The sequence below is a fragment of the Molossus molossus genome, unplaced genomic scaffold (genome assembly GCF_014108415.1).
Source record: "Molossus molossus isolate mMolMol1 unplaced genomic scaffold, mMolMol1.p scaffold_m16_p_1, whole genome shotgun sequence".
Classification (NCBI taxonomy): Eukaryota; Metazoa; Chordata; class Mammalia; order Chiroptera; family Molossidae; genus Molossus; species Molossus molossus.
In genome coordinates, this window is record NW_023425344.1 from 189,121,512 (window position 1) to 189,193,437 (window position 71,926).

Genomic DNA, 71,926 nt, shown 5'->3' on the forward strand with positions numbered 1-71,926 from the left:
GCCTGGGTCTGAACACTTGCTTCCCCCTGGGAGACTTCTGTGTATGAGGGCAGACGTGGCTTTGGGGAGCAGGTTTCTGCCCTATAACTTGCTTTGGGAGTGAGCAACAACAAAGAGGGAATGGGGAAAAAACTAACAACAAACGAATGTACCATTTAGTTAAAAGAGAAAAACAAAAAACAAAAACTGCACCTTGTATCTCACCTATTTCTCAAATTGGAAAAAATGTTTTGTAACTGGTAGCTCCAGAGCCATGTGCATGAGGAATACCGGCCACCAGTACCTTTCAGATGCCTCCTGCCACAGAGCTTGTCTCTCTTGTCCCGGTTTCAGTGGACACTCAGCAGCCTCCGGGCCCTTTTACAAAGCACAATATGGGACTTACAAAGAAAGAAGACGGAGCGAACATTTACAAGTAAATACACCCAACCACCGAGGTAAAGGGTGTAGGTAAACACACCAGATATTTGGGAAGGTTTGAAGGCCGAAGGTGAGGGCACAGTGAGCTTATTGTGGAAGCTGGTGGAGCTCAAGGAACCATGTTTTAGATAAACACCCTTATTCAAATGCCACAGACACACTGCTTCCCTAAACAGAGAGACTTGAGACCCGGCAGTTTTTATGCTGGAGCAAAAGATTTGGGTCAGAACCAAAGTTTTAAAGACTTATTGAAGAAGTTCAAAGATTCACTGGCCAGCAGCCAAGTGTAGTCTGATTTGTTTGCATTTCCCCTGGGAACTCACAGGCAAGTGAAGAATTGGCCAGCCATGACTGAGGGCCACCCACTCCCTGTGAGCCTTTTCTCCCTGGGCATTTACAAGGTGGGGGAGGGAGCCGGGAACCTTTCCTTACAAAGCCGGTCAAGTTCCCTTCTGGGTGAAGGGGCCTGCAATCTCCCCTCGCATCAACCCAGTGTTACTTAGTTCACAATGAGACCAACATCCTTCAGAGGATGCGAGGCAGAGAGGGGGGAGGTGAGAGGTAAAATGTCGCCACTTCCGTCCCCTAGTGATGGTCGGAGGGCCTGCTCCATGTTCAGAGGCATCAGCCACATGTGCTCAGGGGCTGGTTTTCCTTGTTCAAGTTCTTGGAGATGTTAAGTTTTGCCAAGAATCGTTCAGGCAATCCTATTGTTTGTAGATAACTTGGAGAGTTTGGGGAAATATGTCAACAGGATTTTACTCTAATGTATGTGTTTTTGTGGTTTGGGGAGTTAGAAAAGAAGGTGCTTGTACATCTACACGTGTGTGCACATATACAAACACAGCATGAAGATCTTTCTCTTTCTCTTGGGATTGTGATCGCATTGGTAGAAAATTCGGAGAAAATGTGAAAGGAGGCATGATTGCAGAAAGGTGAGGAGTTGAGAGATTTAAAAAGGTCAGTCTTTGGTCTTCCTGGACTGATGAATCCTGACATTTGGCCATGACCATTGCTGAGCAGAATTCACGACCTCTTCAATGGTCTTAGTACCCAAGTAGGGGGTGGAGCACAAAAAAGGAGGTCATGCTTATGTACATGCGATAGGGCACAGGGAGGGTAGGCAGGAGACTCAGGAGTGAATGTGCCAAGGAGGATTCTGGGAAGATGGTGGAAGTAGGGGGAACAGGAAATCTGTCTCCCCACCTAGACAACTATTGCACTGGCAGAATTTGTCGGGTGTAACAATTTTGGGACTCTGAAGTCTATCCAATAAGGCTTACAACTTCCAGCGGAGGGCTTGGATGCTTAATTTTGGTCAATTTCCACTCTTAGCACAGTAGCAGCTACTTGTGCCCTATCCCCAGCCATGTGGCAGGTAGCTGTGCATGTGTTCCTGGAGCCGCTTGCCCACAGTTTGCAGGAATCAGGATGGGCAAAAAGGACCCTGTTCTCCAAACGGGTCCTGATCACTGACTGTCACTTCTGATCACAGAGATGCAAAGAGGTGGGTGGTCATAGTTGCTGCACCTCCCACCACAGTTATAGGTGCTTCACCCTCTAGCTGATGCGACTTCCAGGAGACTTAGAGAGCTGGCATCTTCTCCCCTTCATAGTTTTTGTTTGTCCCTTTTGGGAGCCAGAAGTTAAAGATTAGGACACTCAAAAACAACTGCATATATGGGGGTAATTAGAACGTGACTGTGCATGCCCCTGGAAAGGCAGAAGCTCTGGAAAGACCTGGAAAGACCTTGCTTCCATACCTCGGGCTGATCCTATCACAGACAGCCTACAACAATAAAAGGAGAACAACAACAAAAATAAAAACTAGCAAGCTCTGGGAGGGAGGAGATTCGGATATCCAGAGTTACCACATTTTTAGACCCAAGTGTCCGGTTTTCAACCAAAAATTGTCAACCACGAATTCTATGTCTTGCAAAACTGTCCGTCAAAAGTGAGGGAGAAATAAAGACAGTCTCAGAAAAATGAAAGTTAAGGGAGTTTGGTATCACTAGACAGGTCCCGCAGAAAAATGCTCAAGGGAGTCCTGCAAAATGAAATGAAAGGATGAAGAAATAATGATCACAATAAAGGTAAACAGGCGGACAATTGTAAAAGCTAACATTATTGTAATAACTACACTTTTTGTTTCATACGTTATTTAAGAGACTAATGCATTTGAAAGAATTATTACTTTATATTTTTGGACACACAATGTAGAAAGATATAATTGTGTGACAACCACCGAAAGGGGTGTAGACAGAGCTGTAAAGGAGCAGAGTTTTTGTATGTTATTGAAGTTAAGCTGGTATAAATTCACATTAGAGAGTTAAAATGTTAGGATATTAAATGTACTCCCCATGGTAACCACAAAGAAAATATCTAGAGAATTTACCCATAAGAAAATGAGAAAGGATTTTAGCATTTCACTACAAAATATCAACTACACACAAAATAAGAAAAATGCAGGGATGAAAGCTAAAAGGCATGTACAGAACAAAGAGCAAAATGACAGAAGTTTCTTCTTATCGCTAATTACTTCAAATGTAAATGGATTAAACTCTCCAATCAAAAGACAGAGATTGGCAGAATGGAAGAAAAACCACATGATCTGCCCTGGCCGATTTGGCTTAGTGGTTAAGAGCATCTACCTGTGGTCCAGAGAGACCTGGGTTCGGTTCCCGCTGAGGGTACATGCCTCAGCCGTGGCTTGTCCCCAGCCCTGGTTGGGTTGTGCGGGAGGCAGCCATACAATGTGTCCCTTTCACGTCGATGTTTTTCTCTCTTCCTTTCTCCCGCACTCTATCTGAACAAAAAATTGGAAAGTATCCTTGGGTGAGGAAAAAAAAACACCAAAAAACATATGACCCAACTATATGCTGTTGACAAGAGATTCACTTTAGATCCAAAGGCACAAATAGATTGAAAGCTAAATGATAGAAAACAATATTCCATGCTAATAGTAACCGAGCAGGAATGAATGGCTATACTAACATCAGACAAAATAGAGTTTAAATTAAAAAAGTTTACAAGAGACAAAGAAGGATGTTACATATATATATTACATATATATTTTTAATCCTTACCCGAGGACATTTTTTCATTTTTTGTTCAGATAGAGTAGGAGGGAGAGAGAGGAAGAGAGAGAGAGAGCGAAACATCGACGTGAAAAGGACACATCGAGTGGCTGCCACCCGCACGACCCAACCAGGGCCCGGGACAAACTGCAACCGAGGTATGTGCCCTTAGCGGAACCAAACCCGGGTCTCTCTGGACCACAGGCTGACGCTCTAACCACTGAGCCAAACTGACCAGGGCAGATGTTACATATTAATAAAAGGTTCAGCACAGCAAGAAGACAAGACAGTTATAAATATTTATGTACTTAATGAGAGACCATCAAAATCTATAAGGCAAAAACTTATAGAATCTAAGGCAGAAATAGATGATTCTACAATAATAGTTGGAGACTTCAATGTCCCGTCATCCTTACACGGAGACAAATCCACTTTCTCGCGGAGGCCACCTGTTCAGAAGGTGATGAGGCTTGTCTTCCCAGAAGGATGCAGAGAATGCTTGAGGCTCCACCTGGATCCACACAATGAGCCTTAGTTGAGCATGTCACCGGGATTTGTTCTGAGTCTACACCCATTGCAGTTCCAATATTGAGAAATTATTATGTGTGATACCTAGCAATACAAAAGACCAACTTTCATATTGCCAGTGAGGTGTGAATGGGCAGAGAGAGGGGATAGGTTAGGGTACCAGGTTTCTTTTTGAGGTGATAAAAATGTTCTAAAATTCTGGGTATGGTTGCACATATCTGTGAATAAACCAAAATCCACTGAGTTGTACACTTTGAATGGGTGGATTGTATGTTATGTGAATTCTATCTTAATAAAGCTGTTTTAAAAAAAGGCGGGTTCACAGCACTGGGGTGCATGGTGTACACTATCTGAAGACACATATTAGAGGTATTTCAAAGAGTGCTTGCTGTGTATATGGTAGGATAGTGTTATTTCAGTGAGAGCAGGAGTTCAGTCGGGGTGGGGGAGTTCTGAGAACTCCATAAAATACCCCGTTTGTTGGGGGAATGGCCTTATTAACACTTTAGTTATACAGTGATACCTCGGTTCTCGAACGCCTCGGTTTTCGACCAAATCGGGATTCAAGAAACTTTTGCCTCGGAATCCGAACAAATATTTGGAACTCGAACTTCCGAGATGAGCCGAGTTGAGCCGAATGGCGTTCATTCGGCCCAGCGCGCCTTGCTTGCGTCATCAGTGTGAGTGCAGAGAGAGAGTCACGCTTTGGGGAGTCACGCTTTCCTATTGGGTTTCATTGCTTCGGTTCTCAAACAATTCGGTTCTCGACCGTCCTCCTGGAACGAATTATGTTCGAGAACCGAGGTATCACTGTACATCATTCTGATAACTTCTTATATTATTTGACTCAAATCAGGAATGACTTATTCATGACTTGTCCTCTTACCCTGTTATCTCTACAGAGGTGTGTCACTGGAGTCTGACACATTCTGATTTGAAATGTATGTCTCAGTAGAGGGTCAGTCCTAACGTTGAAGCCCAGCGGGCACCTGCTCCGCTGGTGACTGGCTGACCACCTGGGCCCACACTGTGCAGCTCACTGGTCCGTATGGATCGATTTTACCCTGCATTTTCTGGCTTATTGTTTCCCTTCTGAAATCATGAATGGTCAAAAGTCCTGAAAGGGACCACCGAGGAGTCATTCCTCAGTCTATTGGAAGGTATTGCTTCATTTAAATCAGGGGTGGAACCTCTGACCCTCGGGCCATATAAGGCCAGTGAAATCAATACCAGCTAACATCACATGCCTCGCCAAATTAGGCTGACCAAACATAGCTGGCCAGTTTTTCTTTTTAATCCTCACCCAAGGATATTTTTCTATTTATCTTTAGATAGAGGGGGAGTGGGAGAGAGAAAGGGGCAGAGAGAGAAACAGCGACATGAGGGGGACACGTGACTGGTTGCCTCCTGCAGGACCCCGACCAGGGCCTGCGATGAACTGCAGTTGAGCTACGTGCTCTTGACCGGAATTGAATCCTTGACTCTTTGGTCTGAGGACTGAGGCTCAATAACTGCTGAGCTAAACTGGCCAGGGCTAGCAGGCTAATTTTTAAGTTGATAATTTTGTATGCAAATGATGTAAACATCCAAATGGCCCTTGGCAGAAAAAACGTTCCCCACCCTGATTTAAATAACGAATAGCTTCCCTTCTAAGAAACCTGCAATGAAGAAATAAATGTCCAGAGCTTTTCTCCCGTGATGCTCAGAACACGAAACTGGAAGGGTCCTTAGACACCTTGTGCAACTCTGAGTTACAGCTGAGGAAACAGGCCCAAGAGGTAGTGTAAGGAAATCCCCAGGTATTGGGCGAGATAAGACTAAACCCCCTAACTCATGGCTTGCTCCACTTTTTGTTGCCTATGAAAGCTGAAAAGAAAACAAACCCCAAACCATTCATCTCCCCTGTCCCCCCAAACCCAACAATCCTTTCTAAAATCAAGGTATAGCTGTTTCTGAAGCACAGAGCAGGGCAGCCCATTCCCAGCACTAAGGAAACAGCACCCCCCTGGCAGGGGAGACATCGCTCTGAGAGGTGGAAGGAGCCCAGTCCTTCCCTCTGCGCTCAGCCCACAAGCTCTTCCCTCACAAGTGCCAGAGGCTGGAAGAGCTCTCTCCCTCCCAACGTAACCTAATTGCTGCTTCCCTGTTAGCCTGGGCATTCAGCATTCGCTCTGTGCCAAGCTCTGGCTCCTGCCCAGCCCCTCCTTGAGGCGGAGCCAATCCCCAGACTCCTTGTCCCAGGAACTGGTCCAGAAAGGCCTTAGCAGTCAGCAAGGAGGAGCTCTATACTGTGGCCTGGGGGGTCCAGTTGCCCAAGCTCCAGCTGCCTGGGTGGGCGGCCAGAACACCTCCTCTGTAGAGATCTGCCCCAGCTCAGCAAAGGAAGGACAAAAAATTTTTATTGATTATTTTGAGACTGAGAGAGAGAGAAACATTGATTTGTTGTTCCACTCATTGATGCATGCGTTGGTCGAGGGCAAGGACAGGTGTGGGGCACTGGGTGCCGTGGGGGTGGGGTGAGAGGCGGCTGCCTCTGATGACCTCCTTCCTCTGGGGCTGGGAGGAGTTCTGAGTGCCACGTGCCTTATCCTCCAGTTCAACCAGAGATGAAGCTACTGGGATCCTGGAACCACACACACTTGGAACCTTTGCAAACTTCCTCCACGATTCCTTTCCTCAGGAGCAATAGTGCCCAGCAGGTCCAGCAACGGCCTCTCTTGTCCCTTTGAGATTTATTATTAGGACTGCCAGGACAGGTGTGTCAATTCTTTAATTTATGTGTGGTAGCTATACCTGGCCAGTGTTCAAAGAGCAGGCAGGACATGTGGGAGCCTGCCTCTGTGTCCCCCAGACACAGGTGGACCCTTCAGCCTTTGAGGCCCCACCAATGAGTCACCATCAAAGGCAGGGTGACACTCATTTTCCAGAAGCCTTGTCTTTCATATGTTGTAGCAACATGTCTCGAAATTGTGAATTCATAGATGCCAACTATGCCTGCAGACCCCTAGGGGATTCCCAGGCCTCGTTAGAGAAACATATTAAGTTAAATTCTTTTCTCTCATTGGAGTTGATTGATCAGCATGAATGACTTTGTAAACACAAAGAGGAACTCAAACCCTGAAGCCAGATTTTGATTTTCTAAATAAAAAGTTAGATTGAAATAAAAATCTTTTTTTTTTTTATCCTCACCCGAGGACATTTTTCCATTTTTTGTTCAGATAGAGTGGGAGGGAGAGAGAGAGAGAGAGAAACATCGACGTGAAAGGGACACATCGAGTGGTTGCCACCCGCACGACCCAACCAGGGCCGGGGACAAACTGCAACCAAGTTACATGCCCTTAGCGGGAACCGAACCTGGGTCACTCCAGACCGCAGGCTAACGCTCTAACCGCTGAGCCAAACCGGCCAGGGCTGAAATAAAAATCTTAAAACTCCTTTTAGAACTCATGGACTCTTGCCCCCTCCGGCTCACCCACTCCAGAAATGTCAAGGATTCCTAGGAGGTATTTTGAGGAACAGAGTTGTAGAAGAGTCTTTAACAAGCAAGACCTTCCTCTAAGGAAAGAGCAGTGGGCGTGGTCTGGGGTGTAGCCCTGTAGCAGGGTCAGATGAAATAAGGGGAACCCACTGACTGCAGAGTTCTGAGTTGGGAGGGCCCTGGTCACCCCCTCCTCCAAGGCCACCTGATTCATAGTTGTCAGGACCCCAGTGAGTCACTGGACAGCTTCTGCTAATGCAGTATCTTGGCAGCCAGTTGGCTGATCTAGAATTTTCACTGATTGGTTTTGCTCTTGACATCTGGGACTATGTTCAATTAAAAAAAAAAAAGAGCCCCAAAGATACTGGGGCGGAGGGCACGCAGGCCTGATCTGAGCTCTCTTCTATGTGTAAAGGACCACAGTTCACTGGCAGCCAGTGAATGTACTGATTTGCTTCTGAGAAATGTGCAGATGGGGGAGACGGGAGTTTGGAGGAGACGCACAGATGGAGAAGTCTTTTCATTTTGATTTGTCACTGAGCAGAGCCCTGGAGTGGCTGAGGGTGTCAAGACTCACAGATGCAAACACAGAGGAGGAGTGATGGACACATGGCAGGCACAGCCGGCGGGAAGCCTTTCCGCAGAGTTCAGACACGGGGACGCCTGAGCAGGGCTGGGGCGTGAACCCCGATGTCCTCCCGGGGGGGGACAGCTGAGAGTTCAGGGATGGTTGGGGACTCTCGTGTTTCCAGATGACAGACAAGCTGCCACCCACCTCCCCCTCCCTCAGAGAATGAGTCCCGTCTCTGCCTTGGATTTGCTCAGCCAGGCATTGCCCTCTGGTTTGTGCGGGGCCTGATCAACTGAGTGGTTTTGTATTGTCGCTTGTTTTGAAATCAGTTTTATTTCAGGTGCCACTTGCATATAAACATGCTAATCCGGCTTTTGTGAGTTCTCATTGTTGAAAATGTCTACAGCCCTGGCCGGTTTTGCTTAGCAGTTAGAGCGTCGGCCTGTGGACCAAAGGGTTTGATTCCGGTCAAGGGCATGTACCTGGGTTGCAGGTTTGATCCCCAGCCCCGGTCAGGGTTGTGCAGGAGGCAACCGATCGATGTGTCTCTCACATCGGTGCCCCCCCCTTCCACTCTGTCTAAAAATCAATGAAAAGATCTCCTCGGGTCTACGAGGAGGCACCAGGCCATCCGTGCCTGTCACATATGGAGAAGGGCTGACTTAGCTCTTCTCCAATACCCCCCGGACATCCTATGAACTAGTTTGAGTGCTGGTAGCTGAAGAACGTAACTGAATGGGCTGCACTGATGCTGACATGGGAGCCATTGAGGCTAAAAGGCCACTGTGGTTTTGTTCATGCACTCCAACAAACCATCGGCCTCTTTTTTTGGTTAATCCTCACCTGAGGATATTTTCTCCGCTGATTTCTAGAGAGAGAGGGAGAGGGAGAGATATACTGACTGAATGTCTCCCACACACGCCCCAACCGGGGCCGGAGATCAAACCTGCAACCCAGATATATGCCCTTGACCAGGAATCGAACCTGTGATCTTTTGGTGCACAGGCCGACGCTCTATCCACTGAGCCACACTGGCCCCGGGTACATCTCTTGATGCTCCTGCTAGAGAGAGACCATGGGGTGGGATGAACCATGGGGCTGAGCTATGCAGGATTTTACAAAAGAAGCAGTGGACAGGAGGTGATGCAGGAAGAGCACGTCTCTCAATGTGGTGTCCTCCAGACATTGCAGGACACTGTCCAGATGCTAAGACTATGGTGGAAAGATGCCAGAAGCCACTGTGTGAAGCGAGGCTGTGACCTTGGGAGCAGGTAGTCTCCGAGTCCGAGCTGGCTCGCCTCCTGACCAGCACACAGCCCCACCTGGTTTCCCCTGGGGCTACGTCCCTTAGGGTCTAAGTGCAGAGGCCTTGCTCCTCATTTTCTTCTTTCTTTAAATCCCTTTCTTGTTTTTAATCCTCACCTGAGGATATTGTTTTATTTATCTTTATATAGAGTGGGAGGAAGAGAGAGGATAGAGAGAGTGGAACATGATGTCAGAGAGACACATTGACTGGTTGCCTCCTGCATGACCCTGACCAGAGCCAGGGATGAACCTCAACTGAGGTTCATGCTCTTGGCTGGAATCAAACTCGTGACTCATTGGTCCACGAGCCAAACCAGCTAAGGCCCCTCCTTTTTAAAAAATCCTCATCTGAGGATATTTTTTCCATTGATTTTTAGAGAGAGTGGAAGGAAGGGAGGGGGAGAGAGAGGGAGAAACATTGATTGGTTGTCTCCTGAGTGCACCCTGACCAGGGCTGGGGATCAAACCTGCAACCCAGGTATGTGCCTTGACCAGGAATCAAACCCAGGACTCTTTGGTGCATAGGCCGGTACTCTAACCACTGAACATCACAGGCTATGGCAAATCCCATTATTCTCAACACTGTATCTAACTCCAAGGAACTTTATTTTATTTTTTATCTTCACCTGAGGATATGTTTATTGATTTTAGAGAGAAAGGAAGGGAAAAAGAGAGAGAAAAACATTTATGTGAGAGAGAAACGTCAATTCGTTGCCTCCAGTACATGCCCTGACTGGGACTCAAACCCGCAACCTCCCCTTGGTGCATGGGATGATGTTCCAACTAACTGAGCCACCCAGCCAGGGCAGGAATTTTATTTTTGAATCACAATTCCAAAACCTCTTGTTGGAAGGGTAATTTCAATTTATTAACAAACCAGACAGAACATCACAAAATGACTAGGAAAGGCCAAGAAAGACGGATAGGGGTTCCCTTTGCCTGACTCTCGTGTGCATGCTGGAATCAACCCTCCCTGAGCCAACGGTGTGTGCCCCTTCGTGGAGGGACGGCCGGTCCCGCAGCGGGGGCACAGTTTTCAGCTTCTGCCTGGTGAGTGGGAAACTCTACCCCCCACTGGAGATCGTAAACCTGCACCTCTAAGATCTAAGAAACAGAGCTCTTAAAAAAACATTTTCCCAATTTGCGGCTATACTTTTTCACACCCATAGATGCATTTTTAATGTGTTTGCAATAGCACATCTAGAGAGAGATTGTAAACCCAGCCCATCAGAGACTTGTTCTGTTCTTTGCTGCTTAATCGTCTAGATCCAGGTCGATCCCCTCTACACTCTGAAGAGAAAAGAAGACCCCACAGTTACGTTTTCAAAAGCCTGAACATACATTGTTTCATTTGATCCTCACAGCAGCCCTGGGAGGCAGGCAGGCGGGCGTTGTGGTTCTAGGATTCAGAGGACAGAGTTGTAACTGGTGGAGCAGGGAACCAAACCCATGTCCTCTGCCTCGGGGCCAGGGCTCCTTCCACTCCACAAGATGCACCGAGCTCTCCTTGACGGGCAGGGCAGCCTTTCTGCTCAGACAGATGCAACGTCCTCTGGGCTGGCAAACAAAAGTGATTTTCAGTACAGATCGCATCAGCGAGCTCGGGGGATAAACAGGGGGATAAACACACCCAAGCTCAATTCGGCATCAACATCAGAGGGGTGACAAGGACAGAACATGGGCATCTTTGACAAGGATTTCTTCCTGTTTTCTTGATTCTCACCCAGACCACATTGGGCGCTGTCACTTGAATGCAGCAAAGTCCAGGAGGAGGGGCACTGTTCAGAGGACTTTCTCATCTAGCAATTTATTGATTCCTTCACAAATCCTCTTGAGGCTGGGTCTACAGTTTCCTTCCAGACTATAAAGGGTCGAGAGGAACTCCACGTCAGCAAAGTGGTTGAAGACGTGGTTGATGCGCCCGTGGGTCCGGGGTGTTAGGTGCCGCTGCACCAGATCGTGCACCAGGTCCTTGCTCTCCTGTAGGAGCTTGGAGAGCACATTCCTATCGAAGGTGTAGTCCACCTCGTAGAAGCTGACGATGGTCATGGCGGTCTGGTTCAGCTTCTTCCTGAACTTCTCCACGACGACAACCTCCTCCTGGTTGAACTGGTTGTTCCGGTAGAGGATCCCGATTTTGATCGCCACCTTGATTAAGTCTTTCATGATCTTGTGGGCTTCCTTCTTGTTGTGGGTGTGCTCTCTGGTGACTTTGTAGAGCTCATCAAAGATCTCACTGCTGGTGTCGTCAATCAACATGTTGGCCACAGTTTTGCAGGCTATTTTGCTCAGAATCTTCTTCTGGGCTTGAAGGGCAAGGCTCTTGGAACTAAACACATCGGGGCCTATGGTGAGAAAAGAAATGAAAGTTATGGCAATATGAGAACCAGGAATTATTTTTCTACCAGTGAAGCACACTAATTTGAACTTACGTTCTTGGAGCAAAAACTCATGCTTTTATAACCTACACTCCCTAACTGAACCCCACCCACACCCGTTGCCACACTGTCCTGTCCACAAGACAACCTTCCAAGTTGTGCTCTCCCCTCTCTGGAAGCGGTCTCCTGTCTAGGCCACATCTCACCCCTTTACACCACTTCATGCATCCAGCCTTTCAGACTCTGCTTGATCCCAGGGGACTCCCCACAGTGACGGCGGCACTGGGAATCATTCAGTTTTGCAAATTATACGGGAGGAAATTCTTGTTTAAGGACAAGAATGGAGTATTTCTCTTTTTTAATCCTCACCTAAGGATATGTTTTTACTGATTTTAGAGAGAAAGGCAAGAAGACAGACAGAGAAACACCACTGTGAGAGAAACGATGTGAGAGAGAAGCATCGGTTGGTCACGTCCTGTATGCACCCTGACTGGGGATCAAACCCACAACTTTTTGGTGTATGGGACAAAGTCCCAACCAACTGAGCCCCCCGGTCAGGGCCAGAATGTAGTCTTTCTTTGACTGAATCTCAGAATCCGCACTTCATTGAGTCCAAGCTGCATGTTTGTCCAGAATGATGTCTTGGACATCGAGGTGCGTTTACAGCCACGGTTGCCAGGTGGCAGCCGTGCTGTGGTTGTGGTTACCTGTGTGCACGTGTGTTTGCACAACAGGACCAGAGATTTGGGAGAAAAGTCAGGAGTCCTCTTGTAAGAAGTGCGGTCTCCCCGGGGCCCCGACCACAGAGAAGCGCACTGTGTGGGAAGTGAGACGCCCACTCCCGGTCAGGTGCTTCCCTCGGCGGTGCCCTGAGGGTGGAGGAGCTTGGGGCTCCACAGCCAGCTCAGTTCCCTGTTATCGTCGTCTTTATGGATGAAAAAGAGCAGTACGTGTTAAAAATAGTATTATGTCTAAGTCTAAAAAGGACGTTTCAATAAGTATAAACTAAACATTGTAAGTAGGAAAGCAATCACAGTTTAATTGGCGGCATCTTTTTCTCAAGAACACATAAAACAGCATCTTACAATCAATTTTGTCTTAGATCTGATGAAACACCCCGTGAAGTCACCAATTAGCGGGAGCTGACATTTGAGATGGAACCCCTGGCCAGCCTTCCTCGACAGGCCGTATGCATATCATTACGACTATCTTTCCAAGGAGGTTCAAGCTGCTGAGAGCTCAGCACCGAGCTCAGCTCTGGGCACAGGGATGGGGTGGGTCCTGTTAAGTATAGGGCCAGAGAACTATTGAGGAAGAATAAGAAAGTAGTAAAATACAGTGCAAACTTATACTGAAAAAAAACAAAACCCAACAATTTTCCTTTGAGAATTGAGGGCCCTCCCTAGAGCTTTTGCCCAGTGCTCTGTGGCCACAGAAGTGACAGAAGTGATACGCAGAGTGGACAGCCAGCCAGCCACACTCGCCAGATTCTGTAGTCCTTGTCTGGCCTGTCCCCATCTCACATTCCACCCCCTCTGCCCACACTGGACTCATTCTCTCGGCAGACAGTGATTAATCCTTGGACACTCAGGTCTTGCAGGTGCAGACCCAATAAACACTCAAACACAATGTAGACACAGGCTCAGGCCCCGGAGCTCCCTCCACTGCGTGGCCCTGGCCCCCTCAGCCCTGGGTCCTTCCAGGACAGCAACCCCAGTGCTCAGGCTCTGCCGGCTGCAGGCCCCAGAGGCGCTGCGTGGAGGGGGGTCGCTGCAGTGGAATAAGCAGAACTAAAGTAGTGGGTGCCTCGGGCCTCTGACAGCCCCGGGAAGCTCCCTCCCTGAAGTTTGAGACCAGAGAACCTTCAAGCGACTTCACAGCCAAGTAGGCCTGACACAGCCAGGATGTCCCCTCGACCTCGCTGCAAAGGGAATACATGGTATCTCTTGACTCTCCTTCCCACGAGGAAGCCGACTTCCTGATTTATGCTCTTCCAGAGTTGGAAACAAATAATATCCCCGCCTAGTTTGATCATCCACCAGGGTCACCAGACCTTTGTGTGAACAACCTTTGTTCCAAAACATCAGATCCGTCCTCCAAAGACAAATATTTACAAGCATTTAGGATGTGCAAAAGACTGTGCTGTAGGCTTTGAAGTCAATTCCACAGGAGAAGCTTAAAGACTTTGGTGTAACGGCCCCGTTACTGAAATACATGTACTGCCTCCTCAGGTGATCATTCTGATGGAAACAATGAAATCTAGACAGATCTGTACTGGAATATCCAACGACGAATCATTTCTTTGTAGAAACAGTTCCTAAAAATTGCCTGAGAATAAAGTACGTTTAGAGGCTCTCTAGAAATGAGGCCAACGTGCGTTTGCACAGAAACAAGGGATCAACGGCCCATGTTCATCAGAGTGGACGCTCCGTGGGCGCAGGGACTTGCGTCCGTGCCCCGCTGTCCGTCTGTGTGTTGGCGGCGCACGGCAGCGAGTGGTTGAATGGAGGGCGCGCTGGCTCTGTGCCAGGCACGGCAGTTTTAACCCTCCGAGCTGGGTGAAGCCGGCATTTCTACCAAGGCTTCCCTGCCTGATCCCAAGCCTCCTCTTGTTGCCACCAGCCTCCCCAACATTGTTCTCTAGAGCAGGGGCCATCACACCTTTGGCTCACATATTCCCATAAGAATTCTGAAAAACTACGAACCTCCTTGCTTATTATTTTAACTTGACAGCAAGTATTTCCCATCTCATGGTTGAATAGTTATAGTTCTAAATAGATTTAATTTCTAGATGTTGTCAATATTGCTATTTTAAAATTAACCTTTCAGATTAGTCTTTTAAATGTGTCCATTGTAATAGCTACACCACAGCGATAAAACACCCATGATTGTCCATTTAAAATGTTGGTGGGGTGCCATTTGGGGGCAACGTCCTTTGGGTCCCTTGGTTTCTCTGCAATTATGGAGCATTTAACTATTTGTTCAACTCTGTATGAGTGCTATGGGGGATACCCCCCCAATATTTAATCGGGTTCTCCTTTGAATATGGTCCTGCAGAGAGGCGAGATACAGAGAAATGGAACGGGAGAGAGAACTGTGAGACAGACCAAACTGGCATGAGTGACGAGAGCTGGGGGAAGCTCCGTGGCTCTGATGGTGAACTCGAACGTGGATACACGAGGGTGGCGACAGTGTCAGGAGGTGGCTTCTGAAGGCACAGAAACAGGCCAGACGTTTTCTCCAAGTCACAAAGACGCTCACACGTTTTCAGCATCTCTCTGACTTAAACGTGTTATTTACCTACAAAGGAACTTGGGTACAAGTTCTTTGGTGAGGTCCCAGGAGGGTCCCAGGAATAGCATCTCTGAAGCCCTCACGATCAGTTGTCATCATCAAATCATAAGGAAAGCTTTAAGAAAAAACAACAAACAACAACTAATAAGCAGATCCCCACACCCGACCCCAGACTGCAGGTGTTAACATCCTTAGGAGGTGGGCCAATAATCACAAACGTGTAAGTGATCCTGACATGCTGGATGTGGGACCCACCAATCACGACACAACCCAGAGTGTATCCTTTAGCATACTAGTCCTATTAGATGCTCCTGGAAGGAAAGTTCTGTGGTCACGGCAATGACTTTGTAGATGACTATATATTGTGACTGGCGTTTGATGATTTTCCATACCAGGTAGCTTATTAAAGGCCTTGAGCAGTTCTGTGGGAAAGATATCTGTGTAGCTTTGAAACCATTGTAATAACCTGGTTATTACTTAACAGAAAAGGAGCAGAGACTAGATAATATGGGCATACCACTTATACAGCTTTGTCAGAAAGCTGCAGTTAACGCTCTCCAGGTCTGTTCCCCGCAGATTGATGGGAGAAGGGACTGGATAATAGCTGCATACCCAGTAAGATCTAGGTGACGTGGGGAGATGCTTACGTGTCAATCACACCTGGAAACAAGTAATTGGCCAGAAAAGGTGTGGCCACTGCAGGGGCTCAAAATCTGAAATATTTAAACTCTTGAACAAAGGGAGTTCCCTCTCTCGGTCCTCTTGCAGGGGGTGCTCCCCTGTATTTGCTCACGTGGCTCATGGCCATGTGGGACCCACACAGTGGACTGATGGACTGAATCTTACCTGATGCTCTGCTGGACTCAACTCCACCATGAAGTGGAAGCTCTGCACACTGGCCCTGCTTCTAGCTCTGCTGAAACCCCAGCTGCATATCCTCCAGTACTGGCATAAGTGAACTGGGACTTTGCAAACCAAGGGATGTAACTACACAGATAAAAATCACGCATTCGGCCCTGGCCGGTTTGGCTCAGCGGTTAGAGCGTCCGCCTGCGGTCCGGAGAGACCCGGGTTCGGTTCCCGCTAAGGGCATGTACCTCGGTTGCAGTTTGTCCCTGGCCCTGGTTGGTCGTGCGGGTGGCAGCCACTCGATGTGTCCCTTCCACATCGATGTTTCCCTCTCTCTCTCTTCCTCTCTCTCCCTCCCACTCTCTCTGTACAAAAAAATGGAAAAATGTCCTTGGGTGAGGATAAAAAAAAAAAAAAAAAAATCACGCATTCTTCCATGCCAGTCTTAGATAATTTTCTCAAGATATTGTAAGAACTCCACTCCCACTTGTGATGGAGAAATTCCACCCACTCAATTCTCTGGCAAAAGTTTTATTTAGTCTACCACTTCTCAAACTTACTGGACCTTAGAAAAATTATAAAGAGAGATCCCTACAACAATATCCCATGGTACATATTACGAGAAATGTGGGGAAAGGATGGACAGAAATCACCACTCTAGTCAACGTCTACAACTCCCAGGGATCTGTGGGGGAGGGGTGGGGAGGCACTCCTGTTTCCAACATACACGCATGATTTAAAGAGCATGTGTGCGCTGAAGGAGGGCCTGTCCTCGTCAAGAGACTTTTTGCACATGGAAATCTTGGGCTTGTTTCTTACCATTCATGCTTCTGCCTCAGCTGTCTGCAGAGGGAATGTATTGGTGACCCAACCCCAGGAGAAACACTGCAGGCTGAGAGGAAGTGTGGGCTTCGGGAGCCAAGGTCAGGAGTGCACTTGGGGTATCTGGGGAGACAGGCCTAACTAGTGGGCCCAGCTTTTGTTTTGTGGAAACACTACAAGATCTAGAATAGGTCTCGGCAAAAACTGTTCTCTTATTCCTGTGTGCAAGGCTTAAGAAGGCTCTCTTAGCCAGGGATGATTCTCTTAACCATATTTGAACAAAAGTCCCCATTCCCCAGCCATAAAAAGCAACGGATGGTTTACAATATCTCAGAATCTCTGAGAATGGAGATTAAAAACATGATTATGCAGCTATTTTATATCTCACCTGACTTGCACAATGAGACAAGATTGATGGAGCTGCAAAATCCATCCTTGTAGGAAAAAAATGGGTTTCCTTAAACTGAGACTGACGGAGGAGCTCAAGGGAAGGAATTATGGAGTCAGTGCCCTGAGAATAAGCACCCTCAGGACATTTACAAGGAAGGAAAAGTACCAGATGTTGGGAGAATGGCATGACAGTGGTCATGAACTAGTTTGGCAAGAGAAAGCAAAACATAATTTAAGTGGACACTTCACTGCCTGGAAAAGTGCTGGGGCCGGTCTGGGTTGATGTTTCTATAAATGACATTCAGCCATAGTACAAGTGATGTAGGTTTTTCTGTTTCTAGAAAACACGAAGCTCTCCCAGGTGGCAAAATGCCAAGCTGGTAGTGATAAACAGCAGGAAGCTGGGTGAGTGGGCAGAAAAGAGGCAGATGAGCTTCAGCATGGTTAGAACAAGGTAATCCATTCGGGAAAATAAATGATGGTGAAGATGCCCAGCTGGTGTGGCTGAGGGACTGAGCACCATCCCATGGACTGAGAGGTCCTGGTTGGATTCCCGGTTGGGGCACATCCCTGAGTTGTGGGCTCGATCCCCAGTCGGGGGCATGCAGGAGGCAGCCGATTGATGTAGCTCTCTCACATCAATGTTTCTATCTCTCTCTCCCTAAAAAAAATAAATAAAGACCTATTTAAAAAATAAAATAAAAACAAATGATGGTGAGGAAAGATGACTGTCTCTGAGCTGTCAGTCACAGCCCAGAAAAGAGCTCTGAGCATCAACCAAGAAATATCCTGGTAGAAAGGGGCTGGGGGACGGGCTCAGCTCTTCTCTCCACACTCACAGGACTGGGTGACTTTCCTACCTCTGGTTAAGGTGTGGGCAACTTGTATATGAGGATGGATACCTGTGTCAAAATTATAAGAGCGGAACTTGTCTGCAATAGCCAGTGTGTACTCACACAGTATCACTTCGTTTCTGTCAACAGCTTAAGACGATGGCAAGGCAGTGAGTCAGATAAAAGTGTAAACGTGTTTAGAAGTCGGGAGCGGAGCTAGTACCCATGTAAAAACAATTTGTGGTGCTGGACAAGCACCATCCAGCAGAGCACAGGACCCAGAGTACAAGACAGGTGGCAGGGGAGGGGTAAGACCCTGGGCAGGGTGATCTGTGGTAGCCCCCGTTTCTGGCACTCAGTCATGTATACTTAAGCACTGGAAGAAAAGTTCATGCAAGCCTCCTTGAGATGGAGCAGCCTTAGAAACGACTTTGAATTTGAATTTTCCTGATGTGCACCCATCTTTCTGCTTAGCTGCACGGGCAACTCAGAGACACTGATCGAACCAGTCAAGTCCCTTGGGTCCCATCCTTCACCACTGGTGGGGGCGAGGAGCCAGGGGGAAGACTGACACCTCTCCCCTCCATTCCCACTTTGCTATTCTCTGGGTGAGGGAGGGAGTTGATGTGGGGTCGGGTGTTCTGCAGGACAGGATGTCCACGGCAATGATGAAACACCTGCTAGAGGAGACATCGCCTCTGCTTTCGGTCTTGTTCCTTTGCAGCTGTGGGGACAAAACTACGAAGGAACGACTAAGTAGTGTTTTGAAATGCAAACCTAACACAGTTATGGTTTCCGGAAAAACTAATTGAGTTGTTGCATCTCCAGTGGATCAAACTGGAAAACATTTCCTTTACTGTATAAAACTGTGGTTTGTGGGCCGCTGGAATGTTAAAGAAAAAACACAGCACTGGTGGAGGTACAATGAAATGAAATCATCAAGGGACCTTGGGGTTGGGGACATGCCAAAACCTTGATATTCTCCCCACCCCGGAAATGATCGAAGCTGAGCAGCTCATGAGAAATACCTTTTGTTGGTCTAATCCCTTTCATACTTGAACGAGATGGCATTTTTAAGGCATTAAGTAAAGTATTTTGGGATACTTTAAAAGGCATCACAGTACAATTTAGATGGCCTGGGAAGGTTAGGAAATGGACTTTTCTGACTGAGGATTAATCCAGCACATCCTTGAGACCCATCCCCTACCTTCCAAGAGAGCCACCTGCCTCGAGGACATATTCCCTGTGCTCCCCCTTGCTGCTGAGAAGTCCTGAGGTCCCCAAGCTTCTGCCACTTGCAATAAGAAGTAAGCAGTGCCCGGCTGGTGTGGCTCAGTGGTTGAGCATCGACCTGTGCACTAAGAGGTCGCAGGTTTGATTCCCGGTCAGGGCACATGCCCGGGTTGTGAGCCCGATCCCCAGTGGGGGGCATGCAGGAGGCAGCCAGTCTATGTTCTCTCTCATCAATGTTTCTCTCTCTCTCCTTTCCTCTCTCTAAAAATCAATAAAGAATATATATATATATATATATATATATATATATATATATATATATATATGAAGTAATCAGCTTTGGGTCCCGTGGATGGGGTCACCTGACTTGGAGGGCAGCAGCCTCTACCTGGCACCTCTAGTGGGTGTGCCTATGAAAATATTAGAATCGCTATTCTGTTTCCTTGTTCTCCAATGGGATAAATTAAGCTTTTCTAATATTTAACATACAGGACTCTAGGACCTGGAGTAGACAGTTAGACATGATCAGAGTTGGAACAATAAGCCAGGTATGAAAGGACACCAGGGTGCAAAGCTGGGTGCCCGCAAAGGGCAAAACTGGGAGGGCAAATGTGGTAGGGTGGGACCTGACCCCCAGGGTGACCATTCCTCCTCTGGCATGTCACTTGTCATGTGGTAGACCCTCTTAGAGGAACAAGGGGCCAGAGAACAGCTCCCTTAAACATTAAGTGCTTGGGGCAATGAGGTTCTGACCCACATCAGATAATCTTAGGAACAAAGCCTGAGGGAGGGGGAGGGGGGTCTGTTGACCACAGAGACAGAGTTTTGGTCTAACTCGGGATAACATCTAGGCCTCAGATGTGTTTCAGCTCCAGGCCCAGAAAAGCAGCAAAACCAGATGAAACAGATGCCATGGCCGACAGGAGGACCAGCTGCACTGATTAATCACAGCACCCCCCCAACATTGACCATTCAGTCAATAGAGACCTGACCCTGAAAGGACACACCTGGAAAAGCTGATCAATATTCTATTGCGAACCTCACATGAGACCTCCCCTAAAATCCCCGCCTTTGGAAATAGATAAAACCCCTTAAGACGAAGGACCCAGCGATTGCACGTGCTCTCTCTCTCCAGCAAGCCTGTGCCTTTCCTCCCCCTCTGTCCACTCAAGGTGTGTACCTTTGCTTTCTGTCTCCCAAACTCTCAAACTTCCCTGCAACTCGTTATCTGAATCACTTCTACCCCTGTGATTTCTATTTTTTTTTTTTTATCCTCACCGGAGGACACTTTTCCATTTTTTGTTCAGATAGAGTGGGAGGGAGAGAGAGGAACAGAGAGAGAGGGAGAAACATCGATGTGAAAGGGACACATCGAGTGGCTGCCACCCGCACAACCAACCAGGGCCGGGGACAAACTGCAACCGAGGTACGCGCCCCTAGTGGGAACCGAACCCGGGTCTCTCAGGACCGCAGGCCGACGCTCTAACCGCTCAGCCAAACCGGCCAGGGCTACCCCTGTGACTTCTAAATAAACTTTTGGTTATATTTGAGTTCCTTGGCTCTGAATTCTTTTCTTAGCTGAACTCAAGGACCGAGGTCTAACATCTGGTGCCTTTCAGTTAATAGACACACCGGCGTGTGGTATTCTCAGGGAAGGGGGGAAGTTCCCCCACCTGGGGTGGGGGGGTATGTAGTGTATCCTTCACTTGTTTGTTCCCTTTGAGCGATTTTGATTTATTTCAGCAGATGTGTAAGTGTGCTTGGTTCAACAGGCTCACTGATGACATGTTTACTTTTAGTGAAACTAACCCTCCCTAAATGGACCAGTGATTTCAAAAGATTCCTGCAAACACAACCAAGGACTGAAAACAACATGCCAATGGTGCCTGAACAACTGAACAGCAAGAACGTGGCAGAGCTGACGTTCATCCTCATCGGGAGAGCTTTTCCGCACCCCAGTTATAAGGTAAAAGTAATGACTCATCAGATCTGACAAGACACGGACCACAAAAGTTTCAAAAATCCGAATAAGAGGATTTGAAATATGGATTTCAGGCACTTTTACCTGCCTTGAGATATTCTCAAGGCAGTAGGAAGCCATGGCAATTAGCAAGACAGTTAAAGGCATGTGATTTTGATCCTGGCTTGTCCTGTGGGTGACGGGACGAGGCACAGCAGACGACGAGGGGAAGAGGATGAGTCGAGGATGATGCTGAGTGTTCTCCCAGCTTGGGAGACGGGTGGGGTGGGGGCCACCAACTGCAACATGCGTCTGGGAATATGGGGGGGATGACTTCTCTAGTCCTGAGCAGGCTGAGTTTGGGGGGCCCTGGGGAGCACCTGGGCCACACGAGGCTGTGCAATAGGCATCTCCAACTCAACTTGTCCTACTCTGAGCTTTCCCCTGTCCCATCCAAACCCTGTCCCTTTCCATAAAAGCAAGACATGGTGAGAAGACCCATCTTCCCTAAATAATTAGCCAATTAAGGATAAGGGATTCTTCCTTTAAAATGCAAATATCTACTTTGACGGCAAAAGTGAAGTCTCTAGGCACAGCTTGCTAGGCATCGCTGTAGATCACTATAGTCAGAGCCACACTGTCTTTCCTAGACATTCTCTCTCCCCTGTGTGGTTCACCACCCCTTTCCCTGGCCAAGATAATAAATTATTTAAAAATAAGGGTTTACCCTGGCTGGTGTGGCTCAGTCGGTTGAGCATGATCCCATGCACCGAAAATTCACTGGTTCAATCCCCGGTCGGAGTACATACAGGTTGTGGGTTCAATCCCTGGTCAGAGTGCATATAGGAGGCAACCGATAGATGTTTCTCTATCACATCGATGTTTTTCTTTCTCCCTCTCCATTTCTCTCTTTCTAAAATCAATAAAAACATATTAAAAAAATAAAAATAAGAGTTGGAAGTGAAAGAGTTGGGAGACGGGTGGGGTGGGAACTGAAGGACTGGGGTGGATGGTGGAAGGAGAAAGGACTGAGTTGCCAGAGACAACCAAATGCAGAGGAGAGGTGTCCCATTAGCCAGTCTTCATTCCCGTGGCCAGTCGTCCCTCCTCCAGCTTGGGCTCCGGTGCCCCTGAACTCTTGCCTTTGGCTCAGGCCTGGGAAGAGGCACAGAGTTTTACCTTGGTGGCTGCTCAGTCCTAGGGATTCATTCACCCAGTGGAATGAGCATACAGTGTTTTGAGGGGCTGGGCATGATGACATTTCTTGGCTATAATGCATGTTTGAGGGTGCTGAGCAAGGTCATACAAAAGCAATGGTAGCCAAACAGGACATTTATAGCAAAGCAGATTCAGATTATTGCAATACCTGTCATTAAATAATCACACGTTAAAAGCAGCATTTGACCATCTTCAAGATGAAGGCCACATTTTTTTTCGAGTCTAAAATAAATTCCTGAGCCTTGAAATAACATTGTTTCAAGTGAAGTGAAGAAACATTGGCAGGGTCAGCTCAGCATCTCATCCTGTCTCCGTTTCCCACCCATCCACCCATCCATCAGCACAGGGGAATCTGTAATAATCACATCAGAGAGCATGTTAACTACTGAGCACAGATTATGTGCCCAAGATAGTGCATACCCTGTATTTGATCCTCACAAGAGTTCTGCAAGAGAGAGACTATGAGTCCCATTGTATAGATGAGGAAACTGAGGCACAGCAGATTTAAGTAATTCACTCAGAGCTAAGAGGCTAGTAAGTAGAAGAGCTGTAGTTCAAATCAACTCCAAAGCCTGTAATCTTTGTCTTCATGCATCTGCTTTCAGAAAATTGCTGTTGGCTCCCTAATGACTGTGATTTCTCACTTATTTGAGACATTAAATAGGCCTCAATTAAATCCCCATCTAACAAGGAGATTTCAATTTCATCCTTTTTTTATACAATAGAACAATACCATATATTCATCAAAACTGGAAGATACATGAAGCTTTCATTTCTAAAGGGAATTTTATATAGTTCAACAGAGGTACATATTGATTTTGTTTGTCATATTGATTTTACAGCCAGCTCTGAAAAATGAATGAGTGATCATTTTAGTTATCAGAGCTAACTGTGAAGTCACTGAGGGGTGAATCATCTCCAACTCAACAGGTTAATTTTGGGGATCTGAGATATTTTTGTCTCACTGCACTAGAAGAGCAACCATCACTAAAAACAACATCTACTTACGTGACTTCTTTAAACAACGTATTCATCCCCTCACCCACTCTCTTTTGTAGCTAACAAATAACTAGTGTCTCTCGGAATGGAGTCACATTCTGGCATGAAAGTAACCGAGTCCACCTTTGTGAGCTTTATGCACCGTAACTTATCATATCCTTGCAGCAGCTCTATGAATAGGCACTAATACCATCACTACCACCACCACAACCACCACAACCACCACCACCATCAGCACCACCACCACCACCACCACCGTCAGCACCACCACCACCATCAGCACCACCATCACCACCGCTAGCACTGCCATCACCATCACCACCACCACCACCACCACCACCATCGCCACCACCATCACTACCACCGCCAGCACTGCCATCACCATCACCACCACCACCACCACCATCGCCACCACCATCACTACCACCACCATCGCCACCACCATCACTACCACCGCCAGCACTGCCATCACCACCATCACCACCACCACCATCACCATCGCTACCACCACCACCATCTCCATCATTAGCAGCAGAAGCAGTGAAGTCCAAGGACAGCACAGGTAAGAGGGATTGCATAGCGTGTTAAAGCCACCCTTTCAGAGTGGCAGAGCTGGGTCAGCCCAGGCAGGCTTCAACCCACCACACACTACATGGCTCTTCACGAGGCTGGTAAACATAATTAGTTTACATGTTTTTGAATTATTGTCCACTTTAAGATAGAGATTGAGCAGGTGTTTTTCCTCAGAAAAATTAAATTAAAAAAACCCCCCACAATGTATTTCAAATATACAGACAAAACAGAATATAACCAACTACTTGGGTGGCCATCACCCAGTTGGAACAAATCTGACAGTGCGGTAAAGCCCTCTGTTCCCAGCTCCCTCTCTTTCCCCCTTCTGTTGCTCCAGATGGAACCGTACTTCAGAAACTGACATGTCTTTATTTCATCTATGTTTTTATACTTTTTCGTTGTTGTTAATCCTCACCTGAGAGTATTTTTTTCATTGAGTTTTTTAGATAGAGTGGAAGGGAGGGAGAGGGAGAGAGAAACATCGATGTGAGAGAGACACTGATTGGTTGCCTCCCACACGACCCTGACTGGGGCCAGGATCGAACCTGCAACCCAGTTATGTGCCCTTGACGGGGATCCTTTAGCCTGCAGGCCGACACTCTAACCACTGAGCAAAACTGTGTATTTTTACTTTTGTCCATGAGTATCCATGCATCGACAATGTATTGCTCAGAGTGTTTTTAAACTTCAGCTAAAGGTGTCATACTACATTTCTTCTGCAACTCTTCAACATCATGCTTTTAAGATTTATCTAATTTAGTCATTTAATTGCTTATATGAATATGCCACAAACCCATGTTTCCTGTTGATGGATACTTAAGCTCTTTCCGCTTTCTGCAAGCAAAAAAGTCCACAGACGTGTCTCTCTGTGCACACACAACAGTGTACTTAGACCATGACTGCCAGGCCCTGTACCAGAGGCTGCCAACTGCTTTCCAGCGAGATTGCACTAATTTTCACTCCCAGCAGCAGTGTGTGACTTCCTGTGGTTCCACTTCCTCACAACACTTCAGATAGTCCCACCTTTACAATTTTTTGCCAATCTGGTAAGTACAAAATGGTATCTTGTTTTAATATAAATTTCTTTGTTAGTAAGATTCAATATATTTTCTGTGTATATTGACCGTTCAGGTCTTTTATCTGTGAATTGCTCATTCCTATAATTTACTCATTTTTTTCTCCCATTTTGATTGTATGTTCTTTTCTGGCTAATTTGTAGGAGCTTTTACTATATTATGGACTCTAATTCCCTGCCGATCACACGCTCTCCTCCCAGGCGATAGCATTATCTTTTAATGTAGTGTCTTTAGTCACACAGAAATTAAAAGTTTAAACATAGTCACATTTATCAATCTTTTCCTTTTATGGCTAGTGGGTTTTTTAATTTTTTTTAGTTTTTAATCCTCATCCAAGGATATTTTTCCATTTTTTTGTACAGATAGAGTGGGAGGGAGAGAGAGGAAGGGAGAGAGAGAGAGAAACATCGACGTGAAGGGACACATCGAGTGGCTGCCACCCGCACGACCCAACCAGGGCCGGGGACAAACTGCAACCGAAGTACGCGCCCTTAGCGGGAACCGAACCTGGGTCTCTCCAGACCGCAGGCCGACGCTCTAACCGCTGAGCCAAACTGGCCAGGGCGGCTAGTGGTTTTTGTATCATGTTTTTAAAAATCCTTTCCTGCCATGAGGTAATAAGTGAGTCTTACATATTATCCTAACATTTTAAGTTTTGCTTTTCACATTTGGGTCTTTAATCCACGTGTAATTTATTTGTGCACATTGTACGAGGTACCATTTTTCTCCTCACAATTCATTTTATTTGATAGTTCATCCTTCTGGTGATTTTTTAGGGCACCTTATTCTTATCAAGTTAAATATCACACGAGTCTGAATTGTTTGCTCTGTCCCACTGAGCGATGTGTCCTTCTGTACCGACACCACACTGTCTTAATTACTATAAAATGTGCTCTAACTCATAATAAATCTTTTTTTTTTTTATCCTCACCCGAGGACATTTTTCCATTTTTTGTACAGACAGAGTGGGAGGGAGAGAGAGGAAGAGAGAGAGAGGGAAACATCGATGTGAAAGGGACACATCGAGTGGCTGCCACCCGCATGACCAACCAGGACCGGGGACAAACTGCAACCGAGGTAACATGCCCTTAGCAGGAACCGAACCCGGTCTCTCCAGACCGCAGGTGGATGCTCTAACCGCTGAGCCAAACTGGCCAGGGCTCATAATAAATCTTGATAGGACATAGGGAAGTTCTTCCCATTCTATTCTTCTTTGACATTATCTTGACTATTCTTGCCTTTACACTTCCATATGAATTTTAGGATCATTTGACTAAATGCTTGTATTAATCTGAGGTACACTGGCATCTTTATATTAAGCTTCCCATCCAATATGATGTATCTTTAGTCAGATTTTCTTCTGTGTCCTTCAATAATGTTTTAGAGTGATTTCCAAAAAGCTATTGCATATCTTTCATTAGATTCACTTCTAGACACCATATAGTTTTGGTTGCTACTATAAGTGTATTTTTTTTCTTAGGTACGTGCCCCTAGTGGGAACCGAACCCGTGACTCTCTGGTCCGCAGGCCAATGCTCCAACCACTGAGCCAAACCAGCCAGGCACATCTCTTGGTTTTGTTATGGAAACAACTACTATACAAAATGATTGTTTTCTTCTACCCTCTATTGAACTGGTGGGAGCCTCCAGTACAATGCTGGATAAGTAAGGGTGTTATTTGGCATCACTGTCTTGTTTCTGGACTTTAACAGAATTGTCTTTAAAAATCTTCCCACCACATATGATGTCTGCTGTGTGTGGACTTTTTTTTTTAATCCTCACCCGAGGACACTTTTGCATTCATCTTCAGATAGAGTGAGAGGGAGAGAGGGAGGAAGAAAGAGAGAGAAACATTGATGTGAGAGATACACATCAACTGGCTGCCACCCACACGACCCTAACCAGGGCCGGGGACAAACTGCAACTGAGGTATGTGCCCTTAGCGAGAACCGAACCCAGGTCTCTCAGAACTATGGCTGATGCTCTAACTGCTGGGCCAAACTGGCCAGGGCTGTGGATTATTGATGGATATTATTTATCAAGTTAAGGAATCTTTCCTCTGTTCCCATTTTGCTAAGGCTTTGTTTGTTAGAAAGGTATAACTAATTTTATCAAATACTTTTTTTGTAGCTATTGAGATGATCATATGGGTTATCCCCTTTAATATGTGAATTTAATCAATTATTAAAAGACCCTTTGATTAAAATCATCATTGCTTTCCCAGGATAGGCTGTACTTGGTCATGATGCATATGTTTTTAATATACTGAAGAATTCTATTAGTAAATATTGTATTTAGCATTTTGAAAATATGCTCAAAGGTGAGACTGGTCTATAACTTTTTTCTAGTACAGTCCTTGTCTGAGTTTGATGTCAGAGTCAACTGTCCTCATAAGATGGATTGGGTGGTTCTCGGAGACTGTGTGAGATGAAGGTTAACTGTTTTCCAAAGGGCTGGTAAAACTTGCCTGTAAAGCCACTGTGATGAGTGTGTATTTTGAGAGTAGAAAGTCAATTTCTTTAATGTTTGTTCATGCAGGGAAGAGCGATAATCCCCTAAAACAACAAAAAGGTACAATTTTTTATTTAATGACTAGTTTAAGCTCTCTAGATTTTTTTTCTCTTTTTTCCCTAAAGCATCCGCAAAGTAGACAATCTCTCTGAATGGTAGACCATTCTCAGGAATAAAGTGATAAACACCGTCCGCTGTCATAATTTTCAATATTAGCTTGTTTCCTTTTGAGAGGGGAGACTGAGGAGCTATTTCTCAAAATATTTTTTTCCTCAATTGTTTTATTACAAAAAATGATGCATGAGCACTGAGAAAAGTCAGAGAAGACAGATGCACTAAAGGAAGAAAATGAGTCCCCCCCCGATGCCACCAGGCACATGGTTAGCACGTCTACTTCCCCAAACATTCTCCCAGGCATGTGCACAGCAATATCCACAAACATGGGCTCAATGAACACTCTTTTCAAATCAGCAGAAGGTAACAAACAACCCAGCATCAGGGGGCAAGGGTGTCCAAAGGTTGGCACATAGCAGGATTCCCTTCTAATGCCCCTTCCTATAAACTAGGAGGTGGCAGGGGACACTGAGGAGCAGTCCCCACAAACAGCCCCTGGCTCCGCCCACCCCATCCCTGCCCTCCCACAAGGTGTCTTCTCCTCTTTGTCGGAGGACAAGCTGAAATCAGAAGCCAAAGGGCAGCTCACCCTTTCACAAGGATGCCTCTGATCTAGACAACTGGCTGAAAGACAGAGAGGCGATGAGAGCCCACAAGTACCAGAAATCAAGTCGGCTCTCCCCGAGGATGCTGCCCTGGCCCTCTGTTCCTACAGCGGAATCCTGTGCCCAGGTAGAAGAGGCAGAGGGACAGCCGGTCTGTTCCAGATGCAGGCCTCCTCCCATGGCGAGCCCCTGGCCACCCCTCACGTCCTTCCAGGAAAGTGGCCCTCACCCCCGACTCCAGCACAGCCCCTTTCCCATGCTGCACTGTGAGTGATGCTGAGTTCTTACAGTTCTGATGCTCAGAGGACTGTGCATCCTCACAATCAGGGCAGTGTCTGCCATGTAGAAGTTGTTCAATAAACGTCTGTTAAACGAATGACTGAATGAATGATTTAGCATGTTTTCTTGTTCTTTAAGGCCCAGATTCTATCTGTTCCGGCTGCACACTGGAATGAGGTGTGTACTCAAGAGGATAAACTGAAGGCACTCAAGTGCCTTCAGCACGAGGTCCACACTTTCTCTTCCGCACAGGGCGCTCTGCCTGGCCCAGTCCGGCTGCCTGTCTGCACCCCTACTTGCAGCAGCATCACCGGGGGCATTAGATGTGTTGCCCACCACACCCTCAGTGTTCAATTCCAGCAGGAACCCTCTCTCCATGGCAGCAGCCCCCACCCCTCCTGCCACCCCCAGAGCCTCCCCATTCACGCTCACCAGCTATATTAATACTCAGGAGCTGTTAGGGATCAGAATAGCACAGGCCACGTCTGTCTCTCTGGTGATCCTCTCTCTGCTGTTAGCTTTCAAACTGTTCACCACAGTAGGTGCCCCCCAACCCAGGCTCAGGCCACTGGACTGCTAACGAGGACAGCAGTGGAAAGCCGGATTCAGAGCTGTGGGAGGATGCCAACTTGGTAATCTGTGAAATTAGTAAATAGACTGATGCAGTAAAAATGTGAGTTTTTGGAATTCTTCAATTTTTGGAGTGTAGATGTAAAATAAAACGTAAAATGTTAAAAAAAGCAGGCAACAAAATGGAACAAACTGCGGTCTTTATTGGAAAAAATAAAATATGGCCTGAGACACAGGGTATTTCAGCCTGAAGAACGGAGGCTCTTGGAAGGTGCTGGAATTAGATTACTATAATAATGCATTAACCTTCAGCTTAAAAACCAAAGGAAAAAAAAAAGTAAATGGTTAGCTGTACTAGAGAGGTCAGAACACATGACGGAGAAGAAACCAGAAGGTAGTTCTGGATGGGAGACAATTTGGCACCATGCCTTGCTCAGTGTTCTACTTCTTTTAGTGAAATATCAATTTTGCACAATGACATTTTTGGATTTCAGTCAACTTGAAAGTGGAACAGCAGGAAAGGGACACGTAATATATCAGTTATAACACCCCTCCCTTACCTATATTCTGTCAAAATTGTTTTTTTGTTCATGGGTTTAAGGTCTGAGACATGAATCAAGCCACATTTCGGACTTCCACGGGCGCCATGGTCAGTATCCAACCCAATGTGCAGATGGGAGGGGGGGCCTGCGAGGTCTGAGGGCGGGCTCCTCAGCTCCGCGGACCCGGCTCGGAGGGAACCACGCTGAGCAGGGGAGTCCCATTCACTTTACTTTAGGAGCCAAACGGGCAGTGACCTGACTTCCTGGACGTTACCCAGAGACGTATCTTTCTCTGAGGCTTCCTTTCTAGCTTATACTTTCCCCATGTTTGTTTCAAAGGCAGTAAACATCTCCAAATAAAATTACTTATCCTCCATGGTAATATAAGACAGTGCCACCAAAAGGTTTCAAATCAAGTCACTGGGTGTGGTCACTCCAACATGCTGACAGTGGCTGTCCTGTGGAGTCAGGATGCCAGCGCTGTGGCCACGGAGTCGCTCCCCGATATAGGGGAGACTGGAGAGCCGATCCCTGGTTCTGTCTCTAGCCGTCCAGGTGGCGGCAGGGTGTGAGGAGACAGCCCACTGGCCTGCCCTGGGCACCACAGTGCACTTAGCCAGCGCCAGGGCCCAAGTCTGCACCTTCTGGGTTTCCCGGTCTGTTAAATGAGGGAACTGAACTAGAAGATTCTAATTTCTTTTATAGTCTCAGTGTAATAGTAACCTCTTCAGAATCTGAAATTGAGTTTTTATTTATTTTTCTTAAATATGCTTTATTGCTTTTTAGAGAGAGAGAAGGGAGAGGGAGAGAGAGAAACATTGATGTGAGAGAGAAACACCCATTGGCAGCCTCCTGCACGGGGATGGAGCTGGCAACCCGGGCATGTGCCCTGACGGGGAATCGAACTGGTGACCTTTTTGTGCATGGGATGACACTCAACCAACCAAGCCACACTGGCCAGGGCGTTTTTAAATACATTAGAAGACCCAGCCCTGGGCGTATATGAGATGTGAGCCAACGGATTATCGGTGTTGCCTCCTCACACGGATTCCTCTCTGTCTACACAGCTCTCCCAGCTCTGCGACTGTCATGCTTCGGCAGTGAGTGGCTCCTGCTTTCCCCCTCTGACAAGCCCAGGGCACTGACCTTGAGCCTCTGGTTCTCCTTTTCTGTGGCTTCCCTCCAAAATGCCTCTCCCTCCGCTGATCTCATGGGGCCCCCGACTCCTGTCAGATGTCCACCTGTGCTGGTCACAGAGCAGGTGGTCAGCCGGCTCTCCCCAACAATGCTCCTGTGCCGGTCTAGCGCCCAGAGCAGGCCTCGGACGGCCAGCCGCAGCAGGCTGCCCTGTGCGGACGCACCTGGTGTGGGAGCTGTGTCCAAAAACCCAGGGCCATTCTTCCTGCCCGCCCTCAATCCCTGCCGCCCACCTCTCTGCCCCAAAGAGAAAGTGCCTCACCTTTCCCCAGTTTTGCCCAATTCGCTCTTTGCATCTTCTCCCCAGATCCACGTGCCCCTCCTGCCCTCCCCGCCTTCCTTGACCCCTCTTTCTGTCCAGAACAAACTCCCCACGTGGCCTGTTCCAGCACCTCCCACCTGGCTGTCCCTGTTCGTTCACTGCAAGTTCCAGGAGAGGAAGAACCCGGACCCTGGCATCTACGGTGGTATCCCCGGCACACAGTAGCTCAATAATAAATTTAAACCTCAAGCCCTGGACAGTTTGCTCAGTGGTTAGAGCGTTGGCCCACGGACCAAAGACTCACGGGTTCAATTCTAGTCAAGGTCACGTACCTCAGTTGTGGTTTGTCCCCAGCCCTGGTCGGGGTTGTGTGGCAGGCAACCAGTCAATGTGTCTGTCCCTCTCACATTGATGTTTCTCTCTCTCTCTCTCCCCCTCCCTTCCACTTTATCTGAAGATAAAATAGAAAAACATCTTCAGGTGAGGATTAAAAAAAAATTTAAGCCTCAAAAAACCAACCATGACTGGTCAGCCCAGGAAGTGATTCATGGGGGACAGGACGGGTTTGCTGAGAGGAGGCAGGAAGAGGCCCGAGAAGGGATGGCCGCGGCAGGACAGATGAGCTGTGGTCTCCTTCCCTGGCTGCACCCCAAACTCAATGGCAACTGTTCTCACTAAGGTCATCCAGTGGCCTTCTAACTGTCCCTGAGGTGTGCTTGAAAACAAGGAAGGACATTTTTGTTTTCACAGGATGTGAGTGGAGGGGTCTATAGGCTATGGGGGGGCGGGGGGCGGCAGATATGCTAACTATTCTGCAGCATGCTAACTACTCTGTAATGCCCACGGCAGCCCGAAACACTCCAGCCCTTGGCTTACCTGCCCTCTGGTAGCAAGGGACCTCAGTGGGTCTCCGTTTCTCTGACCACCGCACCCCTTGGTCCTTCTCAGCCTCTCCAGGGCTCCTTTCCTTCTGTCCATGACTGAAGTCTGGTGTTCTCCCGAGTTTACTCAGGGTCCTCTTCTCCCCGGCCACACTCTCCTTGAGAGAGACCTCACCCCTTGTCCAGGTGCTGACCCCTTCCTGAATGTCCCCAGCCCCATACATGTTACTGTTTATCAGGCCTCTCTTTCTAGATTCCCACAGACCCATTCCCTCCACGTGTTCAAAACTTCACTCATCTCCTTTCTCCGACCCCTGCAGCCCTCCTCCTTATATTATAAGTGCCTCAGCTGCCCGCCAAGTGTCCAGACAACAACCTGGGGGCTTTCCTTCCTTCTTTCTCTCCCTCACCTCCCACATCTAATGGGGCATCAGACTATCAACTAAGCTTCCTTAGTATCCTCAAATGCAACTGCCTTTCTCTGCCTCATGACACCGCCTTAGAACAGACCCTCTCATTTCTCACCTGAACGATAGTCTATCTCCTCACTTCTCTCCCTGCTCCAGCTTCCATTCTGTCTTCCTCTGGGCTGAGAACAGCTTTGTTGGTACCACTCCTCTAGTAAGAACTGGCTTCCCGTAACCCTGGAGACAAAGTCCAGATTCTTTATTACAGCACGTGGGGTTGCTGAGCTGATGCCTACCCCCTGCTCACCTCTCCAGCTGCATCCCCTACACACTCTGAACTCCTGACTCCAGGTCACACGCAGGTGTCACCTGTACCAGGCTCTGTCATGCTCGAGTCCACTCTGTACCTTTGCATATCCTGTTCCTCTGTGCTTGGACATCTGCTCCTCCCTTGCCCCACCTCCCCCAATTCCTATTCAACCTCCAGGGCTCCATTGAAGGACTTTTGACCTCTGAGACTTTCCTCTGCAGGCACCTTTTTCTCTAGTGTATTCTCTTTAGCTGGATGAGTGACTTTGTATCTCACCAATCTGTAAACTCCTCGAGGGCAAGAACCACTCATCCCAGGAGCACCAGCCAGGGCTTGAAACACAGAGCATGCTCATTGCATGAATGAATGGCTCTCAGTCTCAACACATTACTGAAATGCATTTACACTCAAAGTAGGAACAATAATTAGAGCTAGTGAGGCCTCACAGAGGCCAGCTACCTCCACCTAGGAGCCTGAGATCACCCCAACTGCCTCTTCCTACCTGGGCATGGTCACCAGGACATCACTCCCCAGGGTGACCTGTTACTTTTCTTTTTGTTTTATTTATTTATTTATTTATTTATTTATTTATTTATTTATTTATTGTTATTCCTCACTCGAGGGTATTTTTCCATTTTTTTTTTAGATAGAGTGAAAGGGAGGGAGGGAAGGAAGGAGGGAGAGAGAGAGAGAGAGGAAGAGAGAGACATCAGTGTGAAAGAGACACATCAATTGGTTGCCTCCTACACAACCCTGACCGGGCCTGGGGATTTGCCCTTGACAGGGAATTGAACCTGCAACTCTCTGGTCTGCAGGCCAATGCTCTAACCACTGAGCAAAACTGGCCAGGGCGCATTTCAGTATTTTAAAAATCTATTTTGAAAGTAATACTAGTACCTTATTTTTATTATTATTATTATTATTTTTTTAATCTTCACCTGAGGACATTTTTGCATTTATCTTCAGATAGAGTGGGTGGGAGAGAGAGAGGAAGAGAGAGAGAGAGAAACATCGACGTGAGAGAGACATATCGAGTGGTTGCCACCCACAGGACCCCAACCAGGGCCGGGGACAAACTGCAACGGAGTTACGTGCCCTTCGCGGGAACCGAACCTGGGACTCTCTGGTCTGCTGGCTGACGCTCTAACCGCTGAGCCAAACCGGCCAGGGCCCAGTACATTATTTTAAAAGTCTTCATTCTATAAGGCTTATAACAAAATGCAGCACAATCTGGCTCTTTAGAGGCAAAACACTGGAAACATTTTAGCTGTTTCAACTTACAATTACCTTTCTCTATTTAAATTATATACTGAAATTGTTAGTTCCTGATTTTATTTGCTTTTAACTTCCTGTTATGAAAAGTGAGAATTTAATTCTCTCCGTTTATTTCTCCTTCCATCTTCCCATTTGGTTCTATGTTAATACCTGGTCACATCGGACCGCCTGTAGTTTAGATACCTACCATTCATAGCCGAGTCACAGATGTTCGGTCACGTCCATGACTGCACTTCCTTCTGTATTCATCTTGTTTGCCTGGAGTTAAACACCGCCTTGGGTTTGTTTGGTTCGTTTTCTATCTATCTGTCACTAATTCACTCCCAAGGTTCCCAGCAGAATATAAAGTTCTTCTCAGTAGTTTCAAACTCACCAGCTAATGGACCACCTCAACTTTCTTTCTTGGAGGCTCCTCTGGGAGCGCTCTGCCCGGGCTCAAGCCGGGGTGTGCTTCCCTCTGAGCCTGCCCGGGCTGTCCTCCCTGCTCTCCTTCCTCCTCGCCCCTCCTCTCCTGGGTGCACCTCCTGCGTCTTGGCCCTCACGGCTCTCTCTCACTCACCCTGTCCCCCATTTCCGCGGAACACGCTGTCTGGCACAGGTGCTAGCAAACCACCTTAAAGGGCTAGACTAGAGAATAAAGAGTCAAAAGGCAAAATAGATCAAGGCACTTATATAACTATTTAAAATGTAACCATTAAAAAAAGCCAAATGCTCTTAGTTTGTGGGTTTATAAAATACAGGTAGAGGCTGGACTTGGCCTTGGCCTGGGGCGGGGAGGGGGGCGCTCAATGGGCTGACTCCTGAGCTAGCAGCTCCCTCAGGATGGGAACATGGTAACGTAATTTTTTTTTGAGGCCTCACATGCTCTACGATGACTTTATTCCACCTGCACCCTTGATCGATGCTCTGACTAGATTCAGAACTCTATGTCAGAAATCATTCACCCGGGGGACTCCAGGCCATCGTGCTGCTGGGGTTTAGCTCTTGGTGTTGCTGTCTAGGAAACTAGTACATTCCCAAGGGCCTGGGTTTTCTCTCTGGAAGTTTTTAAGATTTTTCCTTCATGACCAATCTATAGTCACGGCCACAGGTCTCAGAGTTCCCACTTCCTTAGGGCTTGTGGGGTGGGTGGGGAACCGAAAGCAAAGGGGAGAGGAGCACCCGGGTCTGAGGGGTTGCAGGGAAGGGGAGCATCAAGGATGCGGCAGAGATCTGGGGCCAGGAGACAGGGCGGAAGGGGAGAAGTCAGGAGGAGGACTTGCTCCTGGGGTGAGAGGTCAGTAGGCCCCTGCAGGGAGCCAGCATTTCTAAGTTTCCGCCTCTTTAAGGTTAAGAAGAGCTACCTTCCAGGTACAGGGGCCCAAGAAGGCTGGCACAGCCATGAGTGGCAGACCCGCTGCAGGCCAGTGACTCACAAGAGAATGAGCCTGTCCTTCGGCCTTTGCCCCTCTGGCTTCCCTGCCACATGACCCGGCCTCCCGATGACCTGACCAGCTGCTCTTAGTCCTTGCCTGGTCTCCATCCTGCCTCTGTGACAGTCTTGGCCCCTAATTACCATCAACCTTCACCTACCTTCATACTTTGCGTAGACTTCAGCTATTCTCGTTGGGTTATGACAATCTGACAGAGCTATTTTTATGTGGAGAGGTTTTCTTTGGCTGGAACCCAACTTCTTCACCCTACCCATGAACTTCAGCCCATCACTGACCTACCTCTAAGGGTTGAAGAGAAAGCCCTGGGCGGGGGAGTTTGGGGACAGCTCTCTGGAGACAGCTTCTAGGTGCTTACCACACACTTGCTGGTCTCAGGATGTTCCATCATTATTCTCAGCATAAACACCTGCTTTCTCTAAGAATGCACTATTTCAATCTCTGCCTTTCATAGTCTCTGTTCTCTCCTTTGAAAATCACAGTGGTCATATTCAATTAAACGCACTTGCAATTCATAGGGAGCTATGGCTGCTTAACAAGGGTGCTTTTTACTTGAAAATTAAGTGATTTAAAAAAAATTATTTTATCATTAAAAATATATTTTTTTCTTTATTGGTTTTAAAGAGAGAGGAAAGGAGAGGGAGAACGAGATAGAAACACTGATGAGAGAGAACATCGATTGGCCGCCTCCTACACGCCCCTCACTGGGGCTCGGGCCCACAACCTGGGCATGTACCCTGACAGGGAATCGAACTGTTGACCTCTTGGTGCATGGGTCAGCGCTCAACCACTGAGCCACACCTGCTGGGCAGTGATTTTTTTTTTTCAAATGGGAAGAAGAACTTTTCTAGAAGGGTGAAAATGCATAGTTAATATATATTTTGATATCTGAAAAGAAGTAACAATAATCATTTTTCATAATATAGACCAAGAGAGTAAAAATAGACAACATCTTGGCTGATGGGGAACGTCAATCATGAAGGGTGTTGGAGCTGATTTAAAACTAGGCTTAAACTGATACATGTGATCTAAAGGGTGAGCACTTCTGCTTCGTACAAACTTCCTGACCACGTTACCCCTATTTAATGGACTAGAGTAGAACAGGGGAGAGATAGGGAGGCAGTAAAGAATATTGAGGCTATGACATCTCTTATTTTCAGCTCCAAGATGCACAAGAAATCCTTAATTAAATTTCTAATTCCTTCAGAAATACATACACATTATACTTAATATTATACAACTCAGCTGTGAATTTTTCTGGAATGACAGGACAGTGTGGATGGCAGACCAATGCCTCCTAAAAGCTAAGAATCCTGTTATAACAGCATTTTAAGTATCCCCTCTTTTCTCTAATAAAAACACAAAATTGCCCTAGCCAGTTTGGCTCAGTGGTTAGAGCGTCGGCCTGCAGTCCGGAGAGACCCGGGTTCGGTTCCCGCTAAGGGCACGTACTTCAGTTGCAGTTTGTCCTCGGCCCTGGTTGGGTTGTGCGGGTGGCAACTACTCGATGTGTCCCTTTCACGTCGATGTTTCTCTCTCTCTCTCTTTCCCTCCCACTCTATCTGAACAAAATAAAAATAAAAAAATGTCCTCGGTGAGGATTAAAAAAAGATTAAAAACACAAAATCAATGTATAAATAAAAAAGTGGAAAGTGAAAGTCATTCATATTTGGGATGGGGGTCAGGGACAGAGACAGGGCCTTGGAGGGAGTGAGGGTCAGGAATGCCAGCTGCACACACTGCTGGTCAGCAAGTGGCAAGACGGCTGAGTCAGCAAGCTCACCCAGCAGGTTCCTTTAGCTGTCAGACTCTGGTGCCTGTAGGCCTCAAATCCATAGGCTCATTACTTATCCTGTCTATACTTCCTCTATGTGGCATGAGGCCCCCAAGACCCAGGCAGGGTGGGCTCAGAGGGGAGGGTGTGATGGGACGGAGGCACTAGAGAGAGGAGTGAGCTGAAGCTGGGCAATGGATGAGCAGGAAGAGGGCTGAGGAGGGAAGCCTGGAAAATCCCCCACCAGGGGACCCTCGGAGGACTGGTCTGGGGATAGGAGGATCCTGGGGAACGAGGGAAGAATGAGTTTCAAGAAGATGGGTCCTGGCCAGTGTGGTTCAATGGTTTGAGCATTGTCCTCTGCACCAAGAGATCACCGGTTTGATTCCTGGCCAGGTCATATGCCCCTGGTTGTGAGCGCGACCCCCAGTAGGGGGCACGGAGGAGGCAGCTGATGGATATATTGCTCTCACATCGAAGTTTCTCTCTCTCTCCCTCTCCCTTCCTCTTTCTCTAAAAGTCAATAAAAATATATATTTTTTAAAAAGTGAAAAAACTCTGGCCAGTTTGGCTCAGCGGTTAGAGTGTCGGCTTGCGGTCCAGAGAGACGCAGGTTCGGTTCCCGCTAAGGACACGTACCTCAGTTGCAGTTTGTCCCTGGCCCTGGTTGGGTCGTGCGGGTGGCAGCCACTCGATGTGTCCTTTTCACATCAATGTTTCTCTCTCTCTCTCTCTCCCTCCCACTCTATCTGAACAAAAAATGGAAAAATGTCCTCAGGTGAGGATAAAAAAAAAAATGTAAAAAGAAGAAGATGGAGGGACCTGAGATGAAAGTGCAAAAAAGTCAGAAGGATGAAGCAATGGGCTAGGCCGCTGAAACTCACTTGGTTGTTGCTTACTTTTTATCCTCACCTGAGGAGACTTTTTCCATTTTTGTTCAGATAGAGTGGGAGGGAGAGAGAGGGAGAGGGAGGGGGGGGGAGAGAGAGAGAGAGAGAGAGAGAAAGAGAGAGAGAGAGAGAGAGAGAGAGAGAAACAGTGCCATGAAAGGGACACATCGAATGGCTGCCTCCCACACAACCCCAACCAGGGCCGGGGATGAATCGCAACTGAGGTACATGGCCTTTACCAGACTCGAACCCGTGACTCATTGGTCCGTGGGCCGACGCTCTAACCACTGAGTCAAACAAGCCAGGGCAGGTTGTTGCTTCTAAAATAACATTTCCTGTTGTAAGTTACACATACAGATTGAGAAAAAATCTGGGAAGTACAAAGAAGGAAATTAAAATTACCTATAAACTTATCATATAGAGTGGTTCATTCTATTCCAGCATTAAAAACTTAAAAAAAATGTTTATGTATGTGAATGTGCAAGAATTTTCTCTCCTCTATATAAAAAGGGGTGTATGTATATGTATGTAGTGTGTATATATATACATGGATATAACAAAATTGGAATCATATATTATCAAGCTTTATATACATTACAATGCAAACATTCCCCTATATAATTATGTGTCCTTTAAATTACTTTTTATTAAGAGCCAATAATATTCTACTGTCTGGAAATGTCATTATGTATATAATCATTCATTATTTGACTGAATCTTGATGTATTTATGTATTTATTTTGATCCTCTTGAGAGTCAGTTTCCCAAAGCATGGGACTGTATTTAAGTCTTTTTTTTAATAAAAAAAAAATTATTCACAAACTTCCACCACCCCACCTTTGCAACCATCACCTGGTTGTCTCTACATTTGGGTTGTTTCTGAGCTGCTTGTTTATTCATTTGTTTTGTTTTGTTTTTTTAGATTCCATATGAGTGAAATCATATAGTATTTATAATTCTCTGACTTATTTAACCTAGCATAACACTCTCTAGATCCATTCATGTTTTCACAAATGGCAAGATTTCATTCTTTCTTATTGCTGAATAATATTCCATTATTTATGGAATCCTTCTGTATCCATTCATCTACTGATGGACATCTAGGTTGTTTTCATATGTTGGCTATTACTAGTAATGCTGCAATGAACACAGGGGTTCATATAAAAATTTCAAATTAGTGGTTTTCTTTTCTTTGGGTAAATACCCAGGAAAGGAGTTGCTGGATCATATTGCAGCTCTATTTTTAGTTTTTTTTTTTTTTTTTTTTGAGGAATTGCCATAGTATTTTCCATAGTGGCTGCAATAATTTACAATCCCACCAACAGTGTTCAAGGGTTCCCTTTTCTCCACGTTCTTGTCAACACTTGTTATTTGTTGATTTATTGATGATAGCTATTTTGACAGGTGTGAGGTGATACCTTATTGTGGTTTTAATTTGCATTTCCCTGATGATTAGTGGTGATGAGCATTTTTTTAATATGCCTGTTGGCCATCTGTATGTCCTCTTTGGCAAAATGTCTATTCAGGTCATCTGCACATTTTTTAAATTGGATTGCTTAAAAATGTGCTTTTTAGTGTTGAGTTGTATGAGTTTCTTATATATTTTGAATATTAACCTCTTATCAGATGTCTCATCTGTGAATATTTTTCCTAATTCAATAGGCTGCCTTTTTGTTTTGTTGATGGTTTCCTTTGCTGTGCAAAAGTATCTAGTTTGATGTAGTCCCATGTGCTTTTTATTTTATTTTTAAATCCTCACCCGAGGATATTTTTCCATTGATTTTTAGATAGAATGTAAGGGAGGGAGAGAAAGAGAGAGAGAAACATCAATATGAGAGAGACACATAGATTGGTTACCTCCCACACGACCATAACCAGGGCTAGGGATCGGACTGCAACCCAGGTACAAGCCCTTGACTGAAAATCAAACCCTCGTCCCTTTGGTCTGCAGGCTGATGCTCTAACTGCTGAGCCAAACTAGACAGGGCCATGTGCTGTGTGTGTGTGTGTGTGTGTGTGTGTGTGTGTGGGGCCCTTGCCTGAGGAGAAATATCCAAAAAGATATTATGAAGAGCAATGTCAAAGAGATTACTGCCTATGTTTTCTTCTAGGAGTTTTATGTATTTCAGGAGTTACATTTAAGTATTTAATTCATTTTGAGTTTATTTTTGTATATGGTGTAAGAAAGTGATCCAATTTCATTCTTTTGCTTATATCTGTCCAGTTTTCCCAACACCACTTATTGAAGAAACTGTCTTTATCCCACTGTATATCCTTGCCTCCTTGGTTGCAATTTAATTGACCATATAAATAAGGATTTATTTCTGGGATCTCTATTCTATTCCATTGATCTATACATCTATTTTTATGCCAGTACCATAATGTTTTTATTGCTGTAGCTTTATAGTATAGTTTGATATCAGAGCACAGTACCTCCCACTTTGTTCTTTCTCAAGATTTCTTTGGCTATTTGGGGTCTTTTGTGGTTTCATATAAATTTTAAAATCAGTTGTTCTAATTCTGAGAAAAATGTCATTAATTATTTAATAGGGATTGCATTGAATCTGTATATTGCTTTAGGTAGTAAGAACTCTATGCTTCTTAGAACTGGATGTCTGTTTCCGTTCCCAGGTTAGGGAAGTTTTTAGCCATTATTTCTTTAAATAAAATTTCTGCTTCTTTTTCTCTTTCTTCTCCTTCTGGGATCCCTATAATGCAAATGTTTTAAGTGCTTGATGTTATTCCCAGAGGTCCCTTAAACTATCCTCATTTTTCCCCCTCTAATTCTTTTTTGGGGGGCTGTTCTGATTGGTAGAGTTTCACTAGTCTGTCTTCCAAGTCTCTGATCTGTTCTTTTGTGTTACCAAATCTGCTGTAGAGTCTTTCTAATGTGTTTTTTGTTTCAGTTATTCTTCAGGTCTGCTTGATTCTATATTATACTTTCTAACTCTTTATTGAAGTTCTCCACTCTCAAGTTTGGTTGACCATTTCTTTAAATTCTTTATCGAACAAATTAGTTCTGTTTCCCTCATCCCCCCAACCCTCAGCCCCCAGAATTTTTCTGTTGTTCCTTCATTCGAGAGATATTCTTGCATCTTTCCATTTTGTTTGACTTTCTATGTTTGTTTATATGAATTAGACAAAATAGCTCTCTCTTCCAGTTTTGAAAAAGTGGCCTTATGTAGAAGTGGCCTCAGTGTAAGCTGTGTGTGCTGGTGGTTTTGGCAGTGGGTGCTGTAGGCATCAGGGGCACCAGCCTCCTGAGCCGGAGTGGCTCTGCGTAGAGAGGCCAGGTGCATGTAGCAGTGCCTTACTGACCCTGCTTGCTCCCTTTGTTTGGGGGCCAATATGGACTCCAGGATGAGTCTGGGAACTCATTGCAGGGACCTTGCAGGTAGGCCAGAGCAGTTGGCCCACCCTATGGAGGTGGAGGGAGATGTAAACAAGGGCCCTCACCAGCCCTCCAACCCCAAAGAGTTCCCATAGTACTTGAAGAGCTCCTGCAGCTGCTCAGCTTTCTCTATACGGCCTCTCTCTGGTTTGTTACAAAGTAGTCCCGTGTAGAGGTAACCAGAGTGCAGGCAATGTGTGCCAGGTGTTTCTGGGAAGCTGCTTAGAGCTGGGCATGCGCTTACGGCCCCTGGGGCACTAGCCTGCGGGCTGGAGCAGCTCAGGGGGGAGGCCAGGCTGGGCAGTGAAACCCCTTCTTCTCGCGGGCTCCAGAGGACAGAGGCTCCAGGCGACAGAGGCTCCAGGCAATGTAGCTGGGGCAGCGTAGTAGTGGTTTTCAGGTCGGTCAGAGCACGCACCGGCTCCTCGCTGGAGACCTCCCGCAGCTCCCCCGGGCTCCCTGGCTCCCAGCCTCCCCATTCGGTCTCTCTCGCTTGTTTGTTGTCAGGAGCTGTTCATTCAACCCTCAGTTGTCTCGCAGGTGTGACTGCTGTCTGTCTGAGTTTGCTCATGGGAAGGGGGATTCTGTTTCCTTGCCGTCACCATGTTGGACGGCCTCTCACCGAATATTTAAGTTGTTTAGGTTGGGTATTTATGTTTGTTTCTGGCCCTCCTTTTTGGAAGCAGGCGGCAGTTTTAAATAGTTAAAATCCACCGCTTACTTTATGATTTTGTGTTTCTTCCCGGCCCAGTCTTGGAAGGTAATATACTTCTAGAGATTTATCCATTTCTAATAGATTTGGTAATTTAATATTTCTGAATCTGTTTCTTCATCTGTAAGCTGAGAATAAGAATACCTGTTTTATCTGTGTCCTGGTTTTGCTATGAGATCATGTGTATAGGATATTTCATTGTTTTTATAACTTCAGAACAGTTTAACGTGGAATGACTTGGTGGCTGTTGAGGCCACCAGACGAGCTGGGAAAAGGTGAAGGAAAAGTGATGGTCTGGGGGTGGCGATGTTCAGTTGAGGTGTTTCCTGGACCGTGAGAAGAGGCCCAGGGGCCTCTGAAATGCAGGATTCTTGCTCGGGAGAGAGGACAGAGAGAGGACCGGGCTACGCCCCAGCTTTGGGAATCTAGCTTTGTGCTGTAGCAATAGGTGATCTCTTCCAAATGAAGGTGTATTGTCAGACAAGACCAAGGCCCAGAGCTCGGCCTTCGGACACACAGGTAGGAAAAGTAATGAGGCATGCAGGAGTAACAATTGAGGACGGGTGCAGGAAACCAGGAGTAGACACAGAGAAGTCAACAGGAAAAAAAAATCAAGAAAATTCAGGTTTAATTCTCATCAGACACTGTTCTGGGCCCTCTAAAAGTTGGCTCTGTGTTAACTTAGTTCTGTCTGCCTTATTTGAGTGGGACTGAATCACTGAATTATGCGGTTAAATCCCGAGGGTAGAGCGGCTAACAGATGGACAAATATCCTCACCCAAAGAAAAATCAATCTAAACAAAGATAAAACATGATTGGAGAACCAGAGGCCAATAAACCTATTCCTGAAGCTACTAAACTCAAAGTAAGCGAACTTTTGCAGTTGTCACTGGGCATCTGTAAAACCTTCCAAATATTTCTTGGATGTTAAAAAAAACCCAAAAAACAGAAAAGTTAAAATCTTCCGAGAGCTCCATGTAGGGCAGTTCCTGACTGAGAAAAAGGAGTGAGCCCGTGATGGTCTGACCCTGGGGCAGACGTGCCCAGGAGGGAGAAGCCCCAGGGGAGGAGAAGGAGGGGCAGGGGCAGCAAGGACACCGTGGAAGGTGCTGGAAGGGAACAGAGCAGGCGTCCTTTTGATATCCCGACACCCAGAATAACTCTGCTCCGTTTTAAAAATTACATATGTTTTGGGGGAAGGATAGAGGAGTCAAAGGATCAGGCTTCCAGTTCTGACACTGCCTGGCCATATAGCCAGGTGTTTTTAGTGTCCCCAAGTAAACATTTCAGAAAGGAGGACTATGATTCTCTTATAAAGCGCCCCCCCCGCCCCCAGCCAAGCTCTCTTGCATCTTTTCAAAACTGCTTTTGGATTACACTCATTCCTTTGGAAAAGCACATCTATTCTTAGGCTCAGTCTGATTGTCTTCTCTCTGTTGTTTTCACATATTCTACCAAGAGCTTGTGTTCTTTTGGTTGGAAAAACGTTACTAAAATGCAGTAAGAGAGAGCTCTGAAAACCCAAACCCACGTGTCTCGTTCTGAACCTCAAGTTCTCGTCACTGCTGCAGTCTCGTCTCTGAATCTTCTCTTCCCCTGGAGTCCAGCCGGTCACCGTGGCCTGGGGCTGCGCTATCTGAAATGATTCGAAAAGCTGGCGTGGACGAGGGGCGTAGGGCCCAGCTTGAGCGCACTCCGGCGAAAAGAATGTCGGCTTGTCTTGGGCACCTTTCTTGACTGCTCTCCACCCCTTCTCTCTCCTGTGTTTGCTGCATTCACCCCCCACCAGGTCCCCAGAGCCCTGGAGATATGCGGCTGCAGGGTCCTTCCAGGACCTCGCTCCCTGGCCGCTCTCCCCTCCGGCCTGTTCCGGAGCCCGTGCCGGCCACCCCTGCCCACGTGCTACTGGGTTAATGCAGGTAATGCCTGCAGATTAAAACAGGGTCCTAACCAAACAGAAGGAGACTAATGAAGGAACCCAGCGTTCAGGGTTCTGGGTCCCATGGGAGCTGATGGGAGCTGCAGAGAAGCCTGGTGGCATCCATTGACCTAAATACATAGTCTGCCTGGCAGAAGAGCATTATTTCCGAAGTTAGATTGGCTCCATATCCACTGACAAGCTGCGCATGACTGAGCAAGTTACTTAACCTTTCTATGCCTCAGTTTCCTGGTATATAAAATGGGGCTATTTACAGTACCAAGCCCAGAAGGGTTAAACACCATATAAATCATTAACCCAGCCTCAAATACATTGTGCGTGCTTAATTAATATAAAATAATAAGTAAAAATTCAAAACATCACTATTATTTGACACTTAGTACTAGCCCCCTGGGGCTGAACTCTGGCTGGCAAACACCATCCTCACAGTTTTTCATCTGTCTGAGATTTGCCACAACTTCTTATGCCCTCCTTTCTCTTACCTGTAGCCCCTACTGCAGTCTCTCTCCCCGACTTGCACTTTCTCTCTGTTATCCCCAGGAAACCAAGAAGCCAGACTCAAACGCGGTAGGAAAGAGGCCTGCCCTGCCGCCGGCCCCCATCACCCCCCTCCCATATTCTACACTGACATATCAGTTTACCGTTTCAGCAGGACCCACAGACCCCAAAGCAGGAACGTGGCGCGTGTGTGCTCACCAGGGCAGCCCGTCACAGAGCTTCCTCCTGCACATACCATCAGATGCCTCGATTACAAAAGAAACCGGGAGTCTCCATAAAGCTCTGTATCACCAAAATGCTTCCTTTCAGGGCTAGAAGAGTTTCACAGGGAGCGTATTTTCCTTCTGAGCAGAGAACCCAGAAGCTAGTGGCTGCGCCTGTGGCTTTTCAACAGCTGAAGCCAATCCCTGGACATTGCCAAAGCGTCTCCTTGTTTCCTGGAGAACTGAGCTGCAAAATACTGGTTTCTATTAGGGCGTGTCTCGCACTCTCTGTGCCGCCAAGCTTTCCACTTTTATAGTCTGCACACTGGTAGATTTTCCATGAACAGGCTCAAATTTATTCCCAGGCAATGATGTTTAGGAAACCCAATCTGATCGTGAAGATTGTTCTGAGGCAGTCTCAGAATTTTGTGCCGTGTAGTTGCCCAAAAAGAGTATTTCTGATGTATAAGAAAATAATGTATATTTTTGGCATGGCTTAATATGTGTGGGGGCAAAGGGTATTCACTCACTCTATATGTTTTCTTGGACTGGGTGGTTAGGGGAAACTTTTAATTTTTAATTCTTCTCTCTTCTTTATTTCTGTACTCGTACAAAGAATAGCCCAAACACCCACCTACACAGGCATTTTACATAAAGGCTTGGAAGCCAAGTGACCGAAGAACACAACAAAATTATGTATATAGTGTTTTTATAAAGATTTACATGTGAATTCAAGTGGGAGCCAATAGTAACTCTGGAGGAAAATAAACCAGTTGGAGAAAGTGCTAGTACAAAGTGTGACTATAATTTGGTTTTGTTGATAAATAAAAAAGCAGGTGCCATATTTTTTAAAGAGAAATGTAACGTAGGAAATAGAGCTTTATGTTTACAGACTCATAAATATTCTCTCATCATCTCCAGAAACTTACACATTGGCTACAGCCACCACCACGGCACTCAGTTCTACATGGGAGCCCTCTTCTCCCAGGCGGCTTCTCAGGGGGCCTCCCTTGGGCCAGCCCCACCCTCCAGGCCCCTCCCTCCATGAAGCCTTCCCACCAGAACTCTAAACCACATGTCCACGCTCCAAATCGTACACTAGTTATTGCTGATGCCACCCAGTCTTGCAGATTCAGTGGCGGGGGGGGGGGGTGTTTTGTCTCCCCAACATGGCTGCAAGCCTCTTGAAGGCAGGACCACATATAATTCCACTCCTGTATGCCACCAAAGCACCCTGCACCACTCTGAACACAAAGCAGATGATCAGCCAATAAGCTGTTGGATTGTGTGCATTAGAGATTTGGGTGCAGAGCTATGAGGTCTAGAATGGCTAATTCATCTGGTAATCTAAATTGCCCTAATGAAGTCTAAATAAAGTTGATAGCGCAACACCGACCCCCTACACACTGCTGGCAGACAAGGCTGGCACCCCTAATGAAACGCTGCTCAAGAGTTCGGAGGCTGCCTGTGGTGGATGCCGAGATGTACTGCCCGGGTTCTCCCTTGGGGAGGAAGGCCCGAACACACCGGTCTGCTCATAGTGCTGCCTTCAGATAGCCCTCAGCAGGAGGGAACAGCTTCGCCCAGGGTCACACCCTGTTCCCTGGGATGGCCTGCATGTAATGACAGATCATTATATTACCTATAAAGGCCTGGCCCCAACTCAGAACAGTTCTGAAGGGCTATTCCAGCTCCAGAGCACAAGGCTTTGCTGGGTGTGCAGTGCAGTCCAGTGTCCCTCCCCTTCCCTTTTCTTCCTTAAGTACTGATCCCAAGAGCAGTCTCAGATAAACCTACTGCATGCTGACCTGCATCTCAGAGCCTGCTTCCTGGGGAACCAACCTGCAACATCATCCATACATCTACCCAGCCAGCCAGCAACCTACCACTGTGTTTAGGGCACATGGGTGGTGGTGGTCGGAGGAGATACAGGTGAAAAAGACCCGGCCCTTGGCCTTAGGGAGCTAACAGTCCAGAAGAAGAGATGAGACATGTACAGGAACAACCATAAAGCACACAATGGAAAGTGGCTGGTGTCGAGAGAACAGAAATAGAGATGAGGCCGAAGTATAATCCCAGGCAAGGGGTCAGGAGTCTGCATGCACTGGCTCAGGTTGTGGCAATCGGTGTAAGTATTCTCTCTTCCCATCTGATCTTGAGCCCTGGAGGACAGGGTGGACTGTGTCCTTATCTCTCTTCGCATCTCCTATACTTTCCAACACAGTGTCTCAGACAGTGTAAGAAATCTTAAAACAATGAAGTAAAACCAAACACAGAAGGAAAGCTTTGGCAGTTCCACTTCACTGGACAGGTTTCTGGCTATCTATCTGGCCTTTTAGTGCAGAGTTCTCAGGAGGCTTGTCAAGATGCTCATTTATTTATTACGTCCATAAAAATCTTGGGAAAGCACAAGACAAGGTCTTGATGCTCAGAGCAGCTACAGCCCACTGAGTGGACAAGGCAGAGGCCCCTGAAAATGTCCACAAACAGGAACAAGACTAAGGGCCAAGTGGCACATCATCCCTAGGAGGTCCCTGCCCTCAGTGGGCCAGTTCATCGATTATCGTCTGTCAGTTGACAAAGGTTACTGAACAGCCTCCTCCAGGAACCTAACAATGAGAATCAACGAACTCCAGAACCTCACTGTCCCCCAAAACCAATGCCCTGTGATGACTTATTGTCTCCAGGGGAAAAGTATCCCCAAGTCAAACATCACTAAGTGCCCGATGGAAAAGGGCCAGGAACCCATCTCCTGCATTTCCCTGCCCTCGCCCCTACTCCACACGCCGTCTTCCTCCACTCTCCTTTCACTGCTTTTGTACAATCTGCCACCCACTTCTGATGGTTTCTCTGAAATGGCATTTGCATCCTTCCTCTTCTGCCTCATCTTAGCGCCTAGGGCTACCACCCCCTCCGATGTTGTGGCCACACCCTGGAAGCTGAGGCTCAAGCCTAGGTCATCCTGCACTTCATGTCTGTCCAATGTGGCTTCTGCAAGCCCAGCTCTCAGCGGGTCACATCTCTGCTCAACAGTCAGCACAGGGGGCTCTCTCATCATCATTAGGATCAAGTTATTAAGACCCTCTGACAGCCGGCCCTTCTCTACACTCATCTAACTTTATTTCCCAGTACTCCCCAGTATATGTCCTCCACTCCGGTCCCCTCCCTTTTATTTGTGCCTTTGCTCAAGTGGTGTCTGACTTCTGAGACACCTTTCCTCCCCCTGGCCACCAGTAGAATCCTATGCTCTCCTTGCCACTCTGTTCACATGGACTGGGCTTAGGACCTAGGGCATGAGGAGATCAGGAAGGGAAATGTTAGGAGCCGGCTGTTTTGCCACTTCCTTTATTGTCTTTACGTTCCCTTACCACATCTGCACTGCACGGCACAGAAATGCTTTTCTGCAGCACCCACCCCGCCGCAAGGATGCCCCTCCAGCTTGGCTGCCCTGGACCAGCTAGCTGGGAAGGAGCTTGTCTGCCTCAACTGGGTAGACTTCTTGGTCTGACGAGCCAGAAAGGGAAAAAGCTGACACTGCTAACGTTTACTCGCTTGTTGCATCTTTGGAAAGACTCTCCATCATTAATACACCAAGCTCTAGGGTTTCTGAGAGATGGATAGTGGCTTTGCCAAAGGAGAGACTGCCAAGTTGGGTCTCTGGAATGAATCCAGTGTTCCATAAACCCTGCCTCTCTCCTAATCGTAGAAAGAACCATAAAACAAGAGAAAAGGCAGAGGCGCTGCCGGCAGATTGACACAGAAGCATCATCTGTACTTGCTGAAAAAACAGAAAATGCAGATCAGATCAAGACAAATCTGATCCCCCTCTTCACCCTCCTATGCAGGGTGTTGCTAGGTCAGAGATCTTCTGGTGCTGAGATCTTTGGAAAAGTTTTTTGAAAGGGGTAAAAAGTAGATGGTCCTCAGAGATTTCCTCATTCCTCTTCCTTGAAGGGAACAATGTGTGTGTGTTTGGGGGAGGGGGGGAGGCTTACACCCTTTTCTTCTATTTGACGTGGTATGAACATGTCTCATCTCCAGGTTACCAGGTGGAGTGAGTAAGGGGTGCTCTGCTTTTTACAACTTTCTGTAGCGCCGGAGGAAAAGGGTGGTGGAAGCAGTACATTTAAAACCCCATCTTCATGCCTTGAGCTGGAAGATGATGAGGGTGAAAAGAGGTAAATTAAAAATAATTGGGCCCGGCCGATGTGGCTCAGTAGATTGAGCATTGTCTCATGGACTGAGAGGTTCTGGTGGAATCCTGGTGAGGGCACATGCCCAGGTTGTGGGCTCGATCCCCAGTAGGGGGCGTGCAGGAGGCAGCAACCGATGTATCTCTTATGTAAATGTTTCTCTCTCTCCCTTCTTCTCTCTTTAAAAAAATTAATTTAGCCCTGGCCAGTTTGGCTCAGCGGTTGGAACGTCGGCTTGCGGTCCAGAGAGACCCAGGTTCGGTTCCCGTGAGGGCACGTACCTCTGTTGCAGTTTGTCCCCAGCCCTGGTTGGGTTGTGCGGGTGGTGGCCACTTGATGTGTCCCTTTCACGTTGATATTTCTCTCTCTGTCTCTCTCTTCCTCTCTCTCCCTCCTGCTCTGTCTGGACAAAAAAATGAAACAATGTCCTTGGGTAAGGATAAAAAAAAAAAAATTAATTTAAATAAAACATTTAAAAATAATAATCAGGGTGTAAAGGGGCCTAATATATGGTGACAGAAGATGATTTGACTTTGGGTGGTGGGCACACAGTGCAATATACAGATCTTGTAACATAGAAATCCACACCTGAAACCTATCTGATCATATTAACCAATGTTGTCCCAATAGATTTAATATATTAAAAATAACCACCCAAAACAAACAAGAAAACACACACACACACACACACACACACACACACACAAATACACCACCCCAGAGAGATTTTAAAAAATCTCATTAGATAATTGTATTAATGTGATAATAATGACAACAATACTAATTGTCTTACACACGACTATGGTTTTTACATTTTACAAGGCACTGGGGTACATTATGTATTTGTATACCATGTAATCCAATCAGGTTATAATAAAATAGCAGGGACCATTTATTGAATGACTACCAGGATCACTTTTCATATGTTATTTAATCCTCACAACCCTCTTGTGGTACTACTATTAATTCCCATTTTACAGAGGGTGAAACTGAGGTTTGGAGAGGCTAAGTAATTTGCCTATCAGGTAGAGATGGAAACCTAGGTCTTTCTGATTCCACGATCCAGGCTCTTGACCTTTTAAGGCCCATCTCAGGGCAGGGCATCAAGGAGGAAGGAGCCCTTATATGGCAGTTCCCTATGAAGTAGGCATGCACAGACACACAAATATTCCAAAAATTCCCACTTGCTCTTCTGTCCTGAGTTACAAACCCATCCAGCTTGCATAGATACAGCTCCAGTTAAATGCCACACTCCTCAGAGAGACAAAAGTCAGGCCCTGTGGGTAACATACCTGTCATTTAACCTGTATCTGAAGCTGCAACAGAGTCTCTACTTGACAAGATGTAGCCATAGCAAGGTGGTGAATTAACATCAAGCTTTGAAGCTTTGTCACGAAGAATACTTTAAGACTGCAAATAATGAGTGAGACTGAATGCCATTTAGCAGAATGATCTGTGACATTCAAATACATGTTCAACTTGTGGGATTCAAGCACACAGAGAAAGAAGAAATGACTGTAGAAAACAGGAAGGCACAGACAAATGGTGACAGCTCACAAGAGCTGGCTGCCTTGTTCTTCATCGGACCCATCTGACTCCAGTGGCAATATTTGCTGTTAGCTGTGCAGTGGCTTTCTGACCCATAAACACATACAGATAGTGTCGGGCAGGCTGGAGGAAGAAGCAAGAAGACCCTTAAGAATACCTTCTCGCCCCTTTCCAAGTACCAACTCTCCCCGGTTCTCCTCCTCCCCTCCTCAACCCCAAAGGAGATCTGCGTGGTAGGAGCTGGGAGAGCTTGTCAGTCCCTGGGATTTTGAGAGAGTCCAGTGTCAGTGTCACTGCCCCCTCTTTCAGTTTTGAAGATGCACTTAGATATACAAAACACCCACTGGAACTTTTAAAGGATGGAGGAGATCCACAAGCCACCTGTGAAATGAAATCTTGGTATTTCACTGTCAGGGAAACATCAGGTAGGCAAAGGGCTCATGTTTATTAATTATATCCACACATACCTACACAAAGCAGGTGGCCCTGGCACACACACAGGAATCCTCATACACAGGCGTCTTGGTGATGCCACCTTTCCCTTCAGCAGCCTCTTCCCTTCCCACCCACCTGAAGGTGTTGACCACAGCCGCCCGGTGAGAGGCTGAGGGGCATGATGCGGTGAAAAGGGACTCATTCCGCCCCTGGCTACTCCCAGGTTGTGAGATGTGGGCCGCCCACGGGAGTCACCTGGCCAGGTGCTGTGCAGATGAAGGGGAATAATACATGTAGGGCCCTTGGCACAGTGCCTGGCGCTGTCCTGCTTGGTTCCAGAGCCTGCCTTTCCTAGCTGATGGTGGTTCTTGTCATTTGGTCCCCAACCTTAGGACACCGGTCTGATTTTAGGAAGAGTGGGGACTAGTCCAGGATCTCGGGTCTGTTTCAGCTGGGTCCCAGCATTCGGGTGACAGGTCTGCTAGACAGGGGTGGCCTTCAGGGTCATACAGGGAGTGGCAAAAAAGGGCACGTGGCGCGGGCGGTCTGGTTTCTGGTGCGTGGAGTCCAGGGCGGCAGGGGAGCCCAGCCGGTGAGGTGGGCAGAGCCCAGCAGTAAGTCGACCCAAGGCTGTGGGTGTTTACCTCCTGTTGCTCAGTATCAGGGAGAGGCGGGGAGGACATTCATTTTTTCCTAAGTAAGCATCCACCCATTGCTTCAATAACTATCGATTGTGAAAAGTCATTGTGAAAAGTCGGCGGCGCCTCTTAAAGGCGAAACCCTGCAGGGGTGAGTCCCCCGCACCCCTGTCTGTGTTCCGGAACCCCTCGGCGGGGACCTCCTGCAAGCGTGTGGGACCGGCGATGGGCAAACGCTTCTGCACCGGCTCGTCTAGCAGCCCCGGGAGCCGCAGCCGCGAGCTGTGTTTTGACCCCTGCCCGTCCACCCACGGGGCTTTTCTTTCCCGAGTCTCCAGTCACATCCTCGTACCGGGTCTCCTGTTCCACAGCGTCCACGTAGCCCCGGGTTCGAGCACGGGGCCAGAGCTCGGAAAGTTATTTCAAAAGGCAGATATGTTGCAACCCTCGCTGTAGCCAACTACAGGACTTGGATTTCCCAAACCCTTCCCCACCCCCACCCAGCTCGGGGCGACCGGAGCCCGCCGAGGGAGCCCTGCTGCTCCGAGAGCTACACGCAAACGCACCTCCTCGGCCTCCTGCGTGCCCAGGTGCGAAGGGGAGAAAGCCCCAGAGCAAACTCGGCGCGGAGCGGAGCAATCGCCAGCCCCGGCCTGGACGGGACCGAGCTGCTGGGATCAGCCTCCCGCCTGGCAGCCCGGAGAAACGCTCGCAGTGTCTCGTCCCGGCCTCTCCGCCCAGTGCAAGCCCTCCCGGCTGGGCGGCCCGACCCCTCGGTACCTGCGGCGGTCACGGGCTCGCCCTCGCTTTGCTCGCCGGAATCCGAATCCATGCTGCGGGCGGCTGGCCAGGCGTCCCCGGCCGTGTGCCTGCTGCGGGGCGCGTGGAGCCGGCGGTCCCGCTCGGGCTGTCCGGCAGCCGGTGCGGTCAGCTGGAGGCGGCAGCCCTGGGGCACGGGTTGGGCAGTGCCAGGGGCAGCTAGGCAGAGGCGAGCGCCTGTGCCCACTGCCCTGCCCGCCGGCCGCGGCGGAGGGTAGGGTGCGCTGGAGGGGAGGCGTGAGCAGGGAGGAGCAGGAGCAGCCGGCGCCCCGCGGGCTCCAGACCGGGTTAAATACGGGAAGGGGTGGGGGGCGGCGCCACTCCTCCCACCGGCGCGCGGACTCCCGAGTTCCCTGAAGTTGTGCGGGGTGGCGAGGCCAAGCCCTTTCTTGTGTGGGTGGCCAAGGGTCGAGGATTCTTAGGTGAAAAGGTGCCTCTACTCAAGTAGGAAAATGTGAGGTTCTGTGAGGGAAGGAGTCTTGGGGGGTAGGGGGGCTCGGGTTCGAGTGCGACTCCACTGCTTGGAGACCTTGGGGAGTGACTCAACTTCTGTGTTTCCTCCCTTGGAAAATGGGGAAAAGGATAGTCTGGAATGTTTTGGGGGGTGTAAAGAAGATAATGCAAGCGAGGGCCCACGAGCAGGGCCTGGTACCCAGAGAGGTAAACCGCGCGAGCAGGTAAAGCTAGCTGGCGGTCCTCCAGGTGTGGGCGGGGCACGGGGACGGCCACCCGCCCTCTGGTGGAGCTGGTTGGAGAGCTGGGAGCCCCAGTTCACCTCAAAGGCAGCACCCGCCCTGTCAGACTCCAGGGACAAGAATTGATTTAAAAACCCTTTCTTTGTCTTTAACACAGAGTGCTAAACTTCCTCAATATCCCCTCCTTTCACTTTCTTTAAAAAAAAAAAGCATTTGTAAATTTATGTAGTAATTAAGAGACTAAACTAAGGGAAGAAATACACAGAGCAGTAGGGCCTCAGGAGATTCTTTGTTATTAATTCGTCACTATCCACACAGCCTTATTGTCTTCCTGAATGATCAAGTCCAACACCTCATAACCTCAGGCCAGCTTTGCATGTAAAGTGTAGTTAGAGAATACAGACTAACTGGAGTGACCCAAACAAAATGAAATCAGGAAGAGCAAGTCTGCCAAGAAGCGCCCTTTACTGAGTGTTTCCTATGTGCACTCCTACAATGACCTAATGAAAAATTTAAGTAGAGCCAGAACTTATATGCGCGTATGCATAACCAATGGACATAGACAACAAAGCTGGGGAAGGGGTTGGGGGATGAGGATGAGGGTATCAAGGGGGGGGGAAAGGAGAAACATCTGTAACAAAAACAAATTAGTAAAGATAATTTAAAAAAAAAAGAAAATGCTTTGTTGGAGGTAAAACTTTTCAGTGGTCTCAGGTCCAATAAGAAGGTGAGCAGGGACTTGAAATCAGGTGTGTGGGATGTTCAGACCCACGCCTTTGGGGCTAGTGTCACAAGTTTGGCCTCTGTTACCTAGGGGCTGCTTCTTTTAGTAAGGCATGGGCTTCTCAGTACGAATAGAGCCCTACTTTGTGCTATGAGAAAATATTTTATGGATGACCAAACACATGGACTTTGATAAAAGTAGGATGGATTTCGATGGAGGGATGGGAAGAGCCCCACCCTAAATGTGCGATCTTGGGCAAATGGCTTGACCTCTCTCAATTTCCTCATGTGTTGGCATCTCCTTCACAGGGTGGTTTTAAGGGAGTAAATGGAATAATGACTGTAGAAGCTATTACCCAATGCCTGGCACACAGTTAATGTTTGATAAGTGGAAAGAGCATTCATTCTTAGATCTAATGGATCCCATTTAGAAAAACCAAATATTTAAAATCACATTTTTAAATGAACAGAAAAAAGTCATGGCAACATTTAGATAAAAGTTGATACTCAAAAACAAATATCTGGGATTATTTCAAAAGTTTGCCGTCATAGCTTTGCAGTCTTAATGAAAAACAATGATGATAGTGTCAGAGAACAGAGCATATTGGATTGAAAAGGCATCCAACTTCCTCTAAACACCACCAAAACATCTGTGCCTCACAGCAGTGAAGGAAACAGGGAAGCTCACTGCTAGAACTTGGTCAACAGTAAGCTAAGTATCAGGAGTGCACATTTATGATACATATATGCCCATCAGTCATCAGATCTTTACTAAATACCTGGTACTATTCAGCCCAGAGATGGGGGTGGGGGGGCTGTTGGTCAAAGTGCTGAAAAGTCTATGGGGTGAGTCTTCAATAAATAACAATTATTCATTGATCTGTTTCTATAGCCAGTCACAGTGTATTTCTGCAAACGAGGCAGACATAGAATGAAAAATTGAATGTGGAATTAAACAATGGAGAAGAGAGATCCAAACCAAATAAGATCTCCATTCCAATTTCCGATGATATGCAATCTGTTGTCATGGGATAGCAAGACAAAAGGAAATGACTGCTGGCATGCATGTGTGTTTAATGAGGAACATTAGTGGAACATACCTTATCTGTCCTCTCCCAGTGTGGAAAAATCTGTATAAGAGAAGGAAGTCCTTAAAATAGCATCCCACGACTATCAGCCCCACGAAAACAGTGAAATCTGTGGTGGTGAATCTCCTTTACAAACCAATCCTAGTATATTTCTTTAAAAAAAGGAAAGAGGGGAAAATCTCCTAGAAAAGAGGAAAGGGTTTCCGTAGTTCCTCTGTATATTTTTAGAAGAATGGCATCACTTCGCAGACTTGAATCTGGAGTCTGAGGGTTATAAACCACTTTCCTCAGTGTTTCCACTACATCTTTGCAGTCTGGCTGCTCTTCAGACACGGATTTCTAACTCTTATTGGGCATTTCTTAGCTGCAGCCAAATGAAATTGTTGGCTTTTTAAGGAACTTGCCTGTCTGGTGGGAAAAACATATCTATTTGTAAGGTGTCAAGAAAGAGATAATAAAATAGATCCATTTTCGCTAACACAATACTGTAATACTTCTCTAATCTGAGCCAATGCTATGACTCATCTGCCTGTCTCCTCTTGTGGGATGGAAAGGGAGCTGTCTGCAAACCTTGGGCAGGCAGCTGGGAGGAGGGGGTAGCTCTGACAAGCTAGAGTTGCTGCTCTGCTTCAGAAAGCCACAGGACTCTGGAACTGCTGTTTCTCTGGGCTGAAGTGGCCCTTGGTACTTCAGGGTGAGAGCTTGGCCAGACAGCTCCATTTTTAATAACTTGTCTCAAGGTGGATGCTGGCACCAAGGAAGCTTCTGCCCAGAGCCAAGGCAACCTCCGCGGGGCTCTAGGCAAGCTGGACAGTGGGGTCTGAACTGGCTTCTTATCCATCTGGCAGAACAAGGCACCAGAAGGCAGACTTTAAAGAGTGGGCTTTTCTTATTTCTTTCTGGCTAGCAAAAAGAAGTTTTATTGTCCCCGCCTTATTTCCAAAGCAATTCACATCACTGTAGAAAAATTGAAAAATACATGTAAACAATAAAAAAGAAAAAATTTAAATCCATTAATAATTTCATCAGTCGCAATATCTTAGCACATCTTTTGAAAAAAAAAATCCCCTCTTCGTGGAGTATAGTATTCTGCTTTTGTAACTTGCTTTTTCCTTTTAACAATATGTTGTGGATATCATTCCATCTCCTCTCTGACAATCTGATTTTTAAGGTCCTCACAGCATTCTATTGTATGGGTGTACAATAAGTATGTCAACGCTCCTCTTTTGTTGGACATATAAGTTGTTTCCAGTTTTCTGTTATAATAAAGAGCATCAGTGAACATTGTCCTATCTAAATCTTTGCACACATCTTTAATCACTGTGAACCTCCAGCAGCTTCATTGGGTCTTGGGAGAGAGAAACAAGACAGGAAATTGTAGCTAATGAAATCATTATAAATATCCTGAGACTTTAAGGTTATAAAGAATTTTTGTGGGTATGATCCCCCTCTCGGCAGAGGGTGGGTTATTTGAGTTCATTCTTGCACTTATCAAGCATTGACTAAGCCCTGAGGGGGTTCCTTTAGGTTAAGGAGAAAAGTGGAAAATTTCCTTCCACATTCTTATTGTGAGCAGTGTGTTCTCTGCACAGCCCCCTCCAAGTCCAGACACTTTGTGGGAGGCTGGCAAATCGGGCATCAGGCTGTTCTCCCAGGTTCTTAGCTTCTGCCCTCGTTGGCTGCCTACGGGACAGCTTCCTGAGCAGCTAATGCAGTTATTATAGTGACTCTGAAGCACTGACTCAGAGGGAGAGGGAAATGGAACCGGAGGGAGGAGAGAGGGAGAGAGAGAGACAGAGAGAGAGAGAAGAAAACTCCATGGTTCCGATCTCTTTTGTGATCTGGCTCGGATTCCTTTGTAAGCCTCTTAAACAGCAGCACCAGGATTAGAGGTTGAGCCCTGCTGGGGGCCTCCCTGATTGCATATGGTGTCTGGTCCCACTGTGGCCTTCACTCTGGGGCTGCAGGCTGGGGCTGCTGTATTGGAGCTGGTCTTACACGGATCCACATGGCTCCCATGTGGGCACCCTAAGTGACTGTTTTAGCTGTGCCCAGTGTTCCCATCTTGCTGGATTTGTACTCAGCTCTGTGGCATGGAAGGGGTCAATATTGTTCTTACCGGGGAGAAGAGGGCGTCACTGGAGTCCTTAAAGCATTTAGGACAATGGATGGGGCAATATTGCCCCAGTTTTTAAAAGGAAGAAAGGAGTGGATTCCAGGAATAACACTGGAGCATTTTTGTCCCTCTCTAGCAGAAAGTCTGGAGCAAGAAGGTTTATAAACATTGAAGTGTTAGGTGGATCTGGAGCTGGTTGAACAACCCTACCCAGGAAGCCTTGATTCGGGGTTCTTAGTTAATGTGGAGGGAGATCTCCAGGGGAGCAACACACAGAGCTCTGTCCTTAGCTCTGGTCTCTTTTATTTTATTTTTCAGTCAGTGGTATAGAAAGTAAAAATAACATAAAATCAAAAACAGAAAAGTATCAGTGACTTAGAGGATGGATTTGGTTGTACTCATCAAATGTGTAGATTACCCTGCTAGGACAGGTTGGGGAGGACTTGGAATTACATGGAAAAGATCTGTGGGCCTTGGTTGTTCACAAACTCCACAAGAGTCGCCAGGGGAGTAACTGCGTGGCCACAGGAAGAGCAGAAAGAGCCTCCTGTGTTTGGGCTGGTGCTGTGGACACCTGGGGTCTCATGAACACTTGGTGCCACATTTTTTTTTTTATCCTCACCCGAGGACATTTTTGCATTTATGTTCAGATGGAGCGGAAGGGAGAGAGGGAGGAAGAGAGAGAGAGAGAAGCATTGACGTGAGAGAGACACATCGAGTGGTTGCCACTCACACAACCCCAACTGGGGCCGGGGACAAACTGCAACCAAGGTACCTGCCCTTAGCGAGAACCGAACCCGGGACTCTCTGATCCGCGGGCTGGCGCTCTAACCACTGAGCAACCGGTCAGGGTGGCACCACATTTTAAGGAGCCATACCTGGTTGCTCCTGGAGGAAGGAGATTTGGAAAGCATCCTGTATGAGGAAGTTTGTGTGTCAGGCTGGGGAAGAAAGAAAATGTGGCGGGACAGGGTGGATGTCCTCCTGTGTGAGCCTAGACTCTAGGCTGATGGAGGACTAATAGGTAGATGTTGTAAGAAAGTAGAATTTGGACCTAGTGCCAGTCCAGGCCTGCTTGTCCTCAGATCCATTCCTTGCCTTTCTCTGCTCTGTATGGAAGAAGGCTGACCTCCGTAGGCTGTTTTCTAGGCTCCTGTAAGCGGGGTTCTAGCTGGACCCAGCCAATATGAGGCACTGAGAGTAGATCGGAGAGGTGGGGGGGGGGGGGGAGCCAGAATATTCTTTTCAATCCTCTATCCCTCAGATCCTGACATCTCGGACAATGGCTGCATCTCCTCCGTGGCTCCAGCTCCCGCCAGATGGACCCACTGTGGTTCCAGCGTCCATCTGGTGACCACAGCCTCTGGGTTCCAGTTAGAGTATCTCCTCCTTTTCATCCCTCCAGCCCAGGGTGGCATTGGCTTCCTGATGTTGCCTATGTCTGGGCTGCCATACTGTCCTCTGTTTGGCTTCTCAGTTCTCCCATCAACTCTATAGCCAGTTCCCTGCATCACTCTTTTGAAAAAATATAACATAGTATCTGCTTTCCTAGTTGGACCTTATTAGTACAGACACATAGAAAGAAGAAAGAGTATTTTAATGATTACAGGTGGATGGCCACATCGTGGGAGGGCGGAGTCCATGCTCCTCAGGATTCCTTTGGAAGTTGGGGCACGGAGGCCAACGACAGGCTCAAACCCTCGACGAGGCAGCGTTGGGACTAGAACCGAAGGCTCCTGACCCCTACCTGCATCGAACTCTTTTCTCTTCTTCTGCATATATCTTTATTAACCATCCACCTATGGTTTATCTTCATCACTCTTCTGATCTATGGAAGGGAAAACTGAGTCTCCTAAATTCTTGTTTTTCTTTCAATTCTCTTATAATGATGTGACAACCCGGTTCAATAATGCTTACTTGCTAATTATTTTACAGAACAAATACTGCGGGCCAAGTGTTGAGTGGACACGTGTTCCCTCCCTTCAAAGCATTTGCTACTTAGAAAAGCTAAATACATGTTCCAGTCTGGAAGATTCCATTTATGTAAGTCTCTAATTTCATAACATCTATGTCGAATCGAGGGCTGTAGAAGAGAAGAGGGCTCTTTGAGGTCACCTAGTGTATCACTTCAGATATAAAGAAACAAGTCCAACCCGGCTGGCTCAGTGGTTGAGCATCAACCCATGAACCAAGGGGTCATCAGTTCAATTCCCAGTCAGGGCACAAGCCCAGGTTGTGGGCCAAATCCCAGGTGGGAGGCATGCAGGAGGCAGTCAGTCGATGTTCTCTCTCATCGATGTTTCTATCTCTCTCTCCCTCTCCCTTCCTCTCTCTCTAAAAATCAATAAAGGAAAAAATAAAAATAAAATAAAAAAATAGAAAGGAAAGAAACAAGTCCAGAAAAATGGAACAGCTTGCCAAAAGTTAGGGGCAATAGTGAGAGTAGAACCCAAATCTCCAGCTCTAGTTCAGGACAAACTCATACTATCATACTCCTTCATGGGCCCTTACTCTGGTCCTGCCTTCTGCTCCGAAATCTCTTTCCCCAGTATTGATCTCTCCCCTCTTTTGCCTCCTGCACACCCGTGTTCTAGTAGCTATCTTTACCTGGAATTGAATTATTAAAAGCAGGATCCAACCATCATCTTTCTAATTTCCTCATCTCATCAACAACTTCCTTCTCTTGCCTTCTCTTCCCTCTCCTCCTCTCCCCTTCTCTTCTGGATTCTTAAACTTTCCATTCCTCTCTCCTCTGTAGCCAACATTTTCTTTCCCACCCAGTCTGCCATCGGCATTGTTCTTTAATTGGTCCCTCTCTTCTGTGTTCAAAGTTCATCTGCCTAGTTGAAGCCATCAACACTTCCAAGGGAGGAATCTTTCAAGCACTGGATTTGATTTCTGGTTGCTATAAACTTTTCTTTGAGGAAAGCCATACATTGTCATCCATTGGCAGGACGCCTGTGTCAATCTCTATTACTTCCCTGGTTTCTCCACTGTGAATGTGAACATGTAACACCTCAAACAGTATGTATAGATGGGAAATCTTCCCATAGAATGTCAAGTTTATTTTGGTTCAAACCATTAACACATATCGTCCCATGGGAGTTTCCAGTGTTTCAGTACATTTCTTCTTTGGCTGTCAGTGTCAGTCTTAGCTGGCTTTAGATCTTTCCAAATTTGTGTTATCTAGATATCCGTGAGTGGTTAGATTTATTTAAGCTCTTCTGGATAACATCATTACAATACAGTATTTAAGTCACAGTGACCTTGTTAAAATGAACAAATCCTCCCCAAAACAGACACATTGACACCATATTTCCAGTTGGCTTAATTATATTCTTCTATCCTTCCAAATTCTGTGTTACTTTCTTCCAATGTGGATTTTGTCAAATCACACAATTGTCAAGAATCCATGAACTCAGTTCACCCCTCACATACTCATACTTCTCTTGATGAAGTTGATAAGCCTAAGGATCAAGTACGGGATTTCTGGTTCAGAAATAAGGGTAGGGGACACCCATTTCATGACATTTCTGCAAACAGGAATGAGGAGACCATCATGCTCTTCTGTCCTAGATAGAGAGTGGAGGGTAGGATCAGAGCAAGACTGACTCTCAATTCCAGACAATCACATCTTTCCAAAGTCTCTATCATTACCCGGGTTGCCAACAACCTCCCAGTTACTCAGGCTGATAGTCTTCAAATTAGTTTCATGATTTTTGTCCAATTCCTGCTTTGGCATTCACAGTCCTATCAAATTCTTCTGCTGTTTCTTTAACAAGTCTCTTGATTTTACCCCTTTCTTTTCATATCTGCAGTCTCCCCCCTCCTGGCCCTCCATTCACGTCTTGATCGATGCAACAACACTTTCTCCATCCCTGCCCAAATCCCACGACTCCCATGCCAGAGCTCAAGGTCCCTCTTTTCACCCGAGAACTTGTGTCTTTACCATCTGCTCTGCTCCCCCTGCATGGGGGAGCCCTGGATATGTGCCTGAGTCTAGGCAGTGATGGGTGTGTCCCGAGTCCGCCCCATCTCAGTCTCTCCTGGCTTCCGGCCTTGCTCTCTGTTTTCGGCAGCACCATCCCTGGTGTGTGGGCTCCTCGCCCCTCTTCCCCCCACTGTCTCCCCGTCTACTGCCTGCCAGCCAGTGTGCTTTGCTGTAATGGCACGAGGTTTCGACTCCCTGGCTTGGCCTGGGGCCCTTCTCCCCGGAATTATCCTCATGGGAACTTTTGGCCAGTGTGCCCTGGTGTCCCTGGAACCCACACCCTGTTCTTGGCATTGCCTCTGGGCTACTGAGTGTTAGGTCATTTCTGCTGTGGTAGACTGAAGACACCTGGATTTTTTTCCGGCTGTTCATAAACTTGATATGTGACTTGAAACAAGTCAGGGCTGCCTGTCCCAACCCTCTGAAGATGCCAGTTTTGAGGACCTACGGTTTGCCTTGAATATGCCCCCCACTTCCCTGCTGGCGTGCTGACCAGTCCCTGAGCCCCCACAAGACAAGGGTGAGCCCTGTAACCTGGTGTCCAGTGCACTCAGGGCCCCTGCATGTCCACAGACCACAGCTTTCCCTCTGGCTGGGCCTCACAGAGTGTGGGTGGGTTTTGCCTCAGTGTCCCCAGTAGCACTCATGCGTCCTTCTTGGGACAGTGGCCCCACCCTGGACACTGGTGCTTGGTGAGGTCTGGCCATCTCCTGTTACTTGAGGTAACACGAACAGTCAGTTTGCAGCTCCAGAGCATTTGCCTAATACAACCTGCCGTTTGTGGACTCTTACTTTGCTCTAAAAACTAATTTCATTGGGAATTTTTGAGTGGCCAAGAACAACTTTTTACCTACTAGTTGTCTTACAACACCTTTTTAAAGAATATAACCAAATACCGAGAGAAGTCAGAAAGTGAAGACCACTCAAAGAGCACCTATGACTCGGAGGAGAGTCCCCTGGGCTCTCACTCATAGTCTAGTTTTCTTTCTTTACCGAATTCTGTCCGGTGTGAGAACAGGAGGGAGGGGTGGGGCCACCGCGACCAGCACCCGAGCCGGAGTGGAGGGTCTTCCGTCTTGGCCCACGTCCCCTCGGCACCCACCTTCCCCACGTCCTGCTGGCCTCCGGCCAACACCTGCAGGCTTCTGGAAGTGCCAGGTAGCTAAGGAGGGCAGCTCTCCAAGAATGATGGGCAGGATCTGGGGATGAAACCTCGGTTCCCATTCCTCGCGTGGGACAGCTCACAGTCTTGCAGAGGTTCCCGTGCCACTGAGCGCCAGCTGCCTGCAGGGGTCAGCAAGCCGCACCTGTCAGGAAGGCACCTGTCAGGAAGGCACCTGTCAGGCTGCCCGCCTTTCCGGCACACTTTCAGCCCGACGGTTGCTTCCTGGAGTCACCTCCCAAACAAGCAACTTGCCCTCAAACTCTTTTCTCAGGGGCTGGGGCTGGGAACCAATCCTAAATGTGGCACAAGAACAAAAAATGGAGAAATGATGGGAAAAGGAAATAGAAGAACTCTGAAAAAGCAGAGGCAAGAGCTAAAGTATTTGGCCCCGGGGTTTTAGCAGGGACCATTGGAACTCAAGCGTCTGTGACATAATTACTGAGGGCTGTCATCAGGATCTGGGTATAGTGTATGTTCTTTAAACAAAAAATTTTTTCTTTATTAGTTTTAGAGACAGAGAAAGGGAGAGGGAGAAAGAGATAGAAACATCAATGAGACAGAACATTGATTGTCCATCTCCTGCATGCCCGCCACTGGGGATCGGCCCACAACCTGGGCATGTGTCCTGACCAGGAATTGAACCGGTGACCTCTTGGTGCATGGGTCGAGGCTCAACCACTGAGCCACACCGGCTGGGCTAGTGTATATTCTTTAGGAGGCCTGGGGAATAAGTACCACATGTTAGAAAGGCTTTTTCCTGAAAGAGTGAAAATAGGTTGCAATGCTTAAAGGAATAATTTGTTAGCTATCTAGGAGCTTGAGTTTCCTGCACACCTTTCCCTAAGCCAGGACTTATTGGTTTTGCAGTTGAAGTGAAATCATTGCCTTCAAGCTTCAAAGCCCCTGGTTCCAGCAGCTTGGTTCTTTTAGATTTGTATTCTTCATGTTTTTCGTGGTCTTTGATTTCATCCCTTCCCATCCCCAGTTTGCATAATGGAGCTTTTTTTCTGAAAAAGTCTGCCTTGCCATGGAAGCCTCTTCCCCTTGGCCACCTCAGTGGCCCTTCTTGTGCACCATTATCTCATTCTCGGGGTACGGGGATGGGCTCTGCATTCAGTATTCTAAAGGCCAGTACACTGCGATTTGTACTTCTGTTTTGTTTCCAATCCAAATTGATTATTTTTTCAGTTTTCATCCAGATGTTTGATATCATGTAAACACAGCTTGAAAGTGTTCCTGAACTGCTTACAGATGTACACCAATGAAATCCTTTCCAAATTATATATAATGATGCTCTGGGTCTATTTATATCCATGTCACAGACTCTGGCTTGAGTTTTAACTATAAGTCTAAGTTAGAAAGAAAGTGAAAAACTCACGTGTGTGGGTGATTTGTCTACTTGATTAAAGACTCCAGATATTTGGAAATGGGAACTGACGTCATTTTCCACTGAATGCTGGCATGTCTATAACTATGGTGTATGGACTGCATGTTTGCGTCCCCTTCAAATCAGTATGCTGAAACCCCTATCCCCAGTGTAATGGTATGTGAAGACTGGGCCTTTGGGAGGTCATTAGGGTTAGGTGAGGTCATGGAGGTGGAGCCCTTGCGATGGGATTAGTGCCCTAAGAAGAAGAGACACTAGAGAGCGAGCACACAGTGAGAGGCCAAGGGGACAGGCCTCAGCAGAACCTGACCATGTCTGCTCTTTGATCTCAGACTTCCAGCCTCCACACTGTGTGACATATGTCTTAATTTCTGTTGTTCAAGGCACCCAGTCTATAGTATTACGTTATGGCGGCCCGAGCAGAATAACACACACAGGGACCCAGATCTGTTGATCCATTTAGCATGTGGTTACTCTAACTCTCAAACCAGCTGCATACCCATTTGGACCAAGCCAAGACCTCCTCACTTGATGTTTGGCACCAGAAAGACACCCTTTAACCCTTTAGATCCATTCAATTCTTATCAAAATCTTGGTAGTAGGATATGGTATTTATGTGTGATTGCATAAAGGATGTTGTAGCAGATTGCATCTTTTAAAGATGGCAGCGACAATATCTCCTATCCACATGCCTTTCTGCAATGTGACTTTGACACGTCTCCCATCAGGACATGTGGTCTATGTCCTCTCCTCATAATCTGGGTGGGATTGTGACTGGCCTGAAACCAACATGTGCAGTGAAAGGGACTTAGTATAACTTCTGAGGCTTGGCCAGAAAAGACCAAACAGCTTCTGGCTGGTTCTCTGGGGCACTCACCTTTGGAGCCCTGAGCTGCCCTGTAAGAATTCTTATTACCCTTAGGCCTTCACGCAGTGAGGAGGCCATGGCCAAATGGAGAGGCCATGTGTCAGTGTTCCTGTCCCAGCCAACAGCCAGATCAACCACTAGACATGTAAGTGAAGATGCCTTCATATTTCAGCTTTTGAATGGCCCCTAGGTGAGCCCCCAACATCATGGAGCAGAAATGAGCTATCTATGGTGTAGCTTATTGAAATCTACAGAATTGGAAGCAAAATAAAATAGTAGTTGTAAGTTACTAAATTTTGGTGTAATTTGTCACGCACCTATAGTAACTGGAGTGGATGTATATTTCATCGGTTCCTCTGTGACTAAAACCCGCCCCTGGAACAAGCCAGACTAACAGAAACCGTCCTTGCTTAGATCTTTCCTGAGCAACCCTCAGGTGTGGGGCCCGGTTTGTACTAACAGGTGGGATCAGAGGCAGCTATTCTGCAGAGATGCTGTTGAGGATGGGACAGTTTGCGTAGAGCTTACTGTGGGAAAAATTGTGTTTCCTGGAAACAACTGGTATCTTGCATTTTGAGTCTTACTGTTGCTCAGCTTTCCATCTTTGCTTTGGCTTCTGGGAAGCTCAGGACTGACTTTGTGACTATCTTGTAACAACTAATTTTATCTCTTTGTATCCTGTTGTATTTAATTTTGTAAACTCCCTCAAAATGCTTTTGGTAGGATATAAATGAATTAATGAGAAGATGGATGTCCCTCCAATCGTTCTAGTACTTGAGAGTATTATTAGACTAAGCTACTTGCAACATATAGGCTTATTATAACTAAACACCAAAAATATCCTACATTCTCTAAAACAAAAATAGAAGCTAAAAGGGGCTGTCTAGACCAGAAGTTAAAAGAAATAATTATCTACTACAGAGAATATAATATCATTTAGTAAGCAGCACATTGAGGCACTTAGATAAGGAAAGTAATATTTATAGAGCACTCCCAGGCATTTTCTAGATCCTTTATGGACACGATTTCATTTCATCATATTTATTCTGCTCAAACAACCTGATGGGCATGAAGTTGTTTTATTTTGCAAATGAAGAAACTGAGGCTCAGAGGGGTTAATATGCGTGTCCAGGGTCACACAGCTAAGTAGGAGAGCTGAGGTTCAAACCCCATTCACTTTCCAGTCATGGTGGGTGTCAGTGATACCTTTGCAGGCCACATACATTAGCACTTTTCCTCAGGCATAGGTCAGATCCTGCTCAAGTGAACCCTGGGCAGACCGTCTGTTCCGTGGGGCTGGGATCTCATGGTAACCAGCGGTGGCTGAGGAGGAATTCTGTGCCCTGGGCCGCAGCAGGCAGGGAAGGCTGAGCCGCAGGGGAGGGGACCTGGAAGAGACAGCCTCTTACACAACCACCACTTGCTGAGCTCATACTTCCAGAATGGGATGTTTTGTTTTCTTTTTCTCCTTCCATGTTATCACCACCATGCCCCACCCTCCTCTGGAAAATATCTTGCTTCTTCAAGGAAGCTCCCCGGAAACCTCTCAGATGTTGGCCGTGGCTGTGGGTGTGACAGCCTGCTTGTTTCTGGACACTGTCCTGCGGAGAGGCGTTTGCCATTTTTCCCCACATATGGACAGGAACTGGAGAAATGTGTGCTTGGTACCGAAATAATTCCTCTCAATGGGTTCAGCCATGAGCAGATGGGCCAGCATCGTGACCTTGGGCCTCTGGGTGGGGCTGGGACGTTCTTGCATGTGGTTTTGTGAATCGCTCACAGTAATGACGCCCTGCTTGTGGGGTCCTTTACTCGGCCGTGATTTTAAGCACCAGGGAAAAGAAACCTCGACCTATAGACAAGAACTTTATCCGAGCTCCAGCCACATCTATCTGGTTAGTGCCATCGAAACTACGACTTCAACTCTCAGATTTCTCCAATGACTTGTCCGCATACATGGCCTTTGGTTGCTATTGGAGTTAACCTTATGAGGAGGTGTGAAGTGACTCCAGGGGTGTGATTGGGGTAAGCCAAGCACTTGACCCCTTCGCCTCTCCTGGCCACGGTGCCTGGCAGCGGGACCAGCCGCGGCGAAGAGCCTGAGCAAGGAGCACGGGTGGTGTGCTAAAGGACCAGCAGGGGCCTTGGGGCGGGGGGAGGCATGGTGGTTGGTGAGGAGGAGGGGCTGGGTGGGCAGGAATAGTTACTGCTGATTCCCAGTATGAGTGCCCAGAAGTCTTGGAGCAAACCATCCAGAGGGCCAAGGAGCTCCATCCAGGTCCCCAGCTTACCTGGATGAGGATCTGGAAACTCTCTGCCCATCCCCCTGGGCTGTAACTCCACCCTCCCCTCTGCATCAGCGCGTACCATCCCTGTACATGCTCTTGTCTGGGGACCCTCCCTGGGATGGCCCCTACAGCCTTCACTTGACCACCCCCGTTCCCTATCCTGACACCAGGTGGGAGCAAGCCACCTTGCAGGTTGGTTCTCCTTAGCCCCAGCCCCACCCCATTCTGCTTCTGTGCCAACCCCTATGCCCCCTGACAATCCTTCACCCCATTCCTGAGGCTGATCCTGTCTGCATGAAATCAGTGCACGGAAAGAAGGCTTGTGGCCTGGCTAGTGTGGCTCAGTGGTTGAGCATCGACCCATGCACCAGGAAGGAGGTCGCCGGTTTGATTCCTGGCCAGGGCACATGCCCAGGTTGTGGGCCCGATCCCCAGTGGGGGGCATACAGGAGGCAGTCAATCAATGTGCTCTCTCATTGATGTTTCTATCTCTTTCTCTCCCTCTAAAATCAACAAAGAAAAAATATTAAGAAAAAAAAAAGAAAGCTGTGGACAACACCTCCCACCTCACGGTTTTGGCCGGAGCCACCCTGGGTAGGTCTGTCCTGCCCTTGGGAGATTCAGTGAGGGCGTGGTGTGTGCTAAGCACACGCTTTACACATGTCAAGCTTTCCCAATGAGACAGGTGTTTTAAATTTTATTCATGGTTGGTTTATAGATGAGGAAGTGGAGGCTCAGAAAGTCTAAGTCACTTGCCCAAGGTCGCATAGCTGGTAAGTGGTAAAGTTTTGGCTGAAACCTAAGTCTGTCTTCTCTGAGAGCCCCTCCCGGGGAAAAGGCAGCCGTGGACTGTGTTCAGAGAGAGCACTGTGAGAGGGATGGCTCTGTGGCTCGGGCGTGGAGAAGCTGCTCTGTGCATTTTGCTCACATTGTTCGCCCACCAGGAATGAAGGTCCTGGAGACAATCCCGCTAAACCTCACCAGTGACACTGCTATACCGGCATCCTTGGCCACGCTGCTCCTGGCCTGGAGCTCCCTGGCTGCAAAGAGAAAAAAGCTGACATTTGTAGTATTTCCCCCCATGGATAAATGTTTTTGTTTTTGTTTTTGTTTTCTTCCTGGCCCTGATGCCTGGTTCTATTCATCAGACATCCACTAAGTGCTTTCCGGGTACCAAGGACTGGGTACACAAAGCTATTATGGCCTGGTCCCTGCTGTCATGGGGCATCCAGAACAGAAGGTCAAGTGACCTCTTGAGCGGGCTGCGCCATACCCTGTCTTCCCGAGGAAAAGGCCAAGCTGCTGCCTCGCCCGCAGCTCCCCCAGACCTGCAGGTTCACACTGAGCACCTGTTACCTGGGAGGGACCGTCGCAGGCCTGCTGAAGGTGATGGTGAGAAATGGGACCCTCTCAGTCTAAGGTTCCGGTTAGATCGATGGAGGTGGGAGAAATGGGGTGTGTCCCAGACAAGTACCCAATAAACTCCACTAGCAGGCAGAGCACGGGCCTCTTGTTGCTTAGCTGTGTGCTTCAGAACAAAACAGAAATCAAATCAAGGCGATGCTATTTCAACAAGAGGGGCCTGCAATGAAAATGTTCATGATATAAAACATTTTTTCATAGAACATTCAAACTGCAAATTCTTTATCATCAACTTGAAAAAATATTCGCATTTACTTCATGTAGTTTCCCAAGAGATTTCCAGGAGATTATTGCTTCTGTGCAGTTGTGTACATCTGCATTCATGCAGTCCAGATGTAAAACTCCCTGGGAGTCAGCCCCGTTCCCAGGAGGCACGGCAAAACAGACTTGCGTACAATATCCCTTGGCTCACTGAGCGACGTCTCAATATAATTTGTTTTCTGTTGCTGTTTCATTTGGGTCTCCCCACTTTCTCAGGGATTGCAGGGGAAGGGGGGCACTGACTAGCGGGAGAGGGTTGAGTCTCCCCCAGAGGGCGCTGCAGGGGGGTCATTCCTTCAGGTGGCACCTGTGGGCACAAGGGAGTCCGCTGCCAGCAGGGAGTATGATTGGGAATGTGCCAAAACGTCCCCTCTGCTACCAAGTGTGGTCCCCATAACCTGTTATGGTACCTCCAGTTCCACCATTAGAGGTTTATTCCCTTTGATAACATTGTTTTCAAACTTTTTCTGAGGGGATAATGGTAATGCAATGGAGCTCTTTCTGCAAATGAACTCTTGTACACAAGGCCCAGATATAGCTAACTTGATGTGAATTAGGAGTCTCTCTCTCCTTGCATTTCAGGTGAAATTCCCTAGACACCTCCCCCTCCTTGCCATCTTACCTATTTCCACAGCCTGGTGAAGCCCTGGGTGTGAGAGTCCTGTGGTCCCCTTCTAGCTCTTTGCCCCATTTTCTCTCGCCTCCACCCTGATGCAGCCACACTTAAATTTCCATGGGATGCCCATTATGACAAGCATTCCGTGAGTTTCAGAAAGGTCCCTGGCCCTGGCCGGTTTGGCTCAGCGGTTAGAGCGTAGGCCTACGGACCAGAGAGTCCTGGGTTCGGTTCCCTCTAAGGGCACGTACCTCGGTTGCAGTTGGTCCCCGGCCCCAGTTGGGGTCGTGTGGGTGGCAACCAATGTGTCTCTCTCACATCGATGTTTCTCTCTTTCTCCTTTCCGCTCTATCTGAAGATAAAATGCAAAAATGTCCTTGGGTGAGGATTAAAAAAAAAAGGTCCCTGAAGATTCTGTGGGGATCAAAGGAGAGTTCATGCCACCAGCAGGCTCACCCTCTGCCTTCTGTCTTCTCTCACACCCTGATTCTCCTGTGGCTCCAAATTCACCTCGCACTTAGATTACCAGCTGGTGGCCCCAGCTCTACCAGGGCCCACCGAACCCCCTCCTCACCACGGAGCATGCTCCTTCTCTAGGTCCTGGAAAACTCTATCATCTCCCTGCTGCTCACGCAGGAGATTGGAGTCATCCTTGCGTCCTCCCTCTCTGTGTACCATGTCCAAATACCAAGTCCTGTCTACCCTGAATATCCCCCTTTCTCCACACTGGGGTGGGGTGGGGTGTTAGGGAATAACCTGCTGGTGGAAGAGGGGTGTCTGGGGGCTCATTTCCTAGCTACAGGCACATAGCCAATGCACTATTTTAAATGGAGTGTCTAATTACTTGGGGGTGACTTTTGGAGATGAGTTGATAGTGATGCTGGGCAATGCTAAGGCCCCCCAATCCCTTCACCACCCCAGTTACTTCTCTCATTCCCCACTGCTCCCACCGAGGGACACAGAATGACAGAATGATGGTGCACACAGCCTTCTAGACTGGCTTTCTGAGAGTCGGATCTGATCCTATTGTTCCCCAGCTTCAGTGGTCTCCACTGTCCTACAGCTAAAGACCCAAATTCTTTACATGACCTGCAGGGCCTTCCACAGTCTGGGCTCACTTCTCTGGCTTGGCTCTCACCTCCCCCAAACCCTTGCTCTCCATTCCAGCCAGGCAGAGCAGTTTGCGGTGCCCTGACTACCCTGGTGGTATTCACACAGGCTACCCATCTGCCTGTAGCACTCGCCACTCTGATCACCTGGGGAAGTGCTCTGTGTCTCAGCTGAACTCCTGGTTCACATCACTTCTTCTGGGAGAGACCCCTGACTTCACAGGCTACCATATAGGGTGCTGGCCTGGGAAGTTTTTGCTAGAGATATTAATAATAATCACACAAATTCAGGGCTTCCCTTGCCAAAAGTATGTGACAGTATTGCTGTCCTGAGAGGCCAACCTGCCCACAATTGTGTCCTCAATATCTGGCACAAGCCTGTCACATTGAAAGTGATCAGTGAATATGAACTGAATAAATGAATGAATGAATGAATGAACGTAGTACCAAAGGAATGTTTCTGTGTGAAAACAGGTCTCATGGAGTTTTATATGGAAAAGATCACAGGCAGGGCGGGATGCTATGCATGATCATTACCTTGAGTCTGCTGTGAGAAATTCTTAGAGGATTAGAAAAACTGTCTAAAGTGCTTAGCACAGCACCTGGGCCTAGTAAGATTTCACTGAAAGACACTTTCCATCCCCTCTCATCTCCTTCGTACCCATTCTGCCCAACTCCAACCTTCGACAAAGGATTGAATTACAGGCAATAAACAGAGAGTTTGGTAAAGCAAGTTTTTGTCCCTGGGAAGAAGAACTGTCTAACAGAATATTCTGAAAAGGAATGAGATCCTTGTGATAGTGACATCCCTGCCCTGTAATCATATGATGTTGAAACAAGGGCAGCGTACACCAGAGACAGGAGTAGAGGGTAGACCAGATGTCTTTTAGGTTTCCTTCCCTCCCTTGCTTCCTAAGAGCTCTGATTCTATTATGTAACCTTTTAAAAAGAATTCTTTTTCCGACTTCATTTCAAATAGGTGTAGAGATGCTGCAAATTCAAATATAAGAGAAATATCAGAAAAGTTACATTACTAGGAAGCAAAAAAGGTTTGGCATTTGTTCAAGAAAAATTTTATTTTGCCACCATATCTTTTTATTTATTTTTTATCCTCACTCGAGGACATTTTTTGATATTTTGTTCAGATAGAGTGGGAGGGAGAGAGAGAGAGAGAAACATCGATGTGAAAGGGACACATCGTGTGGTCGCCACCCACACGACCCAATCAAGGCCGGGGACAAACTGCAACTGAGGTACGTGCCCTTAGCAGGAACCGAAACCGGACTGCAGGCCAACGCTCTAACCGCTGAGCCAAACCAGCCAGGGCTCTGGCACCATATCTTTTTCCTGAGGTCTTTATCTGTGGCCAGTCTTCTTTGGACTGGACTCCCTCCCATAGTGAACCTTGAACACTGAACACCAAAAGCCACTTGGCTAATACCTTTCTTGCTCTTTTAGGTATTAAAGGAGAAAGCAGAGTTTTCAAGTATGCTTCTTATTCTGAGCAAGAGCGTGGATTTATTCTGGATATTTTGGGCTCTGTCGATAAAATATATAAGATGTCCAGGTTAGGGTTTCTCAACCTTGACACTATGACATTTTGGGCCAGATAGTTCTGTGTTGTAGAGGGCAGTCCTATGCATTTTATGATGCTTTAGTGGCATCCTTGGCCTCTACCATCTGGGTTCCAGTAGCACCTCCCTAGTGGTGACAACCAAAAATGTCTCCAGATAATATCAAATGTCCCCTGGGTGAGCAAAGTCACACCTAG

General features: G+C 47.2%; 1 protein-coding gene across 1 annotated transcript; it reads right to left on the reverse strand.

The window, feature by feature from the left end:
* Window positions 1-11,138: 11,138 nt before the first annotated feature.
* TNFAIP8L3 (TNF alpha induced protein 8 like 3) lies at window positions 11,139-52,439 on the reverse strand. The gene is made up of 4 exons (XM_036282194.1): window positions 52,378-52,439; window positions 48,627-48,740; window positions 21,816-21,826; window positions 11,139-11,724 (listed from the first exon to the last, which is right to left on the reverse strand). Exons 1-4 carry the CDS (start codon window positions 52,437-52,439, stop codon window positions 11,162-11,164), a joined length of 750 nt encoding a protein of 249 aa, XP_036138087.1. The 3' UTR covers window positions 11,139-11,161.
* Between the last annotated feature and the right edge of the window lie 19,487 nt (window positions 52,440-71,926).

What these genes read in the sequence shown, in the direction of transcription:
- TNFAIP8L3 (XM_036282194.1), bottom strand. Translation starts at nt 52,439, where the DNA reads ATGGATTCGGATTCCGGCGAGCAAAGCGAGGGCGAGCCCGTGACCGCC. An exon ending in ACCGCCGCAGGTACCGAGGG is followed by an intron (nt 48,741 to 52,377) that starts GTCGGGCCGCCC and finishes GTTCCCTTCAAG; the next exon opens with GAAGAGGAATGAGGAAATCT.